At 38.7% G+C, this 60,948-nt stretch overlaps 2 protein-coding genes across 2 annotated transcripts; one reads left to right on the top strand and one right to left on the bottom strand.

Annotated features, from left to right (window-relative positions):
• Window positions 1–715: 715 nt before the first annotated feature.
• On the bottom strand, window positions 716–3,353 carry LOC134754366 (ras-related protein Rap-1b). The gene has a single exon (XM_063690666.1). The coding sequence runs from the start codon at window positions 3,174–3,176 to the stop codon at window positions 2,616–2,618; it is 561 nt and encodes a 186-aa protein (XP_063546736.1). The 5' UTR covers window positions 3,177–3,353; the 3' UTR covers window positions 716–2,615.
• Window positions 3,354–28,723: 25,370 nt separating this feature from the next.
• LOC134753270 (uncharacterized) lies at window positions 28,724–34,280 on the top strand. Its single transcript, XM_063689111.1, has one exon. It carries the CDS (start codon window positions 29,027–29,029, stop codon window positions 34,244–34,246), a length of 5,220 nt encoding a protein of 1,739 aa, XP_063545181.1. The 5' UTR covers window positions 28,724–29,026; the 3' UTR covers window positions 34,247–34,280.
• The last annotated feature ends 26,668 nt before the right edge of the window (window positions 34,281–60,948 follow it).

The following is a 60,948-nucleotide window of genomic DNA, read 5'->3' as shown; positions in this document are numbered from 1 at the left end:
ATAAAAGCATCGCGTCAGGATGTGGATGACCCCATTGCCTGCTAAGCGACAGATAAACACCACACGCCGGCGGCCGGACTCCTGTCCCTTGATAAAAATATAAATGAAATACATATATACTAAAGCAATTGTAGGTTTAGGTGAATCCACGAGCTTTTGATGTCTAATTTTATACTTCAAAACGTTGCATTTAAGAGCTTGTTTTGAAAGAGCCGCGTGCCCCGGAGTGCACTCGGTCTAAGCGTTAGACCTTGTTTCACTCCACGGGGTGCGCCAATAGACCTGTCATGTAATGTTACTTCTTGTAATCTGACACTTATTTGCATTATAGATTAGATTGCTTAGTTATCGAGTAGGTACCTAGATTAAGTTAGCATACTCTATGTTCATTTCCACTGGACTGTGTCAATTCTTATGTTACTAGAATGTCGACATATGCCCGCCACATCACTGCCATTGTTTTTACTAATCAGCAATTTGTACCTACATTTTGACTTCGTTGTACAATGTGCGACACGTTTTATAAAACTTTTACACCGATTAATAAATATAGTTGTAGATGGTAATTGGTTGTTTCATTCAATTAAATTCCATTAAAATTCCGAGCCAAGTGTAGTTTGATTGGTGACGGGAGCTGCGGGCGTGAGTCACCGCAGCGAGGGCGAGGGCGCGGGGCGCGAGGGGATTTTACCTCAACAGAGAACAAGCCAAGGCATAAATTTAAAATCGGTTTTATTGATAAATTTGCAAAAAAAGAAATTAATAGTTATTGTACAAGTCGATTATTGATTGAAAAGATAAAAATATACAAGTTCTTAATTTGCACAATATATATAAAAAATATAATTCAACTCAGATCGAAGTCATTACCAATATCCTTGTGCAGTAACCTTAAATGTAAAGAAATGAGAATGGAGGAAACATCTAATTCCGTAACAATATTTGAACACCTATAATTAGTATGTTTAACAAAGTTCCATAGAAGCAAAACATAGGTCGGTAATTACATTTAAATGAGCTGGTAATCATAAAACTTTATCCCATCTTCCATAACGAATAATTTTAGAGTTCAATTTCTTAGAGCAAGGGGTTATAGATCTAGCAGTGCGGCAGGGCCGCGTGCTCACTAAGGCTCACTAATATTTGTTCCAGTCACCAACTCTGCATAGTGTCACTTCAACTTTTCCTTCGATACATTTGAATTATATAACAAGACAATAATATATCTGAAAAATTTAATGTATCCTTAATTATTTAAACATTACACACTGGTTCAGGCCTGTGGGCTGTCCCAGCCCCTCATAGCCTGGCTCACATCACCTAGCCGTTCAGAAGTCAGGCTCCATTTGTTATTTTACTCAGTACTATTAGAACAATATTCTAGAAATTATGTTATACTATATGCTAGGTCCAGACAGTGAGGCATACTTATGACCAATTTTCACTAATATGTGGCACTTATTATTGCTATTAAGATGTTAATCCATTTACACTTATGCCCACAAGTCTACCAAACTCGTAATTAAATAATAAAACATGTGCCTGTACTATATTACAATGTGAATGCCCATGAGTGTTTATCTTATGGCAAATACAGGCCATTGTAGCTTTTCCTGTTTATTGTCATTGACGAGACTAGACTGTCTGCACATAGCATGATTTGCAAATTTAAAGCACACTTAATTTGACAAAATTCATTCTATTCTATGAAAGAATATTGACCAAATTGAGATTATAAATTCAACCTGCTGAGGAGTGCATGTTAAATTCTAATGTTAAATGATTGTAAAAAAAACCATGTACCATGTATACATGGTAAGATTAACCTTTTTCCGGGTTGTACCAATCTAGAAGGTTTTCCTAACAGATCAAAATATAATCCAAATAGTTACATTTTGGTGATTCATTTGAAACAAGTCACATTACTCGAAAGACCAATTTAATTTGAAACCTACAACGGATTGTTAAGGTTGAAATTAAATTGACACATATGTGGTCCATAATCGTATGCCTGGAAAAGGGTTAATAGGGGTACAATCAGGAGAGAACAAAGACCTCAAAAGAAAGAATCAATGGATAAACCTATTAAAAAGGAAGCAGATGCTTTAAACTTCTTACTCCTTGATAGAAATCCTTGTATCTATTCTGGCAGGATAATAATAATAATAATTGTTATGGATTGTGATCAGCATGAACTCCCCAGCAGCATGATTAGCGCACTGGTTAATGGAATAACAGCACTAGACTTGTTAACTTCTGAACCTATCAGCATCCACACATTACGATTGGAATTTTCTAGAGTGAAACATACAGAATCTATTTGAATACTTGTCCTAATTTACATAGATCAAAAAGTGTAACTACACATTTACAGGATAGGAGTTTGTATTAATTTTGCTATATTCTGTGCATTTTCCACTCAGCTATAGCACTGGTCATGTTATAGCTCAACAAATGCACATTTAAAATGCTATAGGCAACCAAGTAACAACACTCGACCCACCCAGCTTAGTTAACTTTCGGAACCACAAGAGCCAAATTTAGGTTCGAGAAGTCTTTCAAATTATTAAATGTTTTATACCTAGTTGCGTTGGAGGCTCCAGGTACTCAAAGCCTTACAAGAGAGTACACTTAACAGATTTCTTAGTGGTCTTCCCCGGCGGGCCAGGAGATTTCTTGTTGATTTGTCGTACTAGGTCATAGAACACGTCGTTCACGTTGATCTTGGCTTTCGCGGAGGTCTCCATGAAGGCGCACGATTGGAACTGGCGCGAGAGGTTGTGTCCCTGCTCCTTTCCCACGACACGTTCGGCCTCCAGGTCGCACTTGTTGCCCACCAGCACCATTGGCACGTCGTCCTTGTCCTTCACTCGTAGGATCTGTTCCCGCAGGTCCTGCAGATCGTTGAACGTCGATTGTGCCGTGATAGAATATACTAACACGAATCCCTGCCCATTCTTCATATACAAATCACGCATCGCCGTGAACTGTTCCGTTCCCGCCGTGTCAAGGATTTCGAGCATGCACTGTTGCCCATCGACCTCCACTTGTTTCCGATAGCTGTCCTCGATTGTGGGATCGTATTTCTCCACGAAGATGCCTTGTACGAACTGTACTGTGAGGGCGGACTTTCCCACGCCTCCGCTACCTAACACTACTATTTTGTATTCGCGCATTATTTTCTATTTTGTGTCGCGTGATTTTATTGACCGTAATCAATATTCAGTTCGTTATAAAGCACATAAACTTGGAAGTTATTGCAAAAAAAAAATATTTCAACAACTCAAACCGCCATGACACCGTTAACAGGGCGATGGCTCACACACTGTAGCACTGTACCGATGTTGCCACTTGCCAACGTATACCATACATAGATTAATAAATGTGTCATGTGTCATATCATACAATCATCGACTACAAACAAAAAGTTCTGTTAGTTTCCCTAAAAGTTATTAATATAAATTTTATACCTCACACTAAGCTTTTTTTTAAATATTAAAATTATTTATTTTCTTAACAACCAGTTCACGGGTCACTTTAGTTGAATATGAAAGGACGTGGGCCTGTGGGGCAGGAACAATTAATTGCATGGGATGCATCAAATTATTTAATCATAATCAATCCTCCCAGTAATCAATCAATGTACTAGATTGGTACATGCCTAATAGCCGTAACAGACTACTGCACCGCACCAAGGTCACAGTACGGTGCGGTAGTCTGTTACCACTTTTATTTTAAATTGTCGATGTTGATCAGTGAATCAATAATAACGGGACCCTATTACTGAGACTCCACTGTCCGTCTGTCCGTTTGTTCGTCTGTCTGTCTGTGACCAGGCTGAATCTCATGAACCGTGATGGCTAGACAATTGAAATTTTCACAGATGATGTATTTCTGTTGCCGCTATAACAACATTAACAACAAATACAAAAAAGTACGGAACTCTCGGTGCGCGAGTCCGACTCGCACTTGGCCGGTTTTTTTAATACATATGAATAGCATGTAATCTATAAAGTAATGCCTATTTTATTTTTAAGAATTTAAAGCATTTTATTACAGCGAGATATAGTGCGACATAAAATTGTAGAAATTAAATAAAATGGACCTAAAAAATCCCCATACTAAATTGTTGCCATGTTTAAGCATTTTACGTCAAAAATGTGACAGTTATAGTTTGTCAAAGGACTGTATTTTCAAACATAGACAGAGAAAATTATACTAGCTTTGTCTTACACTAGTTGCAGCACCCAAAAGAAAAGGTTGAGTATAGTTTTTTTTTTGTTCTTATTTACCGACAATGAGGGCTATCGTTTTTATCGGGTCTCTGTAAGTAAACGGAGGCCCAGCAGGGTGCTGGCCGGAATGCTACTGGGGTATTTTCTAATTCCTTCCCTTCTCTATCTCCCCCCTTTCTTGCTCCCTTATCTTACCCCTTTTTCCGCCAATCCAAGGTGTCATACGTACCGTGCCGATGGATGCGTGGCTGGTGGCGAGACCAGTCTCAAACGGCGTCTCTACGAAACCGGGGCGAATCGTAGCAGTATTCAGTCCTTCAGGCGGCAAGCGGGGCTCTGCCGTACTGTGACCACCATTTCCCTTGCTACTCGTGGGACGTTTTATGGAAGATACAAATATAAATACAAATCTAAATAGCTTTGACGCCATGTCCTCGGCTCTGGACGGGATCCAGGCCGAAGGTAATATCGGAGCGAGGGAGGCTGTAGAAGCCTCCAGCACGCCCGAAGTTTGCTCCCAGGGAGGGGAGGGGAAAGCTGAGGTCGACAGAGACGACATCGTCTCTGGTGCGCCCAACGACAACTCCTCTGCCAAAGAGCTGCATGTTTCTAAACGCTTGTCGGGTGCTGCTCGCAAGAGATTCCGCAGGCTGATGGGTGACGGGGTAGCCAAAGAGCAAGCCCTGTCTATGGCCCGTAAGCCCTGGGCGGAGATCACTGTGGAGAAGCCGGCCACGGAAAAAGGCCCTGTAAAAAGGGTCCGATCTGAGGACGAATCTCCGCAGGGATCAGTGAAAAAGGCCCCGAAACTCCGCGTTGAAACCTCAGGGGAGTCTCGGCATCCGAGCTTTCGGGAGGTAGCGGGGTCCTCACGAGTAGGGATCCGTAATTCGGACCCTATGAGTGAGGACCAGATGAAGTTGGTCCACCGGCATCTAAATCTCGCCATGGTCCAGCAATGGGCAAATGCGAAGGGCGGTGCACCACAGTTTCTGGGCTTCATTCACAAGACAGGCTGGATACTTGTGACCTGTGTTAACCAGGTTAGCAGGGACTGGCTTGTGAATGAGGTCCCGAACTTAAAGCCGTGGCCGGAGGCCAAACTCTCCGTCATCCCGGAGGGTGAATTACCCAAACCAGCCACGGCTATCACCTTTATTCCGGAGTCTGAGGCGGCCTCAGTGGAGGAAGCCTTGGCGCTGATCAGGGTCCAGAACTTTGGCCTGAACACAGAACTCTGGAAAGTTCTCGGGGAAAAGGCTGAGCAGGGGGGCAAGGTGGTCACCTTCGCTCTGGATGAGCCTTCCTCCGAAACTCTTAAGGCCAATCGTGGAGAGGTAGCCATTGGCTTTAAGAAAGTACTGTTCCGGCTAAAAGGGGGGCCAAACGCTCCCCCAGCACAACAGACGGAACAGCAACCTCAGTCCCTCGCCGAATCTACTCCAGGGCCAAGTACCAAGGTACCTGGCGGCCGAACCATACCCCAGGGCTCTCGTGGCCGTGGGGGCGGGCAACCGGCAGCCAGAGGCACAAGGGGCATGACGAAGGGCATGGTACCCGGTAGGGCCAGACCCATAACCTCGGCGACAGGAGGGCCTCAAGGGACTCCTATTGCGAGAGGCAGGGGTGGGCCACAACGGGTCACCAAAAGGGCCAAATAAAAGGCCTTGGACCTACGGCACCCGCGAGGGTCCTGCAAGCGAACATCCATCATGCGGCAGCCGCCACGGCCATTGTTGAAAGCCGGCTTGCAGGACACGTCGACCTCGCACTACTTCAAGAACCTTGGGTGCGAAACTCAACCATACTAGGACTGAATTCGGTTGGTAAAGTTTTATGCAATACTAATGGAATTAAGCCTAGGGCCTGCATTGTTTTTGGCAAGAACATTGACTTTCTACCTGTTCCAGAGTTATGCACAGACGACCTGGTAGCAGCGTATGTAAATCTCAAGGGATGGAGCGGGCAGAGAATTATACTCTGCTCGGCATACCTCCCTGGAGACAGGAACGACCCCTCTGCGGATCTCACAGCCGTGGCCGAGTACGCCCGCAGACACAACGCAGAAATGCTGGTGGGATGTGACGCTAACGCCCATCACACCAACTGGGGAAGCACCGACATCAATGATAGGGGTGAGTTACTACATGACTTTCTTCTATGCAATAACTTCCAAATTCTAAACATGGGATGTACACCCACCTTTGTCACTAGGGTCAGGAAGGAGGTTTTAGACTTGACTTTTGCATCTTCAAATCTAGCCAGGCACATTCAGAACTGGAGGGTAAGTGATGCGGAATCGTTGTCAGATCATAAGCACATCTGTTTTAATATAGCTTTTTCTCTCAGCGTTCAAACGGTCACCTTCAGGGATCCCCGGAGGACGGACTGGGAAGGCTACAGGAGCAGCCTAGAAAGTAATCTGGAATCCGCAGCGAAGGTAATCAAAACGCGGGAGAGTTTAGAACTTGCGGTGGAGGCGGTCTCAAATGGCATTGTAAGTGCCTTTGAAGAAAACTGTGCTCCCAAGTTCAAATCAACCAAACGTGTGGTCCCATGGTGGAACTCCAACCTCAGGAGGCTCAGGGACAAAACACGCAAGTTATTCAATAGGGCTAAGAGGACACAGGAGTGGGAGGTCTATCGGAAAGCCCTAAATGAATACAGTAAAGAGATTAGGAAAGCTAAGAGAGCGTCATGGAGGAGGTTCTGCGAGGAAATTGAAAATACGCCTCAAGGAGCGAGACTTCACAGGATACTCTCCAAAGCTAGAAGTAATCAAGTAGGCCTTCTCAGGAGGCATGATGGCTCCTTCACTGCTAGTGAGATGGAGACTTTGGAACTCTTGGCTGAAACTCACTTTCCGGGGGCAGGACAGTCACACGAGCCCCAGCTGGTCAGAGGCCTGCATAGGCCTCGCCCAGAGGACTGGAGGCAGGCTGCCCTCGTCATAAGACCTGGGATAGTGAGGTGGGCTATAAACTCCTTTAAACCTTACAAGACGTGCGGCCTGGACGGAGTAAGCCCTGTGCTAATGCAGCGAGGAGCTGAAGTCCTAATCCCGCATTTGGTCAGGATCTTCAGAGCTAGTTATGCCTGGGGACACCTACCGGAGCAGTGGAACATGGTTAAGGTATTATTTATACCGAAGGCTGGGAGGAAGGATTACGCTTTAGCCAAGTCCTTCAGACCCATCAGCCTCTCCTCGTTCCTCCTTAAAACCTTGGAAAAGGTAATTGATAAGTATATCAGGGAGAGCTGTCTTCTAAACAAACCCATACACGACACCCAACACGCTTACCGTAGGGGCAGATCTACAGAGACTGCCCTGCTGGAGCTGGTTGACAGAGTGGAAAGGGCTTTGGAAGACGAGGACATAGCCCTGTCGGCCTTCCTAGATATTGAGGGCGCTTTTGATAATACACCCACTCGGACACTGGTGGAAGGGCTCAGGGCCAAGGAGGTGGACGGCACCACTATCCGCTGGGTGCAAAGCATGCTCTCAAGCAGAATGGTTAGGCTAGACTTGCTTAACACTACACTGGAAGTGGCCACTGTGAGAGGCTGCCCGCAGGGGGGTGTCCTACTCCCTTGCTCTGGACTCTCGCGGTGGATGGACTTCTGCATAAGATGGCGGAGCTCCGAATCGACACTCAGGGGTACGCAGACGACCTTGTTGTGACGGTGAGGGGCAACTGTCAAAGTACTTTATCAGACCTTATGCAGAGGGCTCTCAACACCATAAATACATGGTGCAGAGATAATGAATTGTCTATCAATGCGGACAAGACAATTATAGTTCCATTCACGAACAAGCGGAAACTAGACAAACTTAAGCCGCTTGTCATGAATGGTAAAACTATTCCGTTCTCAACAGAGGTCAAATATCTGGGGGTAACACTGGACCAGAAACTGACCTGGAACAAGCATGTGGACGGAACTATACAAAAGGCTAGATCAGCCTTGGCAATATGCTGTCGTTTAGCAGGCAACCGATGGGGTCTAAAACCCAAGATTGCCTTGTGGCTGTACACGGCTATAGTGAGGCCGATAGTGTCTTACGCCTCCGTAGCATGGTACAGGAAAACGACGCAGAAGGCAACAGTGACGAGGCTTGGCAGCCTGCAAAGAACTGCCTGTGTCATCGTCACTGGAGCCATGTCATCCTCCCCGACGGCAGCCCTAGAGGCCATACTAAATCTACCGCCCCTTCACCTGCATCTGGAATTGGAGGCGAGATCTAGTATGCTTAGAATAGCGGGCGCGAGGAGAGGTAATTGGTTATCGCAAACTCTGAGACTGTTTAAGGAATCAGTGTACGATATTCCTGTTCTTGGGATGCCGTCCGACACTATGGCACCCAAATTTTGTCCACTCAAACTCTACTCAGTGGAACTCCCCAAAAGGGAGGACTGGTCAAACAGTCAAATTAAGTGGAAAGAAGGAAGCCTGAGGTGGTACACTGATGGCTCCAAATCCGGATCTGAAGTAGGCTGCGGAGTATATGGTGAAGCGCCCAGGAAAAGCATCAGCTTAAACCTAGGGCGTTTTTGCTCTATATTCCAGGCAGAGGTATACGCCATTATTGAATGTGCGTCAATGAATCTACAAAGCAACTACGGCAACCATACTATCTATATCCATTCGGATAGCCAGGCGGCACTCTTAGCCCTAACCTCTGATGTCACCACATCGAGGCTGGTTGAGAACTGCAGGCAATTATTGAACAACCTTGGAGCCAGGAACAAGGTTGTTCTACGTTGGGTCCCGGGGCATGCGGGTATCGTTGGAAACGAAAAGGCCGACGAACTCGCGCGAGCAGGGGCTAAGGGGAAGAACTACAGTCCTGAGCCGTTTTGTGGGATTCCCAGAAGCCTAACGCGGCTCACCCTAAAGACCTACTGTCACTACAAAACCATTCAACTCTGGAGGGAGAAACCAGGGTTGAACCATTCCAAAGCGCTTATCAAGGCCTTCAGCAAAAAGGCGTCTTCGAGCGCCTTGGCGCTGCCTAGGAACCAACTGCACAACTTGGTCAGGGTGCTTACCGGGCACTGCGGCCTAAATAAGCACATGCACACTATGGGGAAACGTGACATGGGGCGGTGCAGACTCTGTATGGAGGCAGAGGAGACGCCCCTACACATCCTCACAGAGTGCCCCTGCCTAATGCGCACTCGTGACTTGATCCTGGGTGGACATATATTGCGCCCGGAGGAGTTAAAGTCTCTCGAAACCAAAAAGATCCTGCAGCTGTTTGAAGTTGCAGGTTTGGATCGAGAGTTGTAGTAGGTGGCGATCACAATAGATCAGAGATGGTCGCAGTGATACATAGGCTCTGGAGCCTTACATAGCCCCTAGAAAAAGAAGAAGAAGAAGAAGTGGGGCAGGAACAATTAATTGCATGGGGTGCATCAAATTATTTAATCATAATCAATCCTCCCAGTAATCAATCAATGTACTAGATTGGTACATGCCTAATAGCCGTAACAGACTACTGCACCGCACCAAGGTCACAGTACGGTGCGGTAGTCTGTTACCACTTTTATTTTAAATTGTCGATGTTGATCAGTGAATCAATAATAACGGGACCCTATTACTGAGACTCCACTGTCCGTCTGTCCGTTTGTTCGTCTGTCTGTCTGTGACCAGGCTGAATCTCATGAACCGTGATGGCTAGACAATTGAAATTTTCACAGATGATGTATTTCTGTTGCCGCTATAACAACATTAACAACAAATACAAAAAAGTACGGAACTCTCGGTGCTCGAGTCCGACTCGCACTTGGCCGGTTTTTTTTATACATATGAATAGCATGTAATCTATAAAGTAATGCCTATTTTATTTTTAAGAATTTAAAGCATTTTATTACAGCGAGATATAGTGCGACATAAAATTGTAGAAATTAAATAAAATGGACCTAAAAAATCCCCATACTAAATTGTTGCCATGTTTAAGCATTTTACGTCAAAAATGTGACAGTTATAGTTTGTCAAAGGACTGTATTTTCAAACATAGACAGAGAAAATTATACTAGCTTTGTCTTACACTAGTTGCAGCACCCAAAAGAAAAGGTTGAGTATAGTTTTTTTTTTGTTCTTATTTACCGACAATGAGGGCTATCGTTTTTTTGTTCACCAGTTGGCGCCTCTGTTGATGGTGGTCCAAAAGACTAAAGAACAGCTGTCAGTCATTGAAGTGACAAGTGACATTTGACATTTCGAACTATGGAAAAGACCACCATCTACACTAGCGCCCCTAGCGGCGAATTCATACGCGTTAGCCCTCATTTGGTTTAACCAACTATACGTAGGAAGTGGCGCCCTCAATAATTTTCTACAATCTCTTATCGGACTATGCAATGTGTGTTTTTTGTGCTGGTAATGTTCTTACAAATTAAAGTTCAGTGTTATATCCCTAGATGGCATTACCCTACTGTTTCTAAGCAAAAATATTAGACTTGAAAAAAAAAACCTACTGCAAAAAGGATAGAATAAAAATACTATCCCTTTAAGCGCGCTCCAGACTACGCGGCTTCGCGCCGCGATTCGCGCATGAGGCCCTTGATACTATCAGTTGCGTGCGCATTTAAAAGGGATAATATTTTATTATTTTTAGGATCTCTAAAGGCCTTGTACACAGTGGTCAAGGATGGTTCATGACAAGCCATCGCCATTGTGTACGGGGGCAATTGTATACAATGGCGGACGACTGGCCATCGTTGTCTATCGTGGTGCGCAATCGGGAAGTTGTCGGTTATTGGCAAATTTCAAAGGAATCGTGGCGTAGCGTGGACTGTGCTGCTGTGCTATTCACACAGTCGCCCATTGGCATGGCTTAGCATAGCCCATCGTTAGCCACTGTGTACCAATTAACTCACACTCACAAATCACGAGTTCAATAAATATGAAAAACAAAACGTGAAAGTGAAAAAGCTTGAAAAAGAAATTTAATAATAACTATAGCGAATATGATCGGTTAAGCCGTTTTTGAGCAGTTGTTGCAAAAAGTCTTCCCTTCTTAAGAGTCTCCGGCAAGCTCGGCCGAATTTCACCTTGCCCTACAAACGGAGTTCCGTTCTCATTTTAAAACTACGTGTTGGATTGTAATAAAACTTTGCACATACAATGATATGAGGTATATCTAGGTCTGAAATTAGTTCATATGGCTCTAGTATATAAAACAATCGAAATAGAGCAAAAACAAGTTTTGTATGAAAAACTTAAATTCGCTGTTTTTTACTATGGTATCCGAAGCTACATAAACTAATTTCAGACCTAGATATACCTTATCCTATTGTAAGTACAAAGTTTCAGAGAAATCTAGCTAGTCGTTTTAAAATGAGAGCGTAACTACGTTTGTATGGAGAACCGAGTTTGCCGGAAACTCTTAAGGGGCTTGTAAACGGGCAATATTTTTACTGCAGTATGTGGCCGACAACTATAATATTGGTGTCTTTCTCTAACATGTGAGCAAGAGAGGGACACCAATAGTTGCAGGCCACATATTGCGCCACATACTGCAAAAACCAAAACGTAACGTACGTATTTTTGGTAAAGACAAAAAATACGTAAGTACTAATAAGCGCTGCGAAGGTACTCCCTTTTGCTTGTTATGTAAGTACGTGGTACTCGTACCTACTAATAACCCTCGTTCCCGTCTACGTGCCCCGAGGCGCCGACTCGCCAAATCACGACGGTCACTCAGGGACGGTCATGGGACCAACTATTTACAATTCATTACCCTCAGATATACTTAACTTAAATAGTGACCAAGTATTTAAATCTAAACTTAAACTGCTGCTTATAGAAAAAGCATTCTACAGCATTGACGAATTTATAAATACTCGATCAGGTCGTTGATCTGCATGGTAGTTTAAAAAAATATATTCATTCATGTTAACTATATTTAAATATTATATATTTTTTTGTAAATGTAAAATGTGACCTGTAAAATTTGCTTTTACCAATAAATTTCTGTATTCTGTTCAAGGCAACTAGACTACGGAGCATAGACATGCTCTTGGCCGGTTTTTTGTGTTTGTTGTTTTGAATATAATTTCTCTGTTAACCATGTGTGTGACTGCGCAGTAAACAGCCGTTTGTCGTTTACAGTTTTACACCCACGACCTGCCATTTTCCCGCCTATTTGTCACCGCCGTTCGTGAGGCACGCAACTATCACATTTGCTGTCTAATTAAAGACATACTACTTAATGGACGTGGCTGTAAGGGTTAATAAGTTTAAGAGCCCTTGTATATGGAACGCTGGGTGCTGGGTGGTCGGTAAACTAGAGATGGGCTCAATATAGAGTTTGCCGAATACGAATAATACGGCTGAATACGGATATAAGAATTGGATATTCGGCCCATTTCTAGTGTAAACCACAGTTTGTACCAATTAGTGTCTTAACTCAACTTAATCTTAGCAAGACTCAAAATATTTTAAATTTTAATATTTGTTTAGTTTTTTGTCGCCTATTTACCCTACTAGATATTAAAAAATAATGAAAAAAATGCTGGGTTTGCAATGCCAATCCCTTTTATTATTATCCCTTATATTTATTGGTATTAAACCGCAATCTGACTATTTACAACCTCTCTCTTATCTGACCGAAAAACGATTATTTACACCTGTAAAAATAAATTTTATCTACGAATACCAAATCACATTTATCCCGTAGACATTCAAAAAACACGTTAACAAAAAGTTGTGTAAAATAGGTAAAGTAAACAAATAAAATTATAATGGTAAAAAAAACTTTTTTTTTACTTAGGAGGCATTTTTGCCATAAATAAAATTTGCCTACGGTCTACGGCGTAGCACTAACGCTACAGCGTACGAATATATATACAGTTAAAATAATATCGATTACTTAAAAAAAAACCAAAGTTCACTAACTAAATAATATCTTATACCTTTAAACGAGCAATTCTTGTATATATATATATATATATATACACATATTTCGGGGATCTCAGAAACGGCTCTAACGATTTCGATGAAATTTGCTATTTGGGGGTTTTCGGAGGCGAACAATCTATCGATCTAGCTAGGTCTTATCTCTGGGAAAACGCGTATTTTTGAGATTTTATATGTTTTCCGAGTGAAGCTCGGTCTCCCAGATATTGATAACTAATTGAGTTATTTGAAACATGTATTGCAACCCCCTATAAAAAAAAAGAGAATTAAAATAAATCATGTACACCCATTTTGACGACATTTTGGCAATGTATTAAATGTAATACATATGTTCTTTTATGAGTTCTTGGCAATGTTTCAAATATGATACAAAACAGTTTTATGTAAATATTCTGTGTGTGAAATGTTTTTTAATACGACCACTATGTAAACCCTAATACACTAACAGATGCATTATATGGAAGATTATGCAAAAATTATACACTAATCTAAGAGATGTGCAAAACTTATAGTACGAAACGAGATCTGTTGATTCCACGGCGCCATGTTGATTATTACTAATTAATTTACAATGACACTTGTGTGCATTGTTTTTTGCTATAATAATGGAGGGTAGATCGACATATTCATTTGAGAATGAGAATTATTTTGTTATGTAATAAAGTGAACCTGCTAGATTTTTTAGTGTTCCATGTATCACGGGTGTTACAATGCCAAGATAAGGGTTAAATTGGAACATAGATAATCTACGCTGCCCCAATGCGGGTTGGGGACGTAAGTTCCGAAAACTCATTGGTACGACTGGTACGAGCTAGGATTTGAACCCGCGACCTCCGGATTGAAAGTTGGACGTCAGATCCACTGTGGGCCTCCCTAAAAATATTTTTATAAACTTCTTACTAAGTCAAAAAATACACCTGAGTTTTAAATTTCATTAGCTTAAATATAAATAAATAAATAATAAATATTAGGGGTTATCTTACACAGATCAACCTAGCCCCAAACCAAGCAAAACTTGTACTATGGGTGCTAGGCGACGATATACATACTTATATCGATAAATAGTATAAATACATACTTAAATACATAGGAAACACCCATGCCTCAGGAACAAATATTTGTGTTCATCACACAAATAAATGCCCTTACAGGGATTCGAACCCAGGACCATCGGCTTCACAGGGAGGGTCACTTGTTCATAAAATGTTATACCTACCGTATAACTCTTGGTTTTGTCTGCGCGAATATAACGTGTGGTCATATTGGGATATTTATTTATTCAATATATATATCTATGGAACTTTTGAGGTAACTGAAAATAAATATTTGATAATCCCAAGGGCCTATTCAAAAACGTGAAATATGATACCATCATATCAGGGTGCCTACACCCTATACTTTATTTGGGTTCCGTACCCAAAGGGTAAAAACGGGACCCTATTACTAAGACTGGAGTCTTAGTCTTAGCCTGGTGAGCGACAGACGGACATTCAGACAGACGGACACGGGACCCTTACTAAGACTGGAGTCTTAGTAAGGGTCCCGTGTCCGTCTGTCTGAATGTCCGTCTGTCGCTCACCAGGCTGTATCTCATGAACCGTGATAGCTAGACAGTTGAAATTTTCACAGATGATGTATTTCTGTTGCCGCTATAACAACAAATACTAAAAAGTAGGGAACCCTCGGTGGGCCAGTCCGACTCGCACTTCTCCGGTTTTTTATTACGAGTAGGTAAATATGTATATGTAAAATGTAACTGGCTAAATGCGCTCCATAACACGCGTGCAACACCTCTCATAGTCATTAGCCGATACCTACATTTTGCAAATACATAAATAATATTACTTTCAAGGATTTCTGATTTCGAAACAAAATGTATGAGCTAATAGAAGTTCTCAAAGGCTCTTCAATCACTCCAAACGCAAAGGAAAAATATCTGAAAGGCGCAGCAAACTTCTCAAGTGCCTCTACACGGGCTTGTGGAAAACACAACTTTCCGAGGCCTTCGCTTATCGGGCCTATTTTACGTCGCACCTCCGAAGTTATGTCATTAGTCAATACTTTAATTAAAACCTTCTCATTTCAATTTCATTGTCGGTATGGCATTGAATTGTGACCCAGCATCGTAATTCGGTGTGTGGTTTCGTTACTTGGATTTAGCTTTAGCTGAGTCCCATCCAGTGTAACTCTGCACTGAGAATTAGTGGTACGACACGAAGGTACTGAAGCTGCAGGTCCGACACATGAAATGTGATTGATTGATCATCAATCCAAAAATCGGTTTCGCGGAGTGTTCAGTCAAGGTATTCAGTATCATAATGAAAAAGTGCCAAAAATATGTATACACGACCTTATTGCCCGTATAATAAGGTAGTGTGGACATATTTTTGGCAATTTGTCCGGGTATATATTTAATGCCTGGACTGACGCTATTTGAGTAGGTTTTTAGGTTTTTTTTACCCGACTGCGTCAGAAGGAGGGTAATGTTTTTTACTAACTTGAGCGTTGCGAGTCACCGAGTGAAACACAAAATTTTTCACCACCAACTCGAAAAAATACTAAATGTAAAACATATTTATCATTCCAAATCATCACTTAAAAGTCAATTAGACCACATATTAAATCACATTTACAATCGAATCTATCGCGAATTTATTTTGTTACCTTTATTTACCGACGTTTCGACACAGGTTTCACTGGTCGTGGTCGCGGCTAACTGACGTCCCAGCAAAATGTCAAAACAGAGATTTGTGTGACTACCCCACGAAAAGTGCATTTAAAGTTTGGGGTAGACATCACATTTATAAAACACCCACTACACATGAACATGTTAATTATTGTCAATAGACCAGCCAACATGAGAAAACCACTCAAAATGTGCATTAAATTACTTTGCCACTCTTTTGTATAAAATGCAACTTTCTCATTTAGTTTTTGAAGAATAGGTATAGAGCCTTTATATTATGAGCTGGGGTATCCGTGTGGTGAAAATAATACATTATATCATAGGTAGGTAGGTAGGTAGGTAGTATAGGTACTTTAGACGGATCGCACGAGTTTTGAAGTGATTTGCGGTATCATATTTTGCACGTGTTTACACTATTGCCGTTCTTTTCTTTCCTGCAAAAAGTTGTGTGAGCGAAAGAGAAGATGATTTCAACGAGAGAGATGCGCAGTTTGCACACGAGCGTGGCACTAAAGTAGTTAACACTAAATCAAACGGATGAAAAAAAAACCGGCCAAGTGCGTGTCGGACTCGCGCACCGAGGGTTCACTACTTTTTAGTATTTGTTGTTATAGCGGCAACACAAATACATCATCTGTGAAAATTACAACTGCCTAGCTATCACGGTTCATGAGATACAGCCTGGTGACAGACAGACAGACGGACAGACGGACAGACGGACAGACGGACAGACGGACAGCGGAGTCTTATTAATAGGGTCCCGTTTTTACCCTTTGGGTACGGAACCCTAAAAAGAATACAACTTCTAATTATAGCCTCCACTCGTGACCTCGTCTGCATATAAGTCGTAAAAACTTTTAACTTTTAACCCCATTCTCCATCCTTCAAGTTCGCCAGTCGAATTGCAATAAATCCTTTCTTAGTGAAAGCTCGACAACATTACTTGAAGAATATATCTTTCAAATTTTGGATCATACCTTTATAATAATATTGTAAGGGAATATTGTCTTCGGTTACCGCGATAGTTACTCATGAAATAAAACTATGAAAACGGATTATATCGCGTATATTGAATTTATAATACATCCCGACGTTTCGAACCCTTTACAGCGTTCGTGGTCAACGGGTGACTGAGGAAAAATTCCAAAGTGCAAAAATACCCACATACTAAAAATAATGAACAATCATAGACTATAAACTTTAAGGCTGGTTGTACATGCAAAATCGGTTCATAAGGCTAGTTATACACTACAATTATGTTCAAGTAAAGATATATATATATATATATATATATATATATATATATATATATATATATATATATATATATATACGCGATAAAAACTACGCCGGCTCCAACCCTACACCACGGACCCGAGAAGATTTAATTTCCTCCTAAATTATTATAATTGATATAAACATATCCCAATATGGGACCGGCAACAAACTCGGCGGGACACATCTTTTCAAAACATATTATACTCAGAATGTCCAACATCATCCAACACTAAGGTCTCACAGTCTATGTCTCGCTTGCTCCTTTATCAGATGGAGATCTATCAGATGGACACTTTCATCAAAGGATTGATTCACCCCGCGCCGCTTCGCGCTCGCGTGTTGTTTGCCTACTTATGAATTATCCTACTTAGGTAACGGAACTTTCAAGTATATAATATAACTAATCCATATACATGTCCTTATGTACTGTGCCTTACAAACCGACTAACATAAAGGACTCCGGCTCGGTGGAAGTGGGGTTCGATTTGTTTTCTCTCCTCCCCAGGGGCGGATTAAAAATAAAAAGTATTCTATGTCCATTCCGAGGGTTTATGTTTTCTAGGTACGATATTGAAAATTTAAAATGCTGTAGACCAATTAGAACTTACATTTTGAAATAAATGATGTAATTTTGAATCTTTCGCTCTGACATGTAAAGTTGTAAGGCGCGAACGAGACGCACGGGTACAAAATAGTAGTTAGTTTTGACGATACAATATAACATATGCTATAAACATATTATACATATATATATATATATATATATATATATATATATATATATATATATGTATATAAATATGTACAATCCATAAACTGCTACAACTCTAACCCTTTTCCCTTCTAGAGCAAAAATCAAAGCGAGTAACTTTATTTTTGTGCAGTTTTAGCCAAATGTATTGGCAAGCACTACATATTTACTTAACAAATGCCTCACCTAATAATAGGTCGAATGTATTCTAAAGAATAGGACAGGTACGTGATATACCGATTTCGGGGATAAGAAAAACTATACTCATATTCAGAAAAAATGGACAACAGCTGTAAGCAAATATTTCGGCTATCGCGCTCCGGGTCCCTTTTCTGTACATATGAAAAGAAAGTATGTAGGTACCTATTAAGAATTTATCTGCAGATTGATACAATCTTAGGAGTAATCGGTACCATTATTAATTATATTATTTGACGACCGGTCTGGCCTAGTGGGTAGTGACCCTGCCTGTGAAGCCGATGGTCCTGGGTTCGAATCCCGGTAAGGGCATTTATTTGTTCCTGAGTCTTGGTTGTTTTCTATGTATATATTTATGTTTGAATTCCGCTTTTTCTACTCACGAAGTGGGTTCGCCAGAGTATGCTTAATAATATGCAGTCATTTACTTGTCTTTGGTTGCGGAAATCCTCGCTTTCTCTGACCATTCTGTTTGAAAAATTGAAGAGTGAATTAATTAATTTAATTTAATTAATTTCGCTTAACGCGATTGTTTGCAGAACGTATCCCTCGCGTAAAGCGGGGTATTACTGTATCAGATGGCGACTGTACATATATTATACTGGTAAAATAATGTTATACTGGGAAAATAATAGAAAAACAGAATAAAAGCTTTGTTGAGCTAGTAACGGATAAAATGGCGGGCCGAACTGTACCTACCTACTTTTAAATCCGACGTTGACGCGAATGAACTTTTTCCCTTTTTTGGTTTTTATACGAGCAGGCAGATTTATTGTTTCTCCTACACTCATAAATAATAACTTTTAGCCTTTTGAAATAGTTAAACTTTTATAAAAAAATGGATTTGGGCTTGATCTTCTTTATTGGTAAAAATACAGACAAAGTGGCAGTTTGGGATTAAGCACACATACATGCGCTACCTACTGGAGTTAATAGTTATACCACAAACAGTGAAGCTTATTGTTTATTCTTCCAGTTTAATATAACTTTAAGCATAAAATAAGCTTCAGTTTATAAGATCCCACTGGATCTACTGTTCGTGGGTCTGTTCCACATGTTAGGTAGTTTTTCTATGTGAGCGGTGCGAAGTCCGAGAATAAAAAATAACTTACCTACCTACTTACTTAAACTTCAAAAATACCTACTTCAAGATTTTTGATTTCAGCTTTTCACAAATTTGATATCCAGCTTGAGTTAAGCCTCTGGCAGCTACGCAGCGTACTACGTCGGCGAGCAACACGCGAACGCGAAGCGAAGCGATGCGGCGCGGTGTGAATCAATCCTATGATACCTATAGAAGTGTCCAACGTGGGCGATCTCGTTGCGAACGCGGACGCCGTGGGCCCGCCGCGCCGCGCCGCTTCGCTTCGCGTTCGCGAGTTGTTCGCTTAAGTAAGACGCTGCGTGACGGACGGACGGGCATAGTAATGGCAAAATTATACGGGGTCATTATATGTATATTAACTATGGAACTATGAAAGCGGGGTTACAGTCCATATTTTTTAATTTTTTAACTCACATTAAACATTGGCGATCAAAGGAAATTCAGTCGCTGTGTATGTTTTTGGTTAAACTTTATACTGAAGCCATTCGATTGGATTTTTCGTTCATTGGGCCGTAAAACTAAGCATTATTAATTGAATTTCGTTCAAAGTAACGAATAAGACACGAATACGTGCCTAATAGGTACGCACTGAATTATAAACAATTATAAATTAAACGTTTTGAAAGTTCATATGAGCAGGTAGCCATAAGACGGGACGGGAGATTGGAACTGTGAGAGTAGTAAGCTATCGTCTTGCTGGGCACGTGGGCACAAATATAGTGGAAGTTTTGCGCTGCACCCCGACCAGAGATAGACCAGGAGCGGCATTTTAACTTCTGAAATTATATAATTCGATCTCATTTTGAAATTACTAAAGATTCATCTGTAAACTGTTTGAATGCTACATAGGTACCTTCATTAAATGTACTGCTAAGTACATTTACTATGTAGCATTACCTATTGTTTTCAAAATATGCGTCGCGCATGTTGTTTAATAAAAAAAAAATGTTTTATGTATTTATTTCACAGGTTACTAATACAACTGTTTATGACTTTATTATATTTACACGTTTACGTGATGTTTACTGACACTGCACAATACAAATTAAATGGAACTTAAAAATTACCCGTGACCCCTTCACTAGCCTGTATCGTAGGCTGACACACTTAATATTATGATATTCTTTGAATACCCATTTGATTCTATTCCCTAATTTGTTTTTACCGAGTAAGCACATTGGTTATTTGCTGTTGTTATTTACTGTAAGCTTATAGGAATGAACTTATGTGAATTTTCAAAATTGAAATTTTACCTCTGTTGACGCGCCATCTATGTGTGCGTGCGCACACAGACACCACCCGATCTACGCGGTGCCGCAAGCGCCGGCCCGCCGCCTGCTCCGATCCGTAACAGCGCCGACGGCACGCGTCGCTTTGTCGCGCGCCCATACATTCAAGCAATGTCATTTAATCGCTACGATAATTAAAAAACGTTAAAAAATCCATCAAGTGTTGTCTCATCATCTCCACAAGAACCTGCGCCAACAGATTCGAGCCGGATGAGGCTTTGGAATCCACTATCTAAAGGAGGACAAAGGATTTCATCGGCGCGGTCGAACAAAGGAGTCGACATTTTGGATTTTGAACACGTTGAGATTCAACCAAATTCAAGAAGATTCAACCAATCTATACCTGAGTCTACAATATTTAAGCGAGAATATACCAGGAAAAGGGTTTGCATAGGCATTTGTGTAAGTTCGTTCCAATTAATTCCATTTAATTGCATTTAACTTTCCTGCCTTTCATACAAAGTGCTGTGCTTTTTTCCATCAAAACCACTATCTAAAGGTTTCATTTCAATCTAAAATCCCAATTAGTGCTATAATTCCGTCTACATATTGCCCATTTTTACTAAAAATTTCCTTCTTTTGGAATCGAAAATTCACATCGATCTTTTTCATTGTTTAAATCGAAATCAAAGTAGCTTCAATATCTTGTTTTCAGAGGTCTAGAAGACTGTGTTGCCTCTATTTGAGCCAATACAGAACAAAAATTGAAATTTTAGCTAATTTTTATTCGAACATTCCAGAACCGGCGTGGGGTCAAAGTCCGCGCTAGCGCCGGCCGGCCGCCTGCCTATAGACCTGTACCGCTGGCTATATTTTGACCCCTAGGTTATAAAAATATTAAAGTCAATTCTGTTTTCGCTTATGAATACTTTGTTAAGATGTAAATCTTACATTTTGTTTTGTGTCATATATATAATTTGCTTTTCTAGTAATTTGTTATTTTGTGGTAATTATTTTTTATTTTGAATTATCTTGGAGAAAAAAATATTCGAGAGAAAACATGTAACTGTGTTGCATTTAGGATAGTGTTTTTAGTGTGAAAACATAGTTTGTGTCAATTACGTCCACTGCAATCTGATACTATGTCATAATATTCTAAAAGACACAAAAAAAAATTAGAGTTAAAAAAATTTACTTAGGTCGAATTTAATAGTTTAAATAGGTCCATTAAATAATTTTGTGTCTTATTAAGGCATAGCTTCATAAGATATTTGATGATTTTGTTGTAACAGGCTGTCACCGTTACAAAAGAATATTAAAGATATTAGAGTTTACATCTTATTAATTTGAAATGCGGGATAAATAAGATGTATGAATTTGTGTCACTTTCATCCACTGCATAAACAAATATTACAAAAATATTATTTGCGTTCAAACGAAGCTAGCGGGCGGTCTGAATGGGCAACGGAGGCCGTGCAGGGTGGGGCCACGGCGTGACCTTGCCGTACGCAACGCATGTTTACTTCGCCTGTGCGCCAAATTAACGCAACTTATTCAAAGAAGTTACGCAAACAACACAACAACAAGCAACAAGCAAGCAAAGAATGCGTCGAATTATCTTTTACCTATTTAAAACTCATAGATATTGTACAATGTCACCATTATGCAAAAGAACTGTAAGTACATGTTTGATTTGCGAGCGAGCTGGCAACATTGCGCAGGGAAATCTTAAAAATATCGCGTTTACGTGAACGCCACATACATTTGTGACAGTGATAGGGAAAAGGTACCACTAAAGTAAAATTTGGTTATTAATACCGTGACTTTCTTTCATTCTTTGATAAAAAAAATTGCTATTTATGCAACAAGTGCGGAAATCATCTTTACGCACGTGTATCATACAATGTTTTACTATGCATTGTGCGAGTAAATAAAAAAACATGTCATGGCAAATAAGTTTAATTATTAAAAGGAGTGTTTTAAATCGACACGAGTTGCGAATTACCTATTCGCACGTGTATCGTACGTTTTACAGTACATATGGCCCTTTAAACTTTCGACATATGCACGGTAAGTGCTCTTTTCCGCACTAGTGCGAGAAAGTAGCACCATATGTACTGTAAAAAAAAATTGAAAACAAAAAGCACTAGTGCGGAAAAGCAGTACTTTCCGCACGATATGGCTCCGTAGGAAACGCACTTTTCGAGCACATGCATTGTAAAAAAATATATAGGACGGTATCTCCTAAACCATGCGTCGTAGCGCAAAAATAATAAAATTTTCGTTCCCCTTTATGTAACCCAAAAGTAATACATGAAAAATACAATGAAAAAAAAAGAAACAAAATCTTTATAGGGCTGTATTAGCTGTATCTCCTATATCGTGCATCGTAGCGCAAAAATAATTAAATTTTCGCTCCCCTTTAAGAAGCCCCTAATTAAGATTTAAAAACGCAAAAAAGAAAAAAAAAGAGGAAAAAATCTTTATAGGGCTGCATCTCCTAAACCGTGCATCGTAGCACAAAAATAATCAAATTTTCGTTCCCCTTAAGAAATCCTTAATTAAAACTTTTAAAAAAACCAGGAAAAAAACTATAGAGCTATTATAGCTATATATATAGATATAATATCTCCTAAACCGTGCGTGGTGGCGCAAAAATAATAAAAATTTCGTTCCCCTTTATGAAGCCCCAAAGTAATATACTAAAAACACAATGAAAAAAAAGAAAAAAAATAACAAAAAAACTTTATAGGGCTGTATCTCCTACACCGTGCATCGTAGCGCAAAAATAATTAAAAAAAATCCCTTTAAGAAACCCCTAATTAAGATTGAAAAACGCAAAAAAGAAAAAGTGGAAAAAAAAAATCATTTTAGGGCTGTATCTCCTAAACCGTGCGTCGTAGCGCAAAAATAATAAAATTTTCGTTCCCCTTTACGGAACCCCAAAGTAATATACAAAAAAACCCAATGAAAAAAAAACAAAAAAAAATCTTTATAGGGCTGCATATCCTAAATCGTGCATCGTAGCGCAAAAATAATCAATTTTTCGTTCCCCTTTAAGGATCCCTTAATTAATACTTTAAAAAAAAACAAAAAAAAAACAGGAAAAAATCTTTATAGAGCTATACTCCTAAACCGTGCGTGGTAGCGCAAAAAGAACAAAATTTTCGTTCCCCTTTACGGAACCCCAAAATAATGTACAAAAAACACAATGAAAAAAAAAACAACAAAAAAAATCTTTATAGGGCTGCATCTCCTAAACCGTGCATCGTAGCACAAAAATAATCAAATTTTCGTTCCCCTTTAAGAAACCCTTAATTATAACTTAAAAAAAAACCAGGAAAAAAAACTTTATAGAGCTATTATAGCTATATATTAGAGATCCACGCCGCAGCCAAAAAACCCGGCGGCGGCGCGCTGGGTTTTGAACCCGGCGCGGCGCGGCGTCACCGGCGTGAGGACATTTTTTAGGAGGAATAATTAAAAAAAAACATAACTATGCTAGGAATAAACATTTATTTCTTATCTCCATCAATCACTGACTAAAAATTGTTTACAGTACAGCTACAGTGGTTGTAATTATCGTGAATAAAAAATATTTTGTTCACCTTTGCCGGATTTAAGCGCGATCGCTTAGCAGTCAAAACCATCCCAGCTACAGAAAACACCCTTTCACTGGGTGTACTTGTAGCTGGAATGCTTAAAAGTGACCGCGCCAACCCTGCAAGCTAAGGAAACATTTTTTTTTGTTCCCAATACAATATCGCCTACCCTGTTCGTTCTGCATATCAATGATATGTTATTTACTAACAATATTCATTGCTATGCGGATGACAGCACTGGTGATAGCTGTTATACAGGTCGTGCAAACGCCCCCCCCTGAGCAGGTGTCGGAGTGCAGGATGCGACTTGTGTCTGAGATCGAGACGTCCCTTGAATAGGTCTCCGAATGGGGTAGACGTAACCTCGTCCAGTTCAACCCTAGTAAGACACAAGTCTGCGCGTTTTCCGCCAAAAAAAACCCCATTTGTCACGGCGCCAAAGTTTCAGGGCATTCCCCTTACCACCGCTAAAAGTATCGCGATACTTGGTGTCGACATTACGAACGAAGTCCAGTTTCGTAGTCATCTGGAACAAAAAGCCAAACTGGCCTCCAAAAAACAGAGCCAAACAGTACTTCACACCGGGTCACCGACTTTTGTTATATAAAGTGCAGGTTCGACCTCATATGGAGTACTGTTCTCATCTCATCACTGGTCTGGCGCTCCACAATACCAGCTCCTTCCCCTTGACTCCATCCAACGGCGGGCAGTTCGTATTGTCGGCGATCCCGAACTTACTGTACAATGGGGAATGTTCCGAAGAACTTTTTGATCTGGTGTCATCGTCTCGTTTCTATCACCGCACGCACCTCCCGCCAAAGGAGCAAAACTCATCCTCACTTCTTAGACACATGGCACACCAAGAATAAGCGGGCATCTCGCTCGTTTCTTCCCAGAACGTGCAAAATGTGGAATGAGTTGCCTCCTGAGGTATTTCCTTTGCGCTTCGACATGGGATTCTTCAAGAAGCGGGTATTTAGGGTTCTCAAGGGTCGGCAATGCTTAAGGGCTCCTGTGTTGTTGCTTATGTCCATGGGCGACGATGACTGCTTCCCATCAGCCGGCTCGTCTGCTCGTTTGCTGACTATCACATAAAAAAACTAGTCAAGCCAAGCACTGCAATGAAGTGAGTGAGCCAGCGTTCGTTCTTTCACTTCACTCACGCGGCGTGATGGATAGATGATGCGGTGGGGATGGGGGTCAGTGGAGCGGGCGGGAGTGATGCATGCAGCGACCAGTCGCTAGCGCACGGAATGGCGACAGCGCATTGTTTGTTTTGGTCGGTTTGTTCATCATATTTATTCGAATTTCGAGGTCGGCGCGAAATTTTGAACGAATATAATATCTCCTAAACCGTACGTGGTGGCGCAAAAATAATAAAATTTTCGTTCCCCTTTATGCAACCCATAATTTATATTTAAAAAAAAACCGCAAAATTTAAAAAAAAAAAACATTATAGGGCTGTATCTCTTAAACCATGCGTCGTAGCGCAAAAATAATTTAAAAAAACCCCTTTAAGAAACCCGTAATTAATACTTAAAAAAAAAAACAAAAAAAAACCAGGAAAAAAAACTTTATAGAGCTGTATCTCCTAAACCGTGTGTGGTACCGCAAAAACAATAAAATTTTCGTTCCCCTTTATGCAACCCATAATTTATATTTAAAAAAAACGCAAAATTTAAAAAAAAAATCTTTATAGGGCTGTATCTCCTAAACCATGCGTCGTAGCGCAAAAATAATAAAATTTTCTTTCCCCTTTATGCAACCCATAATTTATATTTAAAAAAAAACGCAAAATTAAAAAAAAAACATTATAGGGCTGTATGTCTTAAACCATGCGTCGTAGCGCAAAAATAATTTAAAAAACCCCTTTAAGAAACCCGTAATTAATACTTAAAAAAAAAAACAAAAAAAAACCAGGAAAAAAAACTTTATAGAGCTGTATCTCCTAAACCGTGCGTGGTACCGCAAAAATAATAAAATTTTCGTTTCCCTTTATGAAACCCGAAAGTAAGATACAAAAAACACAATGTAAAAAAGAAAAAAAGAAAAAAAAAAAACAATAAAAAAATCTTTATAGGGCTGTATCTCTTAAACCATGCGTCGTAGCGCAAAAATAATTTAAAAAACCTCTTTAAGAAACCCGTAATTAATACTTTAAAAAAAAAACAAAAAAAAACCAGGAAAAAAAACTTTATAGAGCTGTATCTCCTAAACCGTGCGTGGTACCGCAAAAATAATAAAATTTTCGTTCCCCTTTTTGAAACCCCAAAGTAATATACAAAAAACACAATGTAAAAAAGAAAAAAAGAAAAAAAAAACAATAAAAAAATCTTTATAGGGCTGTATCTCTTAAACCATGCGTCGTAGCGCAAAAATAATTTAAAAAACCCCTTTCAGAAACCCGTAATTAATACTTAAAAAAAAAACAAAAAAAAACCAGGAAAAAAAACTTTATAGAGCTGTATCTCCTAAACCGTGCGTGGTACCGCAAAAACAATAAAATTTTCGTTCCCCTTTATGCAACCCATAATTTATACTTAAAAAAAAACGTAAAATTAAAAAAAAAAATCTTTATAGGGCTGTATCTCCTAAACCATGCGTTGTAGCGCAAAAATAATAAAATTTTCGTTCCCCTTTATGAAGCCCCTAAATAATATATAAAAACACAAGAAAAAGAAAGAAAAAAATAATAACAAAAAAACTTTATAGGGCTGTATCTCCTAAACCGTGCATCGTAGCGCAAAAATAATCAATATCCGTTCCCCTTTAAGAAGCCCCTAATTAAGATTTAAAAACGCAAAAAAGAAACAGAAAAAAATCATTTTAGGGCTGTATCTCCTAAACCATGCGTCGTAGCGCAAAAATAATAAAATTTTCGTTCCCTTTTATGAAACCCCAAAGTAATAACAAAAAACGCAATGACAAAAAAAAGAAAAAAAAAACAACAAAAAAACTTTAGGGATGTATCTCCTAAACCGTGCATGGTAGCGAAAAATAATCAAATTTTCGTTCCTCTTAAGAAGCCCTTAATTAAGATTTAGAAACGTAAAAAAGAAAAAGAAAAAAATCTATATAGGGCTGTATCTCCTAAACCGTGCGTCGTAGCGCAAAAATAATCAACTTTTCGGTCCCCTTTATGTAACCATTAATTTATACAAAAAAAACGCAAAAAAAAAGAGTTTTTTTTTTATAGGGCTTGATCTCCTAAACCATGCGTCGTAGCGCAAAAATAATTAAATTTTCGTTCCCCTTTATGAAACCCCAAAGTAATATACAAAAAACACAATGTAAAAAAGAAAAAAACAATAAAAAAAACTTTATAGGGCTGTATCTCCTAAACCGTGCGTCGTAGCGCAAAAATAATCAAATTTTCTTTCCTCTTTATTCAACCCTTAATTTATATTAAAAAAAAAAAAAAAACGCTTTCACTAAACTGCTGTAACTCGGAAACTTAGAATCCACAAAGGGGACTTTACTAAATTATGACACATATTAAAGCCTGACCAGTAATATATGATCATTGTCAAGAGGGCGCTGTTCATTCTCATGTATAGGGTGACAGTTCAGTATAGTATGAAAAAATATTGTATTTAATGAACATCATCAATGTAATTAATGTTGCTTGCCACGCTTAAACATAACAAAAATCACAATAAATTGCGTCTTAAAATAAACTTAAAAAGTCTAGTACTAAAAATCGAAACAAAAGTAATTTTTAAGTCGCTGTTGTGACATTCTCAATCAAAAGGTAGGTACCACTTTGTCGTTTACCATAAAGACGAAATTTGATTATATCTTTATACAAATAACCTGTCAGAGAAAGTGGTACCTTTTGATTAGGAACGTCACAAATGTTGGTCAGTATGAGGAGTGCAGCCTACAGTTTATTTTTAATTATATTTATATACCTACTACGGTAAGATTGATAAGACAATGTAATTATGCCTACGAATGAAATAAATACACTGTATCGCAAAACTAAGTGGCGAGACAGCTCATAATGCCATCTCTTGGTTGGTCTTAACAAGGGTAAAGGAGATAGTATTAAGATCTCAGTCGCCAGCTGATATTGCGGCAAGTATAATAAGCACCCCACCCGCGTAGGTACCCTTCCCCGCGCACGCCCTTCTTGCTCAATTGAGTTTTATTTTGCCAGATAGTAAAAAAACCGTGGATCAAAATGACCCAAATTATGAATGATGTCTCAATGTGGTATTATAATATTGTAGACGTAAACTTAATAACATGAATTTTTTTTTGTGGCAGATACAGGTTGTTAATTAGAAAAAAAATTTTTTTTAATAAAAGCGGTGGATGAATTTGACACAGATTTGTTTGAATAACATATAACAATGTTCTGTAAAGTACAACACTTCACTTACCGACTCTAATATTTTTTTCAGCGTTTTAGGATCAATATTAGGTATTTATTAAATGCCATTATACCCGTGGATGAAAATGACACAAAATGCGTGTGTACGTCGGAAGCCACTTTGCCTTTACAGGGAAACAAAGAATTTCGTCTCGAATATTTTTTTTACAGAATGCTGATTGAAAAAAGAAATACCTAAATTTCTACCTAAGCAAATACCTAGGATGACACAAAATATTATTTTTAGGTTTAGTATATGGTCTGGAAACTATATATAAAAAATAAGCAACATTAATATTCTTATAACCTCAGAAGTTATTGGTACAGGTCTACTACGTGACCGCGCGCTGTCTCGATTAACGGGAATTCGGGCGTGGCTTGTGCGCACGTTTGCTTGACTATCCTTCTGCCTGCTTAACCACCCTTCGCATAAAATTTAAGTATATTTCCAATAGTTCTCACTCTTTTGAACAATACTCTAAATCATTTAGGGCGTGTTTAATCATTATTTTCTTACAGCTGTAGGGCAGTTTGAGATTTATTTCGTTTTTATTATCACATTCTATACAACACTTTAACGCAAGCTTCAATAATTACAATATATTTTGTTCGATTGATTAATTTCTTCTTCCTTTACACTTCATCATGGATAATTTAAAATCACTAAAGAAAAGCCGAGCAAGTTTCAAAGCAAAGCTGACTGTTTTTAAAGATTATTTAAATGCTTTGCTACCTAGCAGTGAGCTTAATAGCGTACAAATGCAGGAGCTTACCCTGCGACATGCCAAAATGTCAGAAATGTACAACGATTTCGATTCCATACAAAATGATATAGAAAGCTTGACGGAAATTCCAGATGAGGAGTACGCAGAGCGGACTTCCTTCGAGGACCGGTACTTCGGCGCCATGGCTGCTGCGCAAGACCTGCTCAGCAAGCATGCCGCGCCCGCCGGACCTGCCTCTGCGGAGCACGACAGAGGATCGGTGTCGGGATCAGGTGATGCTGTATTCTCAAGTAAGCCAAACATTAAACTTCCAACAATTCATCTCCCGACTTTCTCTGGTCGATATCAGGATTGGCTAGAGTACCATGACACTTATAAATCACTTATACACAATAACACATCCATACCTAACATTCATAAGTTCCACTATCTAAGGAACTCTTTGAAGGACAGTGCGTCATTAATCATTAAATCACTAGAGTTTTCAACTGAGAATTATGATGTTGCTTGGGACCTGCTGTGCGAGCGTTTTAATAACGATCGTATTTTAGTAAATAACCATATTCAAGCTTTGTTCAGTATAAAGCCAGTAACGCAAGAGTCTTCCAAAGCCTTGCGTAATATGATAGACTGGGTAAATAAAAACTTGAGAGCCTTAAAAACATTAAAATTACCTACTGAACACTGGGATGTTTTAATTATCCATATGATGTCTAGTAAACTTGATGCAGTCTCAATGCGCGATTGGGAAACCGAACGTAACAAAATTGTAGGTATTCCCACCTTTAGTGATTTCACAAATTTCTTGAAGGGTCGTGCGGACCTCCTTGAAACCATGGAAGAGGCTCAAATGCAATCAAAGGTTCCTCGTAGGCAAAGTGACGTCACGCACAACCGCCCAAGGACATTTGTCGTAAATGAATCAAAACAAAAACAATATAAATGCCCTGTATGCGCAAACTATCACACAATATACCAATGCTCTAAATTTAAAGCTATGTCTATAGAATCTCGCATCGATAAGATAAAGCAGTTGAGTCTTTGTACTAATTGTCTTCGCGCAGGGCACGACGAACCACGCTGTCGACTTAGTTCATGTCGTTTGTGTACCAACCGTCACAACACCTTATTGCATATTAACACTCAATCCACAGAACCACTGGCTAGCAAATCATCTACTAAAAGTGACTGTGTCTTACCATGCGTGCAGGACCAATCTAAACCTGCACAAGACAACATCACACTATCTTCTATACATTGCAGCCAAACTCTTCTTTCTACTGCTATAGTCAATGTGCAAGACCACTCTGGTCAAACACACAAGGTCCGTGTTATGTTAGACAACGGATCAACTATTTCATTCATCACAGAATCTTTACAAAAACAATTAGGGATACCCAGTTATTCTACATTTACCTCAGTTAACCTACTGGAGGACAAATCAACGACAACCACTAAAAAATGTGACGTCACTATATCGTCACTATACGATCGCAATTATACAACCGATGTTGATTGCTATGTTTTATCTCGGGTCACCGATGTCATACCCACTAATCCAATTAATTGCAATGCCTTCAAAATTCCCTCTCACATCCACCTCGCGGACCCATCATTTTCAGAACCGTCAGAGGTGCAGATGCTGCTGAGCGCTGAAATCTTTTGGGATGTACTTTGCCAAAACAAGATATCCCTAGGCAAGAATCTACCAACACTAGTTGAAACAAAACTAGGGTGGTTAGTAGTTAAATTACCATATTCAAACAAAACAAAACAAAATACAGTCCACTGCCATTTCTCTAACACAGAGCTAGATCAAAAACTAAACAATTTTTTTGATGATGACGGTTTCTCTAATATTGAAAAGATATGTAACAAATCTAAAACTGATAGCGAGTGTGAACGAATCTTTACAAGTACTACCACGCGCCACTCGGATGGGAAATTCGTTGTAACTGTACCACTTAAAGAGTCCCCCGAGGTGTTAGGTAACTCTAAAGAACAAGCTTTGACAAGATTTCATTCATTAGAGCGCAAATTTAAACGGGAACCGGAATTCAAAGAGCAATATACTAAATTTATGAACGAATATTTACAATTAGGTCATATGTCAGAAAATAAAGACTCTCAAAACGATACATTTTCTTATTTTCTTCCACATCATGGAATTTTGCGCGAGGGGAGCCTCACTACCAAGTTAAGATCTGTTTTCGATGGATCAGCTGTCACAAGCTCAGGAAAGTCATACAATGACATTCAACACATAGGCCCGGTTGTCCAAGACGATTTATTGAGCATTCTCATTCGATTCAGACAACATAGATTTGTTGCAACTTCTGATGTAGCTAAAATGTATAGACAGATTTATGTAAGAGAAGATCAACGAAGTTTGCAGCAAATCCTATGGCGGTCTGATCCCACACAACCAATTAACCAGTACAAACTAAACACGGTTACCTATGGCACGGCCTCAGCTCCCTGGTTAGCGACAAGAACACTAAAACAATTAGGTATCGATTGCAAGGACGAACTTGCACGTGAAACAATTTTGCATGACTTTTACGTTGATGACTACATCACTGGTCATGATAATGAACAAACACTCATACATACATGTCAAAATGTCATTAGCGAGCTAGAACCCGCTCACTTCCATTTACGAAAATGGCGGTCTAACAAACCGTCCATTCTAAATCAAATTATAAATGAAAACAATTATGATGATTTACTAAATCTGAACAATGATGAATATGCCAAAACTTTAGGCCTACTTTGGGCTTGTAAACGAGACACATTATTGTTTTCATTGCCAAACACAATTCAAAATCCTAAAACAAAACGCGCTATTTTGTCCACTATAGCACAAGTGTTTGACCCACTGGGCTTAATAAACCCTTGCATGTTACAGGCAAAACTCATCCTCCAGGCTCTTTGGTCTCAAAACATTCCGTGGGACTCTCAGCTACCGGGCGAGGTTGAGTCACAATGGGACCAGTTTGTCAAATACTTGCCAGATATTTCTAAAATCGAAATTCCTCGCAGAGCACTATGCGACGATTTCGTAACTGTTCAATTACATGCATTTAGTGACGCATCAATGAAAGCTTACGCTGCCTGTGTATACTTACGTACAGTGTCGAAAAGCGGTAACGTAAGTGTACATTTGCTGGTTGCAAAAAGTAAATTGGCCCCACTTAGGCAGCGCCTAACTATTCCAAAATTGGAATTATGCGGTAGTCTCCTAGCCACACAACTAACAAAAAAGGTTGTAAACTCATTACGCCTAGAAATAGACTCAATTTATTTTCACTGTGACTCAACCATTGTGCTTGGCTGGCTAAAAACCTGTAAAAAACAGCTTAAACAATTTGTCCATAACAGAGTCACTGAAATTACTAACGCCTTTGACCCATCAGCATGGCATTATGTCCCAACTGATATGAACCCTGCTGACATAGGGTCTAGAGGTCAAAACGCTTTACAGCTCAAAAATTCAACTTTGTGGTTCCAAGGTCCACATTTTTTACACCAAAAGGACATTCAATGGCCATTGCAGCCTCAAAGTGTGAATGTTTCTGATTTGCCTGAAATTAAAACTCATTGTCATATTTCAGCAGCTGCAGATATACAGGAAAATGATTTCACTGAAAAGTTTTCAAACTTTAGCAAAATGCAGCGTGTTGTAGCTTACATGTACAGATTTAAACACAATTGTCAAAACACAAATAAACGCTTTGGTCCATTACGTATTTCAGAACTAAAATTAGCATTGATTTCTTTATGTAAAAAGGTACAATCAGAAATATTCAACAAACAATTTTTATTGCTCACTAAGGGCACACTCACCACAAAAGATAAAATAATAAAATTAAATCCATTTATTGACCAGGACAACCTGATCAGAGTTGGAGGACGATTATCCAACTCAAACTACGACTATGACACTAAACATCCAATCTTGCTACATGCATCTCACCATATAACAAAAACATTGGTACAACATTACCATAAAATACATTTACATGCAGGACCCCAATTGCTATTATCCATGTTACGTCATAAGTTCTGGATAATAAGCGGTCGCAACCTTTGTCGGAAGATAACACATGACTGTTTAACTTGTCTTCGTTTCTCAGGTCGTACATACCAGCCTATCATGAGTCCACTTCCTGCACAGAGGTTGCACGCTGATCACCCTTTCACACACACAGCCACAGATTATGCTGGGCCTATCCTGATATTGAATAGAAAAGGTCGCGGCGCTCAACTAATAAAGGCATACATAGTTGTGTTTGTCTGTCTGGCTGTGAGAGCAGTACACCTCGAGCTCGTCACCGATCTGACGTCTCAAGGTTTCATTGCCGCTTTAAATCGATTTATTGCCCGCAGAGGTAAGCCGGCAACTTTACTTTCAGATAACGGTACCCAGTACGTAGGATCATGTAATGAACTAGCTAAATTTCTAAAGGAAAACAGTAATGACATAACTGCTTACTCTGCTGAAAACGAAATAAAGTTCAAATTCGCCCCAGCTTACAGTCCAAATTTCAACGGTTTGTCAGAAGGATCGGTCAAGTCTGTAAAATATCACTTGAAACGCGTTCTATCTATGACTAATTTAGACTACGAACACATGAATTCGGCCTTGGTTCATATAGAGGGGACGCTTAACTCTAGGCCTCTCACTCCTCTTTCTTCTGATCCTTCAGATCTAGCTCCCTTATGTCCAGCACATTTCTTAATTGGACGAACGATCACATTGCCACCTGCACCCCAGGTGGAAGAAACTCGACCACTTACGACGCTCTCCAAATACATGAGAGTACAACAGCTTAAGGCTCATTTTTGGAAAAGATACTCAAAAGAATACATTTCAGAGCTCCAGTCCCGCAGCAAGTGGCGCACTCAAGGTGCGCATCCACAACTGGGCGAGATGGTCATCATCAAGGATGACCGCCTACCACCGAACCGATGGCTGCTCGGACGAGTCACGGCCGTCCACCCGGGCAGCGACGGCGTCAACCGCGTCGCCGACATCCTCACCACTACTGGGACCCTGCGCCGGGCATACAACCGGCTCTGCCCACTTCCATCAACGTTGGATCAGGCAGCTCCTGACCCAAGGGGGCCAGCCTGTTGACGCGCCATCTATGTGTGCGTGCGCACACAGACACCACCCGATCTACGCGGTGCCGCAAGCGCCGGCCCGCCGCCTGCTCCGATCCGTAACAGCGCCGACGGCACGCGTCGCTTTGTCGCGCGCCCATACATTCAAGCAATGTCATTTAATCGCTACGATAATTAAAAAACGTTAAAAAATCCATCAAGTGTTGTCTCATCATCTCCACAAGAACCTGCGCCAACAACCTCAAAACCATACAATAATTAATGAAATTTTTATGTAATGCTATTTGACGATTCGCCGAAATTAATTACTTATGGAATAAATTGTTAGCTAATTAATATAATTTGTCAGTAAAGTTTTCGTCGATACAATCGTAAACGTTCAATCAATGTTGAGACCTCCAGTAATTCCTCCTACCTCCCGTTGAGGCGCAGTTGTGTAAGATGCAATGTGCAATGTGCAGTAAAGGAGACTACGATATTGCACCTGCGCGGTTAGCAATAGCTTCGCTTGTAGTTGGATATTCAAAAACTCCAATGGCCTAAAACTGTAAAAGAGGGGAAGACCTTCAACCGGGGTGTAATGAATAAGGATAAAAATCGGAAATGACATTTTTATTTGTACCACATTATTAATACTAGACTGTAGACTATAATTATTAGTTGTACATAGTGTTCAAATTAGTTATTAGTTTTATGTAGTTTGTGATAGTTAGTGTTAATTTGTACTTCCTTGGAGATTGATTGGATACTCCACTGAACACTGTTTATGATCGCAATATGAAATGATTCATATAGTATGTGCGGAAAGAGTTATGTTACCTCGACATTGGCAGAATTGGGCAGAATCATTAAAACCTTGATGGAGCCATAACACGCGAAATTAAATTGAATCGTTCGTCGCATAAGTAGGGACGTTATGAAAAAACTGCATCAAACAACGTATATTATCCATTATCATGATAAAATAGTTTTCGCTGATATTGACAAAAATCGCTATAGAGGTTCAAAACCTCGTTTTGGTAGGTTCTAACAGAATTGACTTATAGGCATGAGATTACGCTTTGGAAAAGTGAACCAATAATGTACACCCTTTACAAAAACCTTCAAAATGGTTAAAAAGAGGACTTTATCGCCAAATGGGGGATCGGAATTCCTAACCCTTTTTGTTAGGGCAGCAGCAATTCAAATGGAAAAGGCTTGAAAGAAAAAAATAAATCGATCTCTTTAGCCAATGTCTGCTGGAAACATTTCTAGTGGCTATTATATGAGTTTTGAATGATCAATTTAAGTTGGCCCGATGGGAGAAAGAACTCAGACCAAAGCTTAGGAAAGAATAAACGCGGCATCGATTACCAAAAAATAAAAAGTTACAGGCAAAAGTTATCAGTTTAAATTATGTAGTTATGCAGTTTAAGAGTACCCGGCAAGCTCGGTTCTCCATAAAAACGTAGTTACGCTCTCATTTTAAAACGACGACTAGAGGTAACTAGATTGCTCTGAAACTTAGTACTTACAATAGCATAAGGTATATCTAGGTCTTCAGTTTATGTATCTTCAGATACCACAGTAAAAAAAAATACAGCGAATTTAAGTTTTACATACAAAACTTGTTTTTGCTCTATTTCGATTGTTTTATATACTAGACCTATATAAACTAATTTCAGACCTAGATATAAATCATATCATTGTAAGTACATGCAAAGTTTTATTACAATCCAACACGTAGTTTTAAAATGGGAACGCAACTCCGTTTGTATGGGAAGTTGAAATTCGGCCGAGCTTGCCGGAGACTTAAATATTATTATTAATTTATATTAAACTTCATTGTTATGTTATTTATTTTTCTTACTAAATTTAAGACTGATTTGATTTGCACGCTTGCATGCAGGCAAGATACACAGTACTTCTAAAAATAATATTATTAATAGATGGATACAGTCTAAGGAAAAAACGTGCCTCGTAAATCACGAAAATTTGATTCTCGATCAGATGTCGCTATTACCTTTGGCCTACTCTCGTATAGAGGGCGTTGGCGGTTTCGTTTGTTATTTAACAATTTTAATGCATATCAGTTGGTCCGCGAGCCAGGCGAAAATTTCGTCAATCATCGCCTTCCTCGCGAAAACTCGTATAGTGGTTAACGGCTATTTAAGATGCACCCTAGTGGAAGTCAGCTGCCGCTCCGTTGGTGGGTTGAGGAATGGCAGCCACCGAAACACGTAAAAAAAAAAAATGTTTTTAGTCATCGCCTTCCTCTTGATACTTTGTCAGATGGTAGTTTAGGTGCTATTGATAGTAAAACCAATCGTCAGCCGGTTGTATCGCGGTGGAAACATCGTCAGCTGGTCACATGAACTTGTAAAAAAAAAAAATGTTTTTAGTCATCGCCTTCCTCTTGATACTTTGTCAGATGGTAGTTTAGGTGCTATTGATAGTAAAACCAATCGTCAGCCGGTTGTATCGCGGTGGAAACACCGTCAGCTGGTCACATGAACTTGTAAAAAAAAAAATGTTTTCAGTCATCGCCTTCCTCTTGATACTTTGTCAGATGGTAGTTTAGGTGCTATTGATAGTAAAACCAATCGTCAGCCGGTTGTATCGCGGTGGAAACACCGTCAGCTGGTCACATGAACTTGTAAAAAAAAAAAATGTTTTCAGTCATCGCCTTCCTCTTGATACTTTGTCAGATGGTAGTTTTGGTGCTATTGTTAGTAAAAACAATCGTCAGCCGGTTGTATCGCGGTGGAAACACCGTCAGCTGGTCACATGAAAATTTAAAAAAAAAGTTTCAGTCATCGCCTCCCGTTTGATACTTTGTCAGATGATAGTTTAGGATCTGTTGTGAATAAAAATAATCGTCAGCCGGCTGTATCGCGGTGGAAACACCGTCAGCTGGTCACATGAACTTGTAAAAAAAAAAAATGTTTTTAGTCATCGCCTTCCTCTTGATACTTTGTCAGATGGTAGTTTAGGTGCTATTGATAGTAAAACCAATCGTCAGCCGGTTGTATCGCGGTGGAAACACCGTCAGCTGGTCACATGAACTTGTAAAAAAAAAAAATGTTTTCAGTCATCGCCTTCCTCTTGATACTTTGTCAGATGGTAGTTTTGGTGCTATTGTTAGTAAAAACAATCGTCAGCCGGTTGTATCGCGGTGGAAACATCGTCAGCTGGTCACATGAACTTGTAAAAAAAAAAACTGTTTTCAGTCATCGCCTTCCTCTTGATACTTTGTCAGATGGTAGTTTTGGTGCTATTGTTAGTAAAAACAATCGTCAGCCGGTTGTATCGCGGTGGAAACATCGTCAGCTGGTCACATGAACTTGTAAAAAAAAAAACTGTTTTCAGTCATCGCCTTCCTCTTGATACTTTGTCAGATGGTAGTTTAGGTGCTATTGTTAGTAAAAACAATCGTCAGCCGGTTGTATCGCGGTGGAAACACCGTCAGCTGGTCACATGAACATATAAAAAAAATTGTTTTCAGTCATGGCCTCCCGTCCCGTTGTTTGATACTTTGTCAGATGCTGCTGTGTTGCTGCTGCACAAAAAACTGTTTTAGGTGCAGAGCAGGCATGAGTTTCAATAAAATTTTAGTTAATTTACTTTCATATATTTAGTGATAGCATATCAGTAGTGTGTTAGTGCCGGTTCTAGACCAAAACTTTTCCGCTAGGGGACGACACTAAATCTAATAAAAAATACTGCAAAAATGGAAAATATATCCACCTGGTGCATCAAAACATTCAAAGTATTTAAGATGCACCCTAGTGGAAGTCAGCTGCCGCTCCGTTGGTGGGTTGAGGACTCCCGGTTGATACTTTGTCAGGTGGTAGTTTAGGTGTTTAGGTGGTCAGTGAACTTGTAAACTTGTGAACTTGTTGGTTGATGTTAAAATAAATGTATTTTCTTTGTTTCTTTCTTTCTTTCTTTAAAAAAAAATTGTTTTCAGTCATTGCCTCCCGTTTGATACTTTGTCAGATGATAGTTTAGGTGCTGTTGTGAATAAAAATAATCGTTAGCTGGCTGTATCGCGGTGGAAACACCGTCAGCTGGTCACATGAATTTGTAAAATGCTAATTTACTCATTGTTATCCTTATACATAGTAATTTATTAATCTCATGAAAAAGATCGTTAACTATTTATAAGCATTTGGGTATACATATTTTCATTCCTTTTGCTTGATACCCTCTAGCCACAAAGACGATAAAGAAATTAAAAGTAAAAAACGTTGAAACTTCATTCCCCTCCAATTCATTTCTATCCATTCCTTCCAATATTTTCGGAGAAAGAAATGAATCAAAGGACCACGGTGGGTACGTATTTTACCGGTCAACTAATTAATCTAATTCTGGTTGTTTAAATAAATTTAAATGAGTACTAAAATAAATAGATTAGCAACTAAAACGGAGCTAAGTTATACATATAAATATGAGTAGTGTTTTAATGCTGTTACAGCTTTTGTTTGTTTTCAGAAAGGTAACAAGTATTTATTTGGCAACTGAATTATTATAGGTACTCGTATTGGAGACCATTTATGAAGCACATTTTAAAAATAAATCGTCTATCTATTAATTCAAAAATGAAGTTGTTTTAAGTCATGGGTAAATGTTGTTGTTGTTGTTGTTTGTTGTTGTTGTCCTATGGTACCCCATCGGTACAAAGGGCCTTCGTGAGACGTCGCCATCCGCTCCTGTCCTGCGCCTCGCGCTTCGCGTCCCTCCAACTCAGTCCTGCTGCCCGCAGCTCAGCGTCGATTGTGCGCTGCCACGTGCAGGGGTCGGAAACCGGTATTTGCTCCATACAAAAATACCGGTATTATTACGTTCTTTTTCGTTCTTTTGTTTATAATTTCATTTTTAATGGGACATTTTAATAATGCAAAATTGTTTCCTAAATACATGATTCAGTCCTACGTAATGAGCATAAAACAATTCAAAATATTGGGCTATTTCGGGGTTTAAAAAAAATACCGGTTCCGAGCCCTGGCCACGTGTGCGCCGGCCGGCCCTGTCGCTTGCTCCCGTGCGGCTTCCACTTGTAAGCAATCCTGGCCGTGTTGTCATCTGGTCTTCGGAGGGTGTGCCCTATCCACTTCCACTTCCGTTTCGCGATTTCTTGTTTGACCGGGACTTGGTGGCATCGATTCCATAGATCCTTGTTGCTGGAAATGGGAATCCTTGTCGAAGGAATGGATCTTAAGCACTTGGTAAATGAGAAAATTAAAAAATAAAGTTTTTCAAACTATATCGTGTTATATATCAAATGAAAGAACTCATTGTGAGAATCTCAAATATTTTTTGAAGTTAAACTTCTTATGGCACTTCCAACTGACAGCGTTAAACGTTTAACGCTACCATACATAATAATTTAATTTATACCATACATAATATACATACATATACCAGGCGAACATAACTATGAACATACAAATACAAGAGTGTGACCAGTAAGTTGAATAGGGTAATTTCCCGAAAGTAGGGTAATTGATGCTCTTCTTAATAAATCAAGAATAAATCGCTACCATAGATAATTTAATTTTATACTATTATTAACTCACTAAAGTTAACTTTCGCTCGACCAGCACGGTGTCTTATCTCCCTCTCTCTCTGTGTATACTTGTTTGATACATACATGTACCAGGCTAACATAACTATAAAGGAGGTTTAAGAATTATATAACTGGAGAGGTGACAGATAAAAATGCCAATAGATAATTTATACCAACGAGTAAAGTAAGTATAATAGGTAAAGAGAGCACTTGAAGCATTTTATGGAAACTGATTTGAAAGCGCCATCTTTGATTTTATTCTGAAACTAAGTATATATGTGTGCGTGCACAACTACATATGCATACATACGTGTACTTTCGTCCCACATAATATTAGGTCTACTTGGCCAGTTTACAAGTACCATTTTTTGTTTGTAACAAAAAACTTTTATTGATTGCAAGATATCAAACAAAAAAAATTACTTGTAAACCGCCCAAGTAGTCCTAATATTATGTAAAAAAGATTTAAAAGAGTTGAATGAATATAACAAAACCATAATAGTAAAGGAAGTATTTTTATTGCTTTTCAATTTGGTATACAAAGATAGTACCCAATAAGAGCAGGTGTACCAGGTTGTCCCATAATGACCTGGACTGACCCATTTCTGCGCGACATGTCATGACATGTTATGCACTATTGGATAGCAATGTCCAAAATTGAGTACCGAAGTGTCATAAAATTCCTGTTTAAAGAAGGATTATCTCCCGCTCAAATCAAAGATCGTTTAGATGGCGTATTCGGCGAGTCTTCTCCTTCTTACGGTGCTATCACCGTAAAAAACTGGGTAAACGAGTTTCGATTTGGTCGGGAAGCTGTCGAAGATCTGGGACATGATGGAAGACCAGTGGAGGTCCTCACTTCTGAAAATATCAACAGCGTCCAAGAGGAAGTTTTAAGTGATCGCCGCCTAAAGATCAGAGAAATAGCAGCAAGACTAGGGCTTTCTAAGAGCACCGTCCACCGCATAATTCACGATCATCTTCACATGAGTAAGGTCAGTGCAAGGTGGGTACCTAAACTTCTATCAGCTGTTCAGAAAGAAGAACGCGTGAAATGTGCCTAAATTTTTGGAGCTCTGTGGCGAAAACCCTAAAAGCATAATTAAAAGGCTGGTAACTGGAGACGAAACAATGGTGCTTTATTATGATCCCGAGAGCAAACGCGAGTCGATTGAGTGGCGTTTTAAAAACGAAAAGCCCCCTATTAAAGCGAAGGTGCACCAGTCCACCAAAAAGCTGATGTGCACAATCTTTTGGGATGGCCATGGTATCCTGATTGTCGATTTTAAAGAACGTAATACCGTTATAAATGGCTCTTATAAATTTTTCAATATATTTGTACATTCTTATACGATGGCCAAGCGTAGGCCAGTCCAAGGGACGCAGCTATGCGGTGGAATGAGATATCAATATCACTTGCTCGCTCTCGCTCTAACGCATAAATGCGTCCCTTGGACTCCCTCGTGACCTTGTAGATACTACTACTTTCCGAATCAGAAAATAGATATTTTGTCAGCGCATAAGGTGGTAAAGATTGACAACTAACTGAACTAACGGATTAGCGTCTTTAACATTTCATACAAGTTATATGGGTCGAAATGGAAGTTTAATTTACGATTACTCCTGAGATATTAATTTAAATTGTATGGTGTAAGGGACCTTTGTAATCTGTATGAAATGCTTAATATAACTGACGTATTTAATTTGGTAATTATTATTAATACTGTATCCGTGTAAATAGCTTTGCAAATACCACATACTATGAAATCTTTTTGTAGTAAAGATAAGAATGGGTATAGTAAGTTATCCTTAAAAGATAGACATACACCATCGCGGACTTTTTTGTAGAGCAATGAAAGAGAGATCTTTCCACCATACATTGTTTTGTTATATCTCAAACGGGTTGGGCAGCTTTTTCGATTAAATGTGTTAGCCAGCGTGATTTTTTTTCTGACTTGATTACCAAATATCGTCATATTACAACCAATTTACACAAAACCTTAACAAATTATACGACTTAACCTTCCTCAAGAATCACTCTATTCATAGGTGAAAACCGCATAAAAATCCGTTCAGTAGTTTTCACTGAAATTATTACGATATACTTACTGCTCGCTTAATACTTTGATAAAATACAAGCCTATAGTTGCAACCGCTGTGTGGCGCTGTCTTCGTGCACGGTCCCAATAACCATTATTCGATAAATTGTCCTTGAAATGAATAATGTGCTGATTTTATAACGTTTTCAAGGCAAAATCATATTTTTCTGCCTTAATTTTGATTTGAATTCTTTTTGCATACCTACCTACATCAAGCCTTTTAAGGCCATCCCGCCGATTCGTCGCCGCCGTCGACTAATTTTGACCGGCGGCGCTCATATCTAATCAGTAGGCCGAGCACATGATTGACGCGACAGTATCTCGCCGCGAAATAGACTACCCGTCTTTTACTAACTGTATGAATTAAAGAGGGACGAGTAGTCTATGTCGCGGCGAGATACTCTCGCGCCAATCATGTGCTAGCCCGGCTGATCACGTCTATTTTTGCATTAGCATATTATTACACTGTCATCGGACATAAAGAAGTAATTTAAATTTCAACTGAATCAGATCACGGTTGTTCCTAAAGGTAGGTATTTTAGTTTTTCGTAAATAACTCGTAACATCATATAGCAAATTTATATACAATTTTCCATAAAAAGTTTCTGAACACTCACTTGGATCAAATATCTGGACCCAAAGAGGGAACAGTGGCTTGGTAGAAAATAGGTGGCTGACCGAGCCAATTTTGATTCACAACAGCACCTAAGCTATAATCTGACTAAATTAGGCGACAAATTAAATGTTAACAGCACTGACATTGAATGGGCACGACGAAGTCAACCACGAAAACAAGGAGAGAACAAGTCACCTTCGATCATCGTTGGATTCAAAAGCTCCGGGATTGGATCGCGTGACACATGGCTCTCCCAACGCCGGAATGTTTTAGAGATTACAAGCGACGTGGTAACAGGCGGCACGAAAACTAACAACATTTACATAAACGAAGACTTACCAAAAGCAACTCGGGCTCTATTGTGGAACACTAAAAAGAAATTACACAGTATCTACAAGTTCGTCTGGATCTCAAATGGCAAGGTACTAGTAAAGAAGGTGGAAGGAGACAAGACGGTATGGATTAAATCCGATAGCGATGTGAACGACATTCTTAAACCATAGGGTTTAACTCACTAACCTAATATTATATTTATTTTTAAATATGTCAAATATGGTAGATTTAAATATTTTAGATAATATAATAGATGAATCAGTCAACTACGTATGTGTTGACAGTTTAGGTAACTGGAAAATTGACAATAATTTGGTAGATTTATATATTCTTCATGTTAATATTTGTTCTATAAAAAAACATTTTAATGAATTACTTGTAACCCTAAACGATCACTTAAAGCATATAGACATTTTAGTAATTACCGAAGCAAATACACATTTCTCACAATTACCATTATTTGGTATCAAGGGATTCAAAGTCGATGCATTTACTCGCGAGGGACGCAGTGGTGGGGGCGTTCTTGTTTATTCACGAGAGCCTCTTGCTGCCTGCATGAACGAAGCAGGAGCGCCAGCCGCCACGACCACTATACGGACAGCAGAATGTGTCTCAATTTCGTTTACTAAAAATAACGAACATATTTGCGTAATATCCATATACAGACCACCTAGACACAATAAACAGAATAAAACACTAGAGTTCCTTACTGAGTTACGCACACTCTTTAACAGCTTACCTAGAAATATTAAAGTTGTAATCTGTGGAGACTTAAATATCAACTTGTTAAGTTACCAAGATAATCAAGTTACTGCCTATGAAAATATCATGGCAGAATACGGATTTACAAAATGTATCAAGGATGTCACACGCAGAGAAATTGTCATGGGCAAGATAATAGAATCGTGTATAGATCATATATATGTAAGGTCATCTACGTCCGTTATTGATTCGGCAGTTATTACACATAAGATCTCTGACCACTATCTTATTGCAGCTGCAATTCAATGGAAACAACGTAGTTGCGCGTTGAACGATAGGGGGGCGGGCGTCGTGGTTCCGGCAAGGTCTCGCGGGTCGGCCGTACACTCGACGTACACGTCCACACAGTGTGTTACTAAACACGTACTTGACAATCGTTTAGTAAGGGAAAAGCTGATGGAAACTAATTTCGAGAAACTGCTAACAATACAATGCCCAATTAAACTGTATGAAGAACTAGTTCAATTGTTTAAGAATATATATAAACAATGTTTAGAAATAAAATTAACAGACAAAAACGGCAATAGAAATAATAAAAGCTGGGTCACTAAAAATTTAAAAAAATATATTTTGGAACGAGATAGGTTGTTTGACATATGGTGCAATGACCCAAAGAATATGTTAAAAAGGCTTAACTATACAAAATACCGAAATAAGTGTAATAAAGCAACAAAAAAATGCAAAAATGAGTATGACAAACAAAGCATATTGAACTGTAACAATAATATTAAAAAGATTTGGGATAAAATTAACGATTTATTAGGTAGAAAAAAGCCATCAATAGATAGTTTCATCATGAATAATATGAAAAAACAAGGTAGCACTAAAGAAATTTCTGATATATTCGCATTTACTTTCTCAAACGAAATAGATCAGATTAAGCATGCTTGTAACGACAAATGGCTGGATCGAAATGAATATGTAAGTAAGACGAACGTATACATAAGGTGGCAACCCGTGGATAGCTTAGCTGTCAAACTTGCCATTCGTCAAATGGATGCAAATAAAGCACCGGGAAGTGATCTTGTGCGTATGTCTGATCTAAAGCAAATCATAGATAAGGTTAGCCCAGTGATAGCCAAACTGATTAATTTATCAGTAGCTCAACAAAAATATCCTAATAATTTAAAGAAGTCAATTGTTCGCCCAGTTCATAAAAAAGGTGATCGCAAAGAACACTCCAATTATAGACCAATATCAATTCTATCAAGTCTTGACAAGGTTATTGAAAAATGCATCATTAATCAAATAAATTCTTTCCTACACAAAAATAATATACTAAATGACTGCCAACATGGTTTTCAAAGATATAAAAGTACAACTACACTTTTATCGAAATTTACAGATGAAATAAATACTTATCTAGGAGATAAAAAGTTCGTTGTAGCCATATTCTACGATTTTAAAAAAGCATTTGACACCTTAGAAACTAACACCCTTTTAAATGCAATGGACGAATGCGGAGTGGGGCAGCCACTAAACTGCTGGTTTCGTGACTACCTCACATCGCGTTCATATCGCGTCAAAATAAGTGACTGCTTAAGTGACGAGATACAAGTGCGATACGGAGTTCCCCAAGGCTCCGTATGTGGTCCCTTATGTTATCTCATGCACGTCAACAGTTTGTGTGGAGCATTGCGAAACAGTTCTGCATATATGTTTGCTGACGATCTATGTACGCTACGTGCAGGAACCAATCTTAACGAGGCCTGTCACTTAATTCAGCAAGACATAGACGCAGTAGTGAAATGGTCCCATGATAATGGGATCATACTAAATTCTGCAAAAACTAAATTTATTATTATACAGTCTCCCTACATGTGCACACCAGGATCGCCCCCATTACTCTATACTCACAGCTACAGTTGTTTCCACAATAATGTAAGCAATTGCCAGTGTGAACCCATAGAAAAAGTAGACTGTGTGACATATCTTGGAATCAAGGTTGACTCTGGTTTCTCCTGGATTCAGCACATAAACTATGTTAGCAATAAGCTTCGAATCCTTTTAGGTAAATTTTATCACTTACGCAGTAAAGTGCCATGTAATATATTGAAATGTCTATATTTTGCTTTGGTAGACTCTACGCTGAGCTATGCTCTAGATTGCTACGGACTCGCATCCAAATCCCACATAGATAAACTAGAAACATTACAGATAAGGTTCTTAAAATTATTGGTCAATAATAAAACGAAAAACAAGTGTAAAGATAACTCAAAATTATTCAAAGTCTGCAAAATCTTGCCAATTAGTTTAAAACACAAATATCTCCTAACAGTAAATAACCATGGTAATCAAGCGCATAGCCTAGTACTGATCGACCACTCGCATAGCACAAAATCTGTGTCTGCTGGCAAATATGAGGTACCACGAGTACAAAACTAATTCGGTGACAGAACCCTAAAGAAAAGATTACCGTACTACCTCAATAACCTACCGTATAAGATAAGACACCAGCCCGACAAATCTAAATTTAAAAAACAGCTTAAGAAATACTTACTGGATACACTTAAGTGACACCTGTATCACAAACAGGATGTCGCTTAAGTGTGCCAATAATTAACATTTAGCATAACAAGCAATAAGTTAAGTAGCATAGCAAGTAGAATAATTTAGTTAATTATCTTACCTGCAGGCAAACTGTGAACAACAGTTTTGCAGGAAACTGTATAAATTGTATGTAAAATTTTGGATTAATAAATCTCTCTATCTATCTATCTAAAGTATCAAACGGGAGGCGATGACTGAATTTTTTTTATTTTTTTTGACAAGTTCATGTGACCAGCTGACGGTGTTTCCACCGCGATACAACCGGCTGACGATTGTTTTTATTCACAACAGCACCTAAACTATCATCTGACAAAGTATCGAACGGGAGGCGATGACTAAAAACAATTTTTTTTTTACAAGTTCATGTGACCAGCTGACGGTGTTTCCACCGCGATACAACCGGCTGACGATTATTTTTAATCACAACAGAAGCTAAACTATCATCAGTAGGGTGCATCTTAAATAGGCGTTAACCACTATACGAGTTTTCGCGAGGAAGGTGATTGATCACGGAAACTGTTCGTGGCTCGCGGTCTATAATGAATTAATGCCTCAACTTAATAGTTAATAACCACCAGGTGGGGTTCGTTCACCAGACTTAGTTAATTCGGTCGTTAATTATATTAAATAGTCAGTTTAAATTTAAGGAACGTAAGGACATTGTATCCATGTCTGTTGAACGGACTATAGAACTAAGTGCAGTAGAATGGGAGCAATTTTAAGATAAAGCGGATGATACCTGTATTATTGTACAAGCGGATAATTTCAACAATTTAAAGTACAAACTCTGTCACGTGACAAGTTTAATCGAAAAATGGTTCTCTGCAAATGGCATGTTAATTAATCTTGACAAGACAAATATTGTTCATTTTCGACTATAAAATACAAATACAAATAAACTGAATATTGTAGTAAATGACACCTAAATCCCACAAGTAGACACTGTGAAATACCTAGGATACCAAATCGACTCAGGACTAACGTGGGCCCCGCACATACAATCCACCTGCGACAGACTTGCCTCAGCCTGTTTTGCGCTGTCCCGAATAGCACCCAGTTTATCTATTGAGAACTTAAAGACCGCCTACTATGGATATTTCCGCGCAATACTTTCTCAAGGTGTCGATCTTGGGGGTACAGCTGCTGATCGAGATAGACTGCTTAGAATGCAGAAACGCGCCCTTCGTATTATTGATGGCAAACCCGTTGACTATCCTGCACAATCTCTGTTTAAAAAACACAAGATATTAACGCTACCGTGTATATATATACTGACCGCATGTACGTATGTCAGAACAAATATGCACTTGTATAAATCCAGTGGATCTACCCGCAGTGGCCCAGCCCGCAGGTTGCCTATTCTTCTCGCCCCTAAATGCAGGCTCGCGAAGTCACGAAAGTCACTAAATATTATGGGACCAAAGCTTTATAACTCAGTACCGACCGATATAAAAGAATCGAAAAGTGACACAATATTTAACAAAAAGCTAAAATCGTTACTTGTAGAAAAGGCTTACTACTCGATCGACGAATTCATGATGTCTATGCGAAATGATCATTGATTCCATATCGTAACTTCCTCTAAACATTTATATTAACCTATTATTGTGTATAATAATTTTATCTTTATTTTATTCTTAAGAATTTGTGACTTGTAAAATGTACTTTATTTTACCAATAAATATCTGTATATCTGTAAAGATGTAACACTTTAAACTCTCACGTTTTGTACACATAATTAATGTCATTACCGGGTCTAACGCGATTAAATTTCATTTTTTTCCCTTTTATTTCGACGTTTCAACTAGGTTTACAGTTAAAGATAAAGATGTGTTTATTTGTACAAATGTAGTGATGAACATAGGTGGACGGTAATTTTGGATGCGTACATTTCACTTAAAGAAGCATGCAAATTTTTCTTACTAGCTACGTACTATAACTAATAAGTAGTAATACAATAATAACATCATCGGGATACAGATCATACATGATTTCATTTCTACCTACGGTTTTACAATATTACTATTACATAAAATTATTTATTCAATTACAGATGTGAAATATTCATTAATTTTATAATAGCATTTATATAAGTAATTTCTTACTAGAAGGTGATATTTTAAGTAGGACAGATTCCATTATGCTTTCAAATATTTCAAAATTGCTCCAATTCTACTGCATCGTTCAACAGGCATGGATACAATGTCCTTACGTTCCTTAAATTTTAAATGACTATTTAATATCAGTTTAATGTCAGCGATGCGCACAGGGCCGCAAGAGAGAAATTTCACGAGTGGACACTCTGTGGTAGACCGGAAGTGGGCAGGTTATTTAATGAGATGTGTGAAACGCGAAGAATATTCAAATCTCGCTTAAAATGGTGCCAGGACCATCAAACCCAAATAAAAATGAATATTCTAGCTTCACAGCACTCCAAAAAGGACTTCCGGTCATTTTGGAACGCCACAAACAACATGAAGTTTCGACCTTCGTGCCCTGTGAGTGTTAATGGCAAAACTGACACCAAAGACATAGCTAACACTTTTAAAGATCATTTCGTTGTCAAATCACCTCTTGTGCGGTCGCAGGATGAGATGAACGGTGCTGAGGTCAACGTGAAACCTGGACCGGGATACTCTGCTAAGGATGTAGCAGAGGCTATTAAATCTATCACCCGAGGCAAATCCCCAGGACACGATGGCCTCAGCATCGAACACCTTCAAAATGCGGGTCCCCATATCTCGAGAGTGTTAGCTTTGTTTTATACGCTGTGTGTAAGGCACTGTTATCTGCCCGAGGATATGATGAAAACTGTAGTTATTCCTGTACCCAAAAATAAAACTGGAGATTTGTCCGACACCAATAACTACAGGCCTATATCTCTTGCGACTATTATTGCTAAGGTATTTGATAGTGTGCTTAATGTACAATTAAATAAGTACGTGAGCCTTAACCCCAACCAGTTTGGTTTTCGACCAGGGTTATCACCGGAAAGTGCAATACTGTGCCTTAAGCACACTGTCAATTACTATTTAAACAGAAAGACGCTAGTTTATGCGTGCTTCTTAGACCTGTCTAAGGCTTTTGACCTGGTTTCCTACAATATCCTATGGAAAAAACTAGAAGCCATTAAATTACCTAATGAGACCATACAAATCCTGAGGTACTGGTATGGAAATCAGGTCAATAGCGTTAGATGGTCAAGTACCTTATCGGACCCGTATCGGTTGGAGTGTGGGGTGAGACAGGGGGGGTTTGACCTCGCCCACACTTTTTAACCTTTACGTAAATGAGCTTCTCGAGGCGCTCGGCAAAACTCATGTCGGCTGCCATATCGACACAGTTTGTCTGAATAATTTGAGTTATGCAGACGATATGGTTTTGTTGAGCGCGTCGGCTTGTGGTTTGCGAAAACTTTTATGTATTTGCGAGACCTACGCCATCCATCATGGGCTAAAATATAATGTGGGTAAAACGCAATACATGGTGTTTGAACCTACTGGGTATCGGATACCCAAGGTACCTCCCATCAACCTGAGTGGTACTCCACTGGAAAGGGTGAGGGCTTTTAAATATTTAGGCCATGTTGTCACCTCAGACCTAAAAGACAACATGGATATCGAGCGTGAACGGAGGGCCCTGTCGGTGAGGGCAAACATGATTGCGCGTAAGTTTGCGCGATGTACTAGGGAGGTGAAATTAACTCTCTTTAGAGCATATTGCACTTCCCTCTATACGTGCAGCTTATGGACATACTACACGCAGCGGGCCTATGGGGCTCTCCGGGTCCAATATAACAACGCGTTCCGGGTCCTGGTGGGGCTGCCTCGCTTCTGCAGCGCGTCAGGGATGTTTGCTGAAGCACGCATAGATTGCTTTTATACGACTATGCGCAAACGATGCACATCCCTGGTGCGCCGGGTGCGGGCCAGCCCCAACCCCATCCTGCGGTTGATAGCCGAGAGGTTTGACTGCCCATATATGAGGCACTGTGAGGACATGCATGTTTCTAGAAGTACTTATTATGTATAAGCTACTTGGGTATGTACTTCTAGAAACATAAGTCAGTTCATTTCAATATTGTTTATTTTTTATTATTTATTGTAATGTTAATTTTTGTGATAATAATTATTCTGTATATATAGTGATAGATGTAAGCATTAACATAGCTATAAGTACTTACTAACACAAGCTATATGAGTCTGTAAAGTTACTCGAAATAAAAATGATTTATTATTTATTATTTAATATAATTAACGACCGAATTAACTAGGTCTGGTGAACGAACTTCCCACCTGGTGGTTATTAAGTTGAGGCATTAATTCATTATTAGTTCAGTAATACATAAAATATCAATATCAAAATCATTCAATAAAGTTCTATCTGTAAATATTTTCCTCTAATACATTGAATGTTTTAATGCACCAGGTGGATATACTTTCCATTTTTGCAGTATTTTTCATTAGATTAGTGTTGTCCCCTAGCAGAAAAGTTTTGGTCTAGAACCGGCACAAACACACTACTGATATGCTATCACTTTTTACAAGTTCATGTGACCAGCTGACGGTGTTTCCACCGCGATACAACCGGCTGACGATTGTTTTTACTAACAATAGCACCAAAACTACCATCTGACAAAGTATCAAGAGGAAGGCGATGACTGAAAACAGTTTTTTTTTTTACAAGTTCATGTGACCAGCTGACGATGTTTCCACCGCGATACAACCGGCTGACGATTGTTTTTACTAACAATAGCACCAAAACTACCATCTGACAAAGTATCAAGAGGAAGGCGATGACTGAAAACATTTTTTTTTTTTACAAGTTCATGTGACCAGCTGACGGTGTTTCCACCGCGATACAACCGGCTGACGATTGGTTTTACTATCAATAGCACCTAAACTACCATCTGACAAAGTATCAAGAGGAAGGCGATGACTGAAAACATTTTTTTTTTTTACAAGTTCATGTGACCAGCTGACGGTGTTTCCACCGCGATACAACCGGCTGACGATTGGTTTTACTATCAATAGCACCTAAACTACCATCTGACAAAGTATCAAGAGGAAGGCGATGACTAAAAACATTTTTTTTTTTTACAAGTTCATGTGACCAGCTGACGATGTTTCCACCGCGATACAACCGGCTGACGATTGGTTTTACTATCAATAGCACCTAAACTACCATCTGACAAAGTATCAAGAGGAAGGCGATGACTAAAAACATTTTTTTTTTTTACGTGTTTCGGTGGCTGCCATTCCTCAACCCACCAACGGAGCGGCAGCTGACTTCCACTAGGGTGCATCTTAAATAGCCGTTAACCACTATACGAGTTTTCGCGAGGAAGGCGATGATTGACGAAATTTTCGCCTGGCTCGCGGTCTAAGTGAAAGAACATGGGTCAAAATAATAAAAATAATTAATGCAAATAAAAAAACATTTATCCATATTTATATACATTTTATCGTATTTTTATAAATCTTCATTTTTAGTTTTAAAGTGTGTCGATAGATGGCAGTGAATTTACTGTGGTTACAAAATTTACTATGACAGTACCGCTCTATAATATTATATCCTCTTTGATATTATGTAACATCCCATTACTGTATGTAAGCAAATCAACATTTCTGATTACTGATTTGTGATTAAATAGTAAAGAAAAACGGATCATATCATTTTCATTGCTATTTTCCTTTCCCATACTCTTCAAATGATCCATAAGTAGACTTTTCAGTAAACTATATCGTCTTTATAATAAGGGTCACGGCTGGTAGAGATACCAAAAGCAAGTGAGTGGTTGAAATTTGCAATCATCAAAAAACATAGGTGTCTGTGTACCACGTCCTTACACTGCGACCGCGCCGCGCGGCGGTGCGGCGGCGTGCTCCTCGCCGCCCGCAGTATAACGAACCTATTCATCGCGGGCCGCCCATTGTCCTGTGCAAGATATGCTCTTCAAATTGAATCAAACTTTGCCATTAAAAGTTCCACGGGAGGTACGTAAACTCACCTCAACCCCGCACCGTGTAATTGGTTTTTCATGTATTCATGTAAGAAAGAGTTTTAGGAAGGTAATTTTAAAGTATCTTGTTTAACAACCAGTGGTTACCTCATATTACCTTGCCCATTTTCCAAAGTAAGTAGAATTGGCAAACACAGTAGGTATTGCACACTTCAATAAATAAATAAATAAAAAACATTCACAAATAATATTCTAGTTGAGGTTATTAAAAGAAAAGCCTGTATAGGGCTTGACAGTAGGTGTGGGTGATCTTATTGGTGTGCAGTTTTAAGTAAAACAAGGAAATATTATCAGCACAGAGTCGTATATTAAAGCACAGTTTACTCGTAATAACAACTATCAAACACTGGATTAGGTAAATAACTTGAAATTAGTTCAGCTGTGAAAAGGGAAGAGAGAGAGTTGCCAGCATGCAAAACTTAAATAAGTACTACATTATGAGCATACCAATATTACTAGCCTTATGTATCGATTTTGCATGAACAACCAGCATTAAAGTTTATAGTTTATTTTACATACATAGAAAAAACGATACCAGACACAGTATTGCGCTATTACTTATTTTAAAATCAACAATACCTACACGTGAACTAAAGTGGGGAAACAACCATGATACTTTATAAAGGTCTAATGACTCTAAACTGCACAAACCTAATTTACTTAAGTAATTCACTGTATGACTACTGTACTTCCTAAACAGTTTTCATCAATGTGTAATATTTTGGCCTATCGCAGATAGGGGAACTCGTAATTTTTAAATGTTTCGTTGTTGAAAAAAGTTAGGCGCGCGATGGAAGCGGATTAGTCTCGAATGGTTGTTGTACCACCTGAACGGACAGATGAGGTAAAAATTCCCAGTCTACTGATTCTGTTTGAAAAAAGGAAGTTGTTTAGCGCCACTTGCAGTGCCGGCTCGAGTGCTTGATCAGGGTAAAGCGAAATGGGGTTTTGGCGCCATTCGTTAAAGCTTTTTACCCTTTTTTTCTCATTTGCCAATTTGGCGCCCCCCTTGCCATCCGGCGCCTAGAGCGGCCGCTCCACTTGCTCTACCCTAGATCCGGCCCTGGCCACTTGCAACATTCACTAACCCAGGGTTAACCGGTTAAGCCTGGAGTTACCATGGTTACCAGTACAGTTAGACACCGGGTTAACGGTTAAACCGGTTAACCCCTGGTTAGTGGGATGGTGCAAGTAGCGCTGATGCATAGGGGTCGCGTGTAATAAGTAACATAGGTATAACATTATTGGATCGGCTATGATTTTTTGTTATGTTACTTATTCGTAAAACTTTACAAGCCTCAATTTTATTAGTTAATTTATGTTTTATTCCTTTCTTGCAAATACATAAGTCAAAATGACAGAATGAGACAAACGATTATTATCTAATTCATGTTTGTACCGCGTTTGTGAATAACGCTATTACTTAGTCATTGTTTACAAAAAAATTCAGGTAATTTCTGCATTTTAGTGATTTTCAACGTTTTATGATGATGATGTATATGACCTATTCTAGTATTATCGTTCATCTTGAACGTTTAAGTTATGTTAGGAACGCTACCTTTAGTATTATTAAGATACAATGAGAGGTGGTTAGCGTTTTCGTGACTTACTTCCTATGCATCTCGCTCGTACTGTCATATTAGTGCGAGCGAGATGTATGGAAAGTAAATTACGTAGACGTTGGCGTATATGTCAGTTTTGACACTGTCAGTGACTCGTGGTACGGCTACAGGGGATGAGTAACGTTATTTCGTTACATTCTGAGCCATCAGACTCGCATGTAATGTGAATGCCATGCGTCTTACGAGTAGGTGTTTACCGTACATCATCTTGAGGCCGAGTCACAGTTTAAACAGGAAAGTATAGCACACAGTTTTATATAAAGTCATGAATGATTTGATTAATGTGTTACAATCGGAATATGATTTCACTTTCAGCATCCTATCAAGTCGGTTGTATTGATTTTTCTTAAATAAAACAAATGTAAATAGGTTGTGAACGTCAAGAGGAATCCATCGATACGTCATTTGAAGAGATCCGTCCAGTATCCTGGGCTTCAGGGTGTAGAGAATCATCAGTACTGAAACCCATTACTCTACTTTCTGGTTAAGTCGCAGTCGAGTAAAATGTTGATATTGGGGTAGATCACGTACAAATGTATAGACAAACGTGGAATTCCTATTCACCCAAGTTTCATATCAAGAGAATGTCCCCTGGAAAAGTATAAGCGCTCAATCTCGATTCAGCAAATATTTTCTACAAGAAGATTTAATTTTTCCGCAAAGGTATGTATCACTTTTTTGGGTAGAATTTTATAAGCTTTAATATTGCCTTACACCATATTTCTATTGAAATTCGTAGATTCAGAGTAAAATGCGAATTTCTCCAGGAAGGCACACATTTTCCAAGATCTGCTCGAGGTCCCCAAATGTCAAATAGTGTGTACATGAAATAGGGACCTTTAATCAACATATATACCAAATTTCTTGACTGTCTAAGAGATTTCGAGGTTTGTCCTATTCCGATTGATCTTTTAGGGATATTAGTTCTTCGAGGTCCCCAAATGTCAAATGGTGTGGATATGAAATTGGGACACTGGGGACCTTTAATTAACATATATACCAAATTTCATGACTGTCCAAGAGATTTCGTGGTTTGTCCTATTCCGATTCAGCTTTTAGGGATGTCGAAGTTAGCGTGTAGATTATATGTAGGTACTGACATATTAGTGCGAGCGAGATGTATAGAAAGTAAATTACCTACGTAGACGTTGGCTTACATATATGTCAGTGTTGACACTGTCAGTGACTCATGGTACGGGTACAGGTCCAATCTACTTCCCTATTTTACTATAGAGCTGTAACATTCATAAACAATATTTCTTACGTATTACATATAATATTTTCTTGTTGTTTACCGCTGGCGTTAGAAGCAATAGCTTACAGAATGAAGAGCTTTCATTATTAAGACAGTTTCGCGCTTTTGTATGTTGGTATTTTAGTAACATTAGATATTTAATTTTAAATGCCTTTAATAACCACTTGATTATCATCATCATATTAGATGAGAGCCGCTCAGCCGTCCACTGCACGATGGACACTCCAAAGATACCACCCGTTAGTACTGGACGTACTGGATGGCAGCAACTTCACAAGCAGGCGTAATTTGGTCGCACGTTATGATAAAGCTTTTACTAACGTACAGTATCAGATATATGTACCTATAGGTATACGATTGTATTGCAAAATGCATATGTTATATCGATCGTGTGTTGGTGCGTGGTTAGCGCGCGCTTATGACTCTTATGATAGGAATATGACCCCACTATGGACCCTTTTCTAGATCTTATCGAAGGTTCCATCTTCCCATGATGCTCCTATCTACTAGGCTACCTACCTAGTAAACAAAACTAGGGCCTATTGTGGCCAGAGTAGACTTAAATATTCATTACAGTACATCTGGTGCTACATTGCGGCACCGGTGCTATAATAAGCACATTGAGTAAATACGTCAAAAATTTAAAAGGCCATATGTACCTACTGTAAAACGTTGTACGATACACGTTCGAATAGGTAATTTGCTATTTTTCGCACTTGTATCGTAAATAACTATTATAGAAATAAAATCAAATAGATTAAAATCATCTGTCAAGGAACTCGTCAATGGTTGTCCTAATGGAATGATTTCCGAGATAAGAAGTATTCAAAGTGTTTAAACAGGTCGTAAACTATGTGACAAATTTTAATTCAATTCAGTTATTACTTTATTGCCTAGGTACATACTTACAAACTAGGTACATACTTATCCAACAGAAAAAACCCCCGAAAATAGGATAACAAATTTTACTTATGATGCGTAGGTTTAGTAAAAGTGAATTTCCACGCTTCGAAATACGCGCCTCGCCTCGTCTGGAGTGTTACAATCTTTGAAAAATGGCTGGTTTGTGAAAATTTTATGAAGTCAAAGTAAGTAAGACGTCTACATCCATCGGATTTTAAATACTTTTACTCGCCGAGTGTATATATATTATGCGTATAAAGGTCGATTTATAACAGCATACCTTCGTTTGATCTCAATTGTATATGTAGGTATACTAGGCTGAAAGTTATTAGAATGAACTTACATACTTAGCGATCACATATAGAACATATGTACATAGCGATCATAAATAACATTTTATCTTTTGAAAATATATTTAACTACATTCTAAGGTAGGTACAGTTAAGTAGCATCAAAAGTAACGCCATCATAGCATCTTTATACCTACAAAGAACAATTAAACTGTTGCAATTTTTATATTTTTATATTAATAGGGATAGATTGATTAGTCCTAGTTATAAAATAGTGCTACATTTATGTACCTACAAGAAACTGAATATAAAAAGGCGTAGACTCTTTCTAATAATATGCTAAATTCAATTTTCGTTATCAGATTTACTTTGGATGTCCGTTAAGGACATTTCTTCCCTTTTAATAAGGCAAATCGCTTTAAACGTCGTGTTTTTGCTGCATAGCCTTCGCACACTGGAAGGAAACCGGCGACGCAGGACTTCTCGCTTCAGTCAGCAGTTTCTGCGAACCCTTGTTACATTCACATGATTTCCCTTTGCAGTTGTTTATTAGTTACTTACCTATTTGATAACTAGGGACATGACTGATCGGAATCTAATCTTAGACATCAATTAATAAATTACTTAAGTATAATTTAAATGATTCTATTGTGTTACGAAAATCAGTTAGATTATATTTAAGTTCCATGCATGTAAGTGAGTTGGCGTAGGCTGTTAGTTTATGTGGATGAACTGTATGAAATAAATACCTACTATGGAAAAAAAACAATACAATTTAATTTTAACAAAATAACATGGTAATTTTCGTACTTGGGCCATTTTTTATTTTATTGTCAGATTTTGATAAAAATTTATAGGTTTGAAAAGCTCTTTATTTTGGCCAGAATGAACACGAAATCAAAAACTGGCACTAAAAAAAAGGTATTAAAATCTCGTAAGTAATCAGTGCAAGATTTTGCAGGACATACGGTGAAATTGCGCTCATGTTGTACAAAATAAAATAACTGGCCAGGTGCGAGTCGGGCTCGCCCACCGAGGGTTCCGTACAAAATTTAACAATTTTTTTACAAATTTACAGTTTTCCGATTTTTCCCTGTATTTGTAGTGTAAGACGATATTACTTGACAAATTTCATAGTTCTAGGTCAACGGGAAGTACCCTATCAATTTTGATTCCCTTGAGAGTGTCGAAATTTACGTTTTTTGCGGCATAAACGTATTAACTTAGAAATTTGTTTTTTTTTTCACAGCTTCTAGGAACTGTAGACCTGAGTATATGGTTTTAATTCCAACTCGATACCTCCACGCGTTCCCGAGATAAAGGGTCTTGACAGACAGATGGACCTATAAGACATTCACATTTCTATTTTTTTTGTTTTATTAGAAAGAAGATGTTTTTAGTGTAATTTCATAAATATTTCAAGTATAATAATCTTGCAAAGGGGGCTAAATTGCAAATTAAATTGGAAAATATTATTTCATAAAAAAAGTTATCAAGATAGCGGTGTGATTATATTTTTCCTGTAATATCTATCCCAACAAAAACATAAATGTGAAATGGGAGCCAAGTTGTGTCGTTGTTGACTCCGGCGATAAAAGAATTGAGATCTATATGGGTGCCAAGTTCTGTGCTGTATAGAAAATCCTGAAATTATAAAGGATTTGTCTTGGCTAGTTTTTACCAACAAACAAGTTTTAGAAATGTAACAAACAAATATAATAACCTATTTATACGTCAACTCAACATTTGACAATAATGCCGAAAACAAGGGTAGTTTCTTGTCTGCCCTGCCGCCGCCGTCGCCCGCATCGAGTAATCGGTCGCGGAGGGCTGCAGTCCGCAGTCTGCGTCGGGCCACCAACGCGAGTGCTCTGTGAAAACGCTACTCGTTATGAAGCGAAACATGTCGAGCAATCATCGACTTTATTAACGTGAGTGACCCGGTTTAATATATTTTAATATGTCAGTGCCTCAAGGAAGTTTTGTTATTAAAAATGAATAAGGGTTGAATGAGAAAATTATCCTTTATAGCCTTTAACTTTTGGGTATGTCTACAGGAAAGACGTGAACACAGTTTTGTGTTAGACCCAAATGCGACCACCAGATGAGAAGATACGAAAGCAGTTTTGCCCAAGCTGAAAAGGAGACACTCGCTAACGCTCGGCCAATAAGCAGAAATTTTCAGTTTTTAGATTTTTTCCTTTATATATGCCTAATAGTCTACCTTCGTGAAAAATATCAAGTTTCTAGGTCATCTAGAAGTGGGTTAGGTTTTTGGGCTGTAAGTCTTAATTAATGTTTCAGATTTTTTTCTCTATATTCATTTAACAGCCTACCTTGATGCCAAATATCAAGTTTCTAGATCATCTAGAAGTTGGTTAAATTTTCGATTTATAAGTCTAAATAATTAAATAATCATTAATATTTTATTTTTTTTCAATCGAATTATCAATAATTTTCAGTTTTCAGATTTTTCCCTTTATGTACTTCTAATAGTCTACCTTGATACCAAATATCAAGTTTCTAGGTCATCTAGAAGTGGGTTAGGCTTTTCGGCTGTAAGTCTTAATTAATCTAATGAGTATCAATATATGATTTTTTTTCCATCGAATTTCAGGTTTTAGATTTTTTCCTTTATATTCATTTAATAGTCTACCTTGATGCCAAATATCAAGTTACTAGGTCATCTGGAAGTGGGTTAGGTTTTTAACCGATTAAGTCCTAAATTATCAATATATGGTTTTATCCATCGAATTATCGATCAATTTTCAATTTTCAGATTTTTTCCTGTATACACACATAATAATCTACCTTGATGCCAAATTTGAAGTTTCTAGGTCATGGAAGTGGGTTAGGTTTTTTTTATGTTTTTGATCTATAAGTGAGTCATCAGTCACAAAAATGCCGGTTTTTAAACGTGAATTTTTCAATAACTGTTTGAGCTACGTTGATGAAATTTTGTGTTCTGGACAAGCTAAGGGGGTTGAATAAATGTGCCAAATTTCATATGTGCAGGTTAAATAGATTTCAAGTTGTGAAGGGGTCAAAAGTAGCTCGAAATGGTTCGTGTAATACACACGGTTGCTGCGTCGCCAGTTCCTTTTTTTTATAACTTGGCTGGACACGCTGCCGCGTGTCTAGATAAGTGTTAATGTTATGTAAAATTTTCATAATTTTTTGTTGGTAAACTTCGGAGATAAGGGGAGGGGAATGCTATTTTTTTCCACATTTTTCTTCATAAATTAGAATAACCGGTTTCAAAAAATAAAAATCAGTTTCTTTCTATAACACACCGAGTTTGTTTATGCTGCACACCACCCGGTCCGGCCGGCCGGCCGTCTCGTCGCTCGTCGAATAAACCGGTTTATTTAGGTTACAATAAAGTTCTTAAAACGTTCGCGGTCTTATGAAAGTGCGGAGAAAAATCCAAATAAACCGGTATTTACTGCTATTTTTAAAACCGGTTCCTCCCGGTGACTCAACCAATTTAATTTGTGTAAGTATTAATCCCGTGACGCATAAAATTTCGTGAGTATTGTGTTGTAGCGAGTAGCTACTATAGTAGTTTTTGTTTTATTCCGAATAGAAAAGTAATCAAATTCCTTTGTATTGGTTTTGGATGTAATTTATCCAGTCGCAACCGAAACTAATTGGATAGGGATAGACGAACAAAACCAATCAAAACTATATATACGAATGCGCCTCGATGGATCCGTCGCGCCGTGTTAATCTGTCCAGTATTCGCAAATAGTACCTACCTAGTTACTGCTGTCAACAACCAACCATTACACCATTAGTGCATGTGTTCACATTGGGATTGTTTGCACCTCAGGGCCAGCATTAAAACTTAATTTTTTGAAACTAAGATCTTGTATTTTTTATTTTTCCTATATATATTTTTTAAAGTTTCCAATTTATTCTGATAAATGGCTCATTTCTACATATTTAACTACATTTTAGTTATAAAATTCAGCATGACTCAACAACCCTATGGTACATTATTGTTCTGTTATATAATGTGTTAGCCTGTATTTCAAGGTACTATAAGATTAGAATTTCATCTCTTTCCCGTTGCCGTTGCCTTTGTTTCCCGTAAAATTTTGGTAATTATTTTACCTTCGTCGCTATTTGTAGCGTATGCACTCCTATTTGGATACAGGGTGGCTTAATAAAACAACAGTTACTTAGTACTTATGTGCCGTGCGACCGACCGTCCACCGCGGCGTCTCTCAATGGAGTGACGGGCGTGACCTTTATTGCGCATATACTACAAATCCCATCCATTATCCAGCTCCCAGGCTTTCTTTCCCACATTTCATTTATGTTTTTGTAAATTACAAAATAAGTGTTGCTTAACAATAGGGAAAATAACGATTTTGATAATGATTAAACCTCTGTAACAGGTGTTTAATCATTAACCATAAAGGTACGAAATCAACGATCTAAAGCAAGAGGGCACTTCAGCCCAGCACCCAATCTAATAAATCTATTTGATATCCTCCACTAGCAAAGTTCGTGGATCAGCTATTTTCAAAAAATGTCACGAGCATCCTAAACAAACGGCGAAGCGTTACTTTGCACAATCTACCCTCATTAAAATTCGTCGGACTACGAATTTACATCGCTGTCTGCTTAGGGCCACAGTACCACCGTTATTGCAGCGGTAAAGTTTCAATGAAACGTCAATTTTATTGTTAAACTGAGAACGCATTTAA

Source organism: Cydia strobilella, chromosome 2, assembly GCF_947568885.1.
Source record: "Cydia strobilella chromosome 2, ilCydStro3.1, whole genome shotgun sequence".
NCBI classification, from domain to species: Eukaryota; Metazoa; Arthropoda; class Insecta; order Lepidoptera; family Tortricidae; genus Cydia; species Cydia strobilella.
Note: the sequence above shows the minus strand (reverse complement) of the source record. Positions and strands in the feature narration are given on the sequence as shown.

Excerpts from the sequence above, each read along its gene's own strand:
- LOC134753270 (XM_063689111.1), top strand. The coding sequence starts at position 29,027 with ATGGATAATTTAAAATCACTAAAGAAAAGCCGAGCAAGTTTCAAAGCA.
- LOC134754366 (XM_063690666.1), bottom strand. The coding sequence starts at position 3,176 with ATGCGCGAATACAAAATAGTAGTGTTAGGTAGCGGAGGCGTGGGAAAG.